We start from the raw sequence: 60,948 nt of genomic DNA, 5'->3' as shown, positions 1-60,948 counted from the left end.
AATGAACAACTCATAGAAAACCCAGTGAATCCCAGTGGATAAATGAAAAGAACTCCACATTTGGGCACATGACAGTAAAACTGTAAAATGACCAAGACCAAAAAATCTTTAAAAAGAGACAGGGGCTGGTGCTGTGGCACAGTGGTTAAGACACTGCCTCTGATGCAGACATCCCATACCTGTGCCAGTTAAGACTTGGCTACACCTGCTAGTGGGGCGGGGAAGCCAGTGGAAGATGGGCCAGCAAGCATTTGGGCCTCTGACACCCACGTGGGAAACCCAGATGGAGTTCCTGGCTCCTGGCCTTTCTCAGTTGCCTACCTTTCAACTAAATAAATATTTTTTAAAGGATTTTTTTTTTTTTTTGAAAGTCAGAGTTACACAGAGAGGAGAGGCAGAGACAGAGGTCTTCCATCCAGTGGTTCACTTCCCAGATGGCCGCAACGGCTGGAGCTGCGCCGATCCGAAGCCAAGAGCCAGGAGCCCCCTCCTGGTCCCCCATGCGGCTGCAGGGGCCCAAGGACTTGGGCCATCCTCCACTGCCTTTCCAGACCACAGCAGAGCTGGATCGGAAGAGGAGCAGCCAGGATTAGAACCGGCGCCCATATGAGATGCCGGCGCTTCAGGCCAAGGTGTTAACCTGCTGAGCCACAGCGCCGGCCCCCTAAAGGGCATCTATTAAAAACCTGTGACAAACATTTAGCGGTGAAACACTGCACATGTTCCCTCTGAGGTCAGACACAGGGTACCTGCTACCTGTGCTGCACTCTGTGTAGCGGCCTCACCTGGACAGGGGCGAGAGAAACAGGAGGCAGGGGCTCCACAGCACGAGAGGCGGCGAAGACTGCAGGGGAATGAGCGTTCTGTGTGTCGGTCACGGAGCAGGTTCATAAGCCGCACGACAGTCTAACGAGCATAAGTATGTATCAGGTACTCGAGAACAAGTCTAAGGAGGGAAGCATAATCTGTGTATGTAACTTTATTGAAAACATTAGATGGGGAGACACACCATGGAAATTTCAATTTCCTGTAGATACCCGTTTCCCCAAGTTGACCTACAGGTTCTGGTGGGTTCCATTCGTGATCTCAGCGGGGTTTTTATTGGTGGGCCCTGAGGACCAGCTGACCCTCAAATTCATCCGGGAGAGCAGGGGTCAAGAATAGATCTCGGCGGATTCTTCTCAAGGGAAGGGAACGGGGTGGCTAAGGTGACCCGTGGACCAGGGCGGGAAACTGCGTATGCCGCGGATCACCGCACCGCAGGGGACGGGAGCGGCCCGCAGCCACGCACACTCGTGTGTGAAAGTGAAACGGCAAAGGCAAGGCGCAGGAGAGTAAACCCGGGGGAGTCCGTTCGTGTAAAATACAAAACCACGCAAAAGCAGTACAAGCCCGTGTCAGAAAAGCAAAGCAAGGAACTGGCATGGCCAGTGTCCCCCTCCCCCCGCCGGGGAGGGCTCAGCCGGGACCCGCACGCGTGGGCCGGGGAGGGGTTGTTTTACAAATAATCTCGCAGCTCCTCACCATGTAATGAAAATCAGGAGGATATCCCGGGGCGTGAGGGATGGCAGGGAGGGGCGTCGGGCAGGTCTGCCAATGCTCCGTGCAGCACCACGAGCCAGGCACACCGAGCCCCCAGCATCGCTGAGACACCGCGGACCGGCCAGCGACCCGGCAGCTCCATCCCCCCTGCCACGAGGGCCCTGCGGGCACGCCTGGCCCTGAGGCCAAGCCGAGGGTGGACCCCCAGGGCCGCAGGGGGGTGTCTGGGTCCAAGTGCCTGCTCTGCTGCTTCTCCAGCTTCCCGTTCACGTGCACCTCGGGGAGCAGCAGGGACGCACAAGCACTCAGGTGGGAGGCCGGCGGTGGGTGCGGGCTTCACTCAGGTGAAGCGGCCAACGGGAGGCTTGCAGGGCCTCTCTCTCTCTCTGATTTCAAACGAGGGGGCTCTTGGGCAAGCCCGCTGGAAGGAGGACCGCCCCACATTTTCTGTGGACTCAACCCTGTTCAGGGCCCAGGCCCTCCTCCCTCCCTCCCCCAGTAACCCTGAGACCCCTCTGGTTTCTCCTGCAAACAGCTCTCCCACCCCTTCTCGCCCCAGAAGGGTGACCATGGGAGGGGCCGGGGGGGGGGCTCTGGAGCTGCCCCTTCCCTGCTTTCACTCATCCCCACCGTCAGCCTCGGCCTCACCTCCCCTTCCCGCCACTGGCGGGGCTCCTGAGCCTCCCAGGGTTCTGGGGGGCCAGCCCCTTTCCACTGGGCCTGCTGCTGCCTCCCCTCTCGCTTCCCTCCCTGGCTGCGTGTGTGTGTGTGTGTGTGTGTATCTCTTTATTATCATTTTAGAGATTCTAGGAGAAAGCTCTGGTTTACGCTGGCCGCACAGAGCCTGCTGCTTGCAGTCTATGCAGGAATGGTTAACAGGGAGCTGGAGGAGCAGGCGTCACGGGGCTTTGGCACCCCCCACCCCACCCCTCCTGCAGCTGCGCACAGTGAAGCCGAAAGCAAAGACCTGGAGTGGAGCGGACACCGGACTCCTTGAGCCATAACCTGCTGCCTCCCAGGCTGGGGGGCTGGGCTCACCCTGGCCCCGCCCCCTCCACTGCGACCCCAGGATCTCACGGAGCTGTAAGATTCTCACCCGCTGAGTGAGGAGAGACGCTGCCCAGTGGTCCCTGTTAGCTGCGAGGCTGCGTGAAACTGGCGAAGTGCGGGACTTCTCACAGCCGGATCCCAGCGGCCGTCCCGAGGAGGGGAGCCCTGGCCCCTGGGACCCTCGGGCCTGACAGTCGGGGCAGCCAGAAACAGCAGCCCCAGCTTAGGGACAGACCGGAAACCCAGCGAGCACGGGGAGTGGGGGTGGGGGCAGTGAGCAGGAAAGTCAGCAGTTGATTAGCCGGGCAGAAGGGCAGCGAGGCCGGCCTGGCCGCCGCGTGCCAGCCGCCCCTGAGTCACAGGGCCTGAGCGGGGCAGGGGTAAGATCAAGGCCAAGGCCGAGCTGGCGTTGCCCACTGCAGGCATCAAGGGCCACCCTGCCTCCCCCTCCCCTCCTCCGGGTGCAGCTCGGGCCCTTCCTGGGGTCAGGAAGCGGCGAGTCCCACCTCCGCCGCCGTCGGGAAGGTGATCCCATCCCCGGGCAGCGGGGAGGCCAGGAAGGGCCAGAGCCAGACGAGGGCCCAGCGAGGGCCCAGGGCGGCCTGCAGGTTGTGGCAGGGGCCCAGGTTGTAGGCGTGCTGGCCCCGAGCCCACTCCCACGTGGTCTGGCCCCGCAGCAGCAGCATCCCGTGGAAGAGCAGCCCGGCCGCACACAGCAGCGCCCCCGCCACGCACGTGTCCATCACGAAGGCCAGGGCAAACTGGGCCAGAGACACTCTGCCTGTGAGGAGAAAGCAGAGAGGGAGGGTCAAGGGCAAGGGTCGGGCCGGGCCCGGCTGCCCTCCCCCACTGGCTACTGGCTGGCCAGCCCCTGCGGGTCACAGGAACAGGCTGGTGAAACCGGGTGGACTGGTGCCTGCCTGGGACGCGGTGTCCATTCACGTGTCACCAGCTCGCTGGACACGTGCCAGGCCCTGAGTGTGCCGGGCTGGGGGGCGGGGCAGGCAACATCGGTCCCCGCGGAGTGCACACACACGTGGAGGAGGCCATCTCTCAGTTACGCGACTACAGCTGGGAAGGGGTCACCACGGACCACCTGGGCCTCAGCAGGGGACACGCACCGGCCAGCGAGGAGCCGCAGGATGCCAGGAACCCCCCTGCTGAGTGAGAAGCCGGCCGCAGAGGGCGCAGGCTGGAAGTGTCCTGAGCAGGCAGATGGGATTAGCGGCCGCCAGGCACTGGGGCCTATTGGGGAACGGGCAGGGCAGGGGCTGTAGCAAGGGCGGGGTGTGTGTGTGTGTGTGTGTGTGTGTGTGTGTGTGGTGCTCACCACTGTACTACACTGCCAAGGCACTAAAACCCGCTGAGTTGTCCTTGTAAGCAGGTTAAAATGCTTACTTTTACACGGTGTGAATGTTACCTACAAAGAGTGGCCTGGGGTGCTGTGCACCCTCTCAAGAGGGAGAGGAGTAAGTGGACGCTGTTTCAATGCAGGGGCAGAAGCCCTCTGCTGGCAGGCCGGGAACCAAGCACGGCTGTGGATCTGCAAAGCTCAGGACACAGACGTGCAAGCAGCCGGCACCCATCCGAGACGCGGGAGTGAAGAGGGAGACGGTGCCCAGAGCAGACTAGGAAGTCAGGTCTTTGGGGCTCAGACAAAAGAACAGAGAGGGCACCCAGCAGGGGAGGCAGATGCACCAGGCCCCAGCTGCTGGTGAGGTCCAGGGAGAACTTGGTGGTGGTGGGGGGGCTTCCTGCACCTGCAGGGTCTCCTGAAACAAGGGGAGGGCTCAGAAGGAGCCTGTGGGTTTCGTAAAATATTATTTAGGGCCTGGAGTTGCGGCGCAGCGGGTCGAGCCGCCGCCTGTGGTGCTGGCATCCAATCTGGGCGCCAGTTCGAGTCCCTGTGGCTCCACTTCCCGGTCCAGCTCCCTGCTAATGCTCTTGGGGAGGCAGTGGAGGATGGTCCAGGCTGGGCCCTGCTGCCCACGTGTGAGCCCTGTGGAGCTCCAGCCTCCTGATTTTGGCCTGGCCCAGCCCCAGCCTTTGCAGTCAGCTGGGGAGTGAACCAGCAATGGAAGCTCGCTCGCTCGCTCGCTCTCTCTCTCTCTCTGATTCTGCCTCTCAAAATCTTTTTAAAAATAAAATAATAAGATTTAAGAGGCAGAAAGAGGCTAGAGGCAGGCCGACAGCGTTCCTGCCCGCGAGCCCACTCCCCAAATGCCTGCAACAGCTGGGGCTGGGCCAGACGGACGCCAGGAGCCAGGAGTTCATCCGAGCCATCACCACTGCCTCCCGGGGCGCCCACCACCAGGGCACTAGAATCGGGAGCTGAACCAGGACTTTAACCCACAAGGGATTCCCATACGGGACGAAGGCATCTCCACCATGAGGCCCAACACCTGGCCTCCTCGTGTGGATTCTGCAGACAGAGCCCTGCAGCCCGTGGCAGCCCTGGGGAGGGCGAGACGCCAGGGGAGCAGCTGCAGCCGTGGGTGGGAGGTGAGGACAAGTGGCCGGGAGCCTGAGCCAGTCCTCGGGGAGCCTGCCCACGGGTGGGCAGACAGCGAGAAGGGAGGCTGAGAGGAGGGGGAGGGTGTGGGGTGAAGGGGTTTGTGCAGGTGGGGAACCCGAGGGAAGCTGAGAACAGAGGGTCAGGAGTCAAGGTGGTCAGCACAGCATGAAGCCTCCGGCGAAGGAGGGGGACACTCAGCCAGGGGTGGCGATTCGAGACCGGGTCCCAGGCCACCCTCTGACGTCCCGTCCTCTCCAAGACGGATCTTGGAGGACAGAGAGCGGGGAGGTTGGAGCGTCAGCCACTGGAGGAGCAAGCGTGCAGGCGAGCAGGATGGCCAGGCCCAGTGTGGGCCTGCTGAGGCCAGCAGGGTGGACAGGGCCTGCCACGGGGGACCGTGAGCCTCTGGCCGCTACCAGCAGGGAAAGGGGTGGAGGCAGAGGAGCAGGAAGGCACGGGGAGGGGAGGGGAGGCGCTGGGGCACTGCCTACAGCAGCCGGGCGGCAGGGGGAGGGGGAGGGGAGGTGGGGAGCAGAGCAGGGCGGCGTGTGGGTGGCTTTGGGATTCTGAGCACACTGGGGTGTGACAAGGGAGTAGGAGGAGGAAGCCACCTGGGCACTGGGGCACTGGCATGGTCTCCAGGCACCCAAGACGTTGCAGGGCCCAGAGTGAGGGAGGCAGCAGCCCGGGCCACTGGGAGGGGTCGCAGGGAGGCACAGTGAGGGCAGGGGACGGTGAGGAGGGCTGGCCGGAAAGCCAGCGTGGACAGAAGGATGCTGAGAGCCCCAGGCCTGGGCTGCAGGGTAGGGGATCCCTAGGGTAGAGCAGGGCCGGGACAGGATGAGGAGGCACGGGGCAGTGGGCAGGTGGCTGTGGGAGAACAAGGTCACAGGGGGACCATGGAGAGGTCAGAGGGAGAGAACAAGGAGCAGAAACGGCAATGCATGCGTCACCCAGGACCTGGCGGCCCAGGCATCGTCCAAGTCCACGGCCGTCCTCCTGGCTTCCACGACTGGGCCTTCCTGTGCCCGGAACTTGCACCAGCTCCCCGCTGCCCCACAGGCCACGGCCATCTCCCCGCACCAGCGTTCAGGGCCCCCACTCCCCTCCCTTAATCCTCACAGACGGCCTCGCTGCCTGCGGAGCCTCCGCCCCTGCTGCTCATGTCACTGAGACCACCCCCTCCGACCCCTTGACTCCTGGAACCCCTCCCTGGTTCTGCCAGCCAGAGCCCTGGACAAGACGACTCACGCCAGCCCTGGCTGTTGGAGGCATTGGGGGAATGAACCAGGCGATGGAAGACCACCTCCCCTCTCTCTCTGTCATCTTTTCTTTATATATATATATATATATATATATATATATATCTCCTTATATTTCATGTATGTATATTTATCTGAAAGGCAGAGTTACAGAGAGAGGGAGAGACACAGAGAGAAAGGTCTTCCATCTGCTGGTTCACTCCTCGGATGACCACAATGGAAGCCAGGAGCCAGGAGCTTCCTCCAGGTCTCCCACGCAGGTGCAGGGGCCCAGCTACCTGGGCCATCTTCCGCTGCTTTCCCAGGCGCAGCAGCAGAGAGCTGGATCAGAAATGGAGCAGCCAGGACTCGAACCAGCACCCACAGGGGATGCTGGCGCTGCAGGCAGTGGCTTTACCCACTATACCACAAGGCCGGCTCCAACTCTGACTTCCAAATAAATAAAAAGACTTCTAAAGCTTGTGGAGGGGTCGGTGCTGTGATGTGGCAGGTTAGGCCACTGCTTGCAGCACTGGCGTCCCATTATCAGAGTCCAGCTCGAGGCCCCTGGCTGTTCTGGGATGTGAAGACGGGAGTGAGCCCACAGACAGAAGAGCTCCCTCTCCATCTCGCCCTTCCTCTCCCTCTCCCCTCTCTCCCTCCCTCCTTCCCTCCCTCTCTGGCTGACACTCTGCCTTTCAAATAAATCAGTCTCTTTTTTTTCCAAAACAACGTTCAAGGGGCCAAGCATTGTAGCCCAGCGGGTTAAGCTACCACGGGTAACATCAGCATCTCACATCAGAGCACCGGTTTGCCTCCCAGCTGCTCTGCTCCCGAGGCAGCTTCCTGCGAATGTGCCTAGGAAACAGCAGAGGACGAGGAGTGCTCGGGCCCAGCACCCTCGAATGAGACCCGGATGCAGCTCCGGGCTGCTGGCACTGCTCTGGCCCAGCCCTGACCGTCGTGGCCATTTGGGGAGTAAACCAGTGGATGGAAGATCTCTCTCTTTAACTCTGCCTTTCAAATAAATAAATACATAAAAAAAAAATTTTTAAAGCACAGCCATTTCCAGTTTGGCTTAAAAATAAACAAATAAAAAATAAAGTTAATACAAAATAGGCTTAAAAATATGTATCTTGGTACAAAGAATTTTTTCTGAAATCCATGCATACGAGGGAACTTAAGAGGGAGAGACAGAGAGGGGTTCTGATCTCCCACCCTCTGGTCCACTCCCTAGATGGTCACAGCAGATAGGTCTGCGCCGGGCAAAGGCCAGGAACCCGGAACTCCATGCAGGGCTCCCAGTGGATGCAGGGACCCCGGCACCTGGCCGCCTTCCACTGCCTGCCAGGGCACCAACAGGAAAGCTGGATCAGAACCACAGGGACCAGAACCACTGCTCCGATTCCAGATGCTGGGGTCAGCTGGCACCCCACTAGCGCCCCCACGGAAGCTTGTTTGTTTTAAAGATTTATTTATTTATTTGAAAGGCAGCGTTCTAGAGATGGATGGAGAACAGAAAGAGAGATTTCCCCTCCGCTTGTTCACTCCCCAGATGGCAGCAACAGCCAGGGCTGGGCCAACCAGAGCCAGGAGCCAGGAGCTTCATCCAGGTCGCCTATGCGAATGCAGGGGCCCAAGCACTCAGGCCAGCTTCTGCTGCTTTCCCAGGCGCATTAGCAGGGAGCTGGATCAGAAGTGGAGCAGCCGGGACTTGAACCAGCGCCCACACGGGATGCTGGTGCTGCAGGCGGTGGCTTAACCCACCGTGTGACGGAGCCAGGCCTCCCACACAACCTTTCTGAAGTCCATGTGCACTTGTCTTTGGGCACTGGATTTCCTGTCCCGGGCACCCTGGCTCTCCCCACCTCCCACAACCGACAGAGGCTGCTCCCCTGGGCCGCAGATCCCACCTCCCACCGCAGGGGGCGCCCCACCTGTGAGCAGCATGAGCCAGGGCAGCAGCAGGAGCGCGGCCGTGTGCAGGGGCGCCTGGGCGTGCAGCAGGGCTGCCAGCGCGGGGCCCAGCAGCACGGAGACGTGGAGCAGGACGCCCGCGGCGTGGAGCAGCAGGCACAGGAAGGGCCGGTAGTTGTGGAAGCCCACGCAGCGGTCCAGCAGGCGGCAGTGGTGGTCCCGGCGCAGGACGCAGACGCGGCAGGCAGGGCAGTGCCCGCTGCGCGGCGGCACCTGGCTCTGGCACTGGTGGCAGTACCTGCGGACAATGACCCAGAATCAGGCCCCCAGGCCGCCCCGGGCCCACCCCGGGGGAGCTGGGAACGGCCATTCGCCCGCCTCGCCAAGCCGCTGGTTGTTCGCAGGTAAACGCAGGCTGAACCGGCTTCCCTGGGCCCTTCCCAGGGCAGCTCTGCCGGCCTCAGCGGCCCCCCGCACTGGTCCCCCCTAGTGTAGCCTCACCCCGCAGCCAGACACGCTTGCAGTCTAAGACACGCCCCTCCTTGGCGCAAACCCCTGCAGGGCCCGTGAAAGCCCTCAGGCCACTTAGCCCCCACCTGCCTTTACATCCTCTGTCCCCACCTGGCAAACTCCCCCACTTCCTCCCAGCGTTGGCTCAGACGCCTCCTCCGGGAGGCCCACCTGGACCGTCGGTTTTTATTTGTTACATGATGCTTAAAATATCTTTGTTATTCTTAACCACAGATTGACAAAGCTCTAGGCATTCATGAGCAAGAGAAATTGACTTCAGTGACACTGATCCGACCTACGCAGGACCTGCACTGATTGGTCACCTGTTTAAAGCCGAACCTCCTTTCCGTCTGCCTGCCCCCGCCGCCCCCCTGCATTCTAGATGGCTGGGCTCGCCTGGCCTGGAATGAGCCGGGGGCTCAGGACCCCGCGCCTGCAGCAGGTGCTCGGCGAATATCCGCGAGTGAACGAATAGCATTCACCCCGGCTCTCCCTCCCCCGGTTCTAAAGGAGGTCTCTGGCTAACAAACCCGGATGCTACCGCAACCGGGTCCTGGAGTCTCCGGGCCCCGCGGTCCCCTCCCTCCTGTCCGAGGCTCCCGCTTCTCCCCGCCGATCCCGCGCCCCACTCACGCCCAGCCCTGGCCCAGGCCGCGGCCGGCCAGCATCACGCCGCGGATGCTAGGATCCGAGCGCAGGAAGAGCCCCACGTTGCCCAGCAGGTTAAGCAGCTGGAAGGCGGCCAGCGCCAGCTGCAGGGCCCTGGCCAGGGGTCCCAGCGGCGGAGGCCCGGGACCCAGCACCAGCACGTAAGCCAGCTCCAGGCCCACGGCCGCGGCCCACAGCGCCGTGAGCACGAGCGGTAGCCGCGCGGGCGCCCCTTCGGCGCGGCCAGCCGCCCACGGCAGCCCCATGGCCCGGACCCACCCGCTTCGGGACCCCGAGGACCCCGCCGCTTCCGTATTGGGGTGGGGAAGGCGGCAGACAGACGTCCACCCCGACCAATAGGAGCTCGTAACGGATGCGGCGCGCTCCAATCAAAGGCAGCGGCCGCGGATGCCGGGAGGTGATTGGGCAGCCGAGCGGGAAGGCGCCGCCCGCCGTCCCGCGGGCTCGGGAGCTGGGGCACGGCGGAGTCGCCGCGCCGCGCGCCCGCGCAGGGGCCGCAAGCCCGGGCCGCTGCCGGCGCGCCGGGAGGATTGAGTTGCAGCCTCGGCGGCGTCGGGGTTTCCCGGCTCAGCACATTCCCCCCGCCCCACAGCCGCCCCGGTATTAATAGCCCGGCCGCGGCGCATCCAGCTGGCTCCGAGCCGCGCGCCGTGCTCGGGTGTCTCCCTTCGTCACCCCAGAAAGCGTTCACCACGGCCCTTGGCCTCTGTGTTTCTGACTGTGAAATGGGGAGAGGGCTCCGTTTCCAACCAGCGCGGCGCCGGGGGAGGCCCTGAGGGCAGTCGCAGCTGTGACAGATCTCCATCGGACCGAGGGGGAAACAGAGAAGGCCCGCGGCTTTCCCAAGGCCGCACAGCGCCCTGGTGGCCGAGCCGGGACGCGAACCCCGGGTCTCAGCCAAGAGCTCCACCCCGGCTCCTCCCGGTTCCGCTGTCTCCGGCCCCAGGGCTGCCTCCTGCCTGGCCCAGACCCGAGCGCCCTCACCCCCATCCGGCCCCTCCCTCCGCCCCCATATTTAGTGCGAATCCGATCCTGGGCTGGGCCGGGCCCTACTTAACGCGGCCCGCGTGCCCTGCAGCGCGCGGAGCCAGGAGCCCGAACGAAGGAGAGGATGATGATGGTGATGCAGCCCGAGGGTCTGGGGGCCCGGGAGGGGCCCTTCGCGGGCGGCGGCGGGGGCGGCGAGTACATGGAACAGGAGGAGGACTGGGACCGCGACCTGCTGCTGGACCCGGCCTGGGAGAAGCAGCAGCGGAAAGTGAGTGCCCACCCATTTCGTGACAGCAAAACCGAGGCCCGAGGGGCCAGGCATTGTGCCCGGGTCGTCTCAGCAGTCCTAGACTCTGCCTGGTGGCCCTCTGCTGTCCCCCAGGGCTTAAAGAGAGGGCTGGGATCTCGCAGAAGGCGTTAGGACAAGGAGCGCTCCTGGGGTCCCCAGTCCAGCATTCGTCCTCCCCCCACCCCGGGGTCCCCCGCCCCAGTTCTGCTGGTGAGAAGGGTTGGCCAGAGCCCAGGAACCTGTCTGGGGTGGGGTGGGTATCCACGAGAACATTCTTTCTCCCGGCACCCACCCCACTCCCAGATAGTCCCAGACCTCACCCAGGGCTGGCGGCCAGGCTGGAAATGCGCTCTGGGGTAGGGGGGAGAGGGCCCACGTCAGAGCCAGCCCACCACTGTGTGTTCTCTCTGGTGGGGAGGGGCTGCCGTCGTTCTATTTCATGTGCCAATTGAGCAAACTGAGGTCCGCAAGGGGACAGAGAAAGGTCCCAAGTCATGTATGTCCCCACGGTGAGATCTTTGCTCCTTGCCCCACCCCGGCTGCTTCCCAAGATACCCCGGGGGCCCTGAATCTGCTGAAAAGGCCACAAGGTGTGGGTGGGGGGGAGTCCCGGGTCCCCTTACCAGTAACCCGACTCTCTGGCCAGATGGGCACTTTAGTGCTGAGACAGCACCTTGTGGGAGCTGGCCAGGCGCACAGGGGCAGCTGCTGCCCGGGCCCTGCCTTGTAGGGCGGTCAGGCGCCCCTCCCTGGACCGTCTTCATTCCCAGGCTGTCCCAAGTGGAGAAGGCAGGACACCTGGGTTCCCGAGAGAGCAAACTACCGCTGGGGCCGTGGCAGGCCAGGCAGGCAGGGGCAGGGAGGGCACCGCAGGGCTGTGGAGCCTGCTCCTCGTCACCCAGCTGGCCGTGTGTGAGTCCAGGAAAGGCAGGGTGCTCAGTGCTGGCCGGGGATCCCACACCTGACAATCAGAGCCCTCGCACCCTTCCGCCCGGTGGGCTGGCGGGAGATGACCCCAGGGGCTGGGAGGCTCAGCTGGCTTGGCTGGGGCGCCCTGGCTTTCACACCTCCCCCCAGGCTCCCTCTGCACCTGTCTCTGAGCATGGCTGCGGCTCCGGCTCCGGGGGTTCGGCAATCTCCCGGTGATGTCATCCCTGCCCCTGGCTCCAGCTGCCACCTGTTCTGCGACAGCTCCAATCCCCACCCCCAGCCGCGCAGGCCTCTCCAAGATGCAGGTCTGCTCGCCCCTCGCAGGACACAGGACAGTCTGCAGCTTGCCGTTGTCACTTAAAACCTCTGGGCCAGCATCCAGCGTCCAGCCGCCCACCAGCTCCACTCGTTCAGCAGGGGCATGGCATCCATGCTCCGCCAGCAGCCCCTGGAGCTGCGTGTCTCCCCGCCCAAGACTGCTTATTTAGTGAGCCCTTGGGCTCAGCTTGAGCCCCGCCCAGTCCTGCTGCTGGGCTCCCTTTCTCACCGGGGACTCCTCCATGCAAGGGCACCCCATGGCCTGGTGTCTCCCACCTGGGCCCTCTCATTCACCCTCACCCCAAAGCACTCATTCACGCAATGGATACATGGTAAGGCGATCTTACCGTGCCAACACCATCGTAGGTGCCAGGATTCAGAAGGAGCCCCTATCTCGGCCCTGGATCCAGCCTCACCCCCGTCCCAGTCACCACGTCCTTGGTCCTGCCGAGCCGCTCTGCAACCAGAAGGAGCTTCGGCGGCCTCCCCCCCCCCAACCCCCCTGTCTCTCCAGCGTCCCCAATCCTTGTTTTGCCCTCAGGCTCCAGTCCCAAGTCCACAGCTTAGCACCCGAGGTGGTGCATGACCTGGCCCCTGCCGCCCCTCCGGCCTGCCTCTCACCACTGACACCTCCTCCGCGCCCCAGCTTCATCCCGGCAGGGCCTGGAGAGCTGTCGTCCCAAACACAGCAACCATCTCTCACCACCGGGCACTTGCCCGTGGGGCTGCGCCTGCTGGCAATGACCTTGCCTGCCCTGCCCTGCCTGTGTAATTCCCGTTGTTCCATGGCTGCGCTGACCACCGGCAGCTTTCCTGGGAGCTCCCTGCATGACTTGGACAGCAACGCCTCCTTCCCCGCCAAGTCTCTTCCAGCACGTCTCAGACCAACACGACTCTGGTTGGCAGGGACCACCTCTCATCGGAGCCATGTTCGGCCCCACTCAGCCTGTGTCCCGAGTGTCCCTGCTCTATCCGAACCCAAGCACTCAGACCCCAGGGTTGGAAGAAACTAGAGAATCCAGCTGCCCCATCCGGTGCTCAGGTCCCCATCGAGTGGTGGGCAGTATCCAGTTACATGCCTCCAGCGACGGGAGGCTCACTCCCTGCCCTTAGCAATGACAGCCCCCATGTCCGGCGGAAGGAGCGTCCCAGGTGGCTTCCAGGGCCCCCTCCGGGAGGAGGAGTGCCCTGAATCCTAGAACCCTGCCAGCCAGAGGAAGAAGACCCGAGACGTCATGGAGTCTGCCCCCTCGATTGTCCGACTGGGGAGACCAAGCCCCAGAGAGGGCAGGGGCTGACTCCACATCGTGTAGAGTGAGAGCCCAGCCGTGGGCTTAGCCAAGGGCTCTCCAGCTAATGGCAGAGTTCAGGGTCCGAGGCCCAGCAGGCGGCCAGAAGCCTCTGCACCCGGCTTCAGGTCACGCCCCTCCCTACCCGGCATGTAGCCCTGCGCCACCCCTCCTGCCCCACTGGAGTCTGAGGCTGCGCCCAGCTCTCAGGGCAGGGGCAGGCCCTCACCTCCAGAAACCAGGCCAGGCTGAAGCCTGCTGGCACCTGCGTGGCCCCGCGAGGTCTCCGGCTGGGATCACAATAGCACAGGTGCACAGTTCCTCAGGCAGAGCCCCCAGGGCCAGATGCGGTTCTACCCAGAATTCTCTAGATTTTACAAAGGCAGTGTCACCTGCACTGGCCCCCTGCCTGCGAGGTTGTTCAAGTCTTCGAAGACCGGCAAACTGGGACCAAGTCTGAGCTGAGTCCTGCATGGGCCCCGGACCCCAGCTCTCCTCTTCTGGCAGAGCCAAAGCCCAGGGAGGGAAAGGCGCTGGCCTCGGGAGCGCGGCAGGTGTGCGGCTCAGCCGGGACCTGAATCCAGGCCTGCAGGCTCTGAGACGGGCCCTGGACAGGGAGACAGAGCTGTGCCCCGCGTCCCTCAGCCCCAGTTCACGGGTCTGAGCATCGCCCTCTGCCCCCAGACCTTCACCGCCTGGTGCAACTCACACCTGCGCAAGGCGGGCACCCAGATTGAGAACATCGAGGAGGACTTCCGCAACGGCCTCAAGCTCATGCTGCTGCTGGAGGTCATTTCAGGTGAGGGTGCGGAGCCGTGCTGGGGGAGCCGTCGCTGGGGGAGTGGTCGCTGGGGGAGCTGTGCTGGGGGAGCGGTCACTGGGGGAGTGGTCACTGGGGGAGCGGTCACTGGGGGAGCGGTCACTGGGGGAGTGGTCACTGGGGGAGTGGTCGCTGGGGGAGTGGTCACTGGGGGAGCCATCACTGGGCGCTGGGGGAGCGGTCACTGGGGGAGCGGTCACTGGGGGAGTGGTCACTGGGGGAGCGGTCACTGGGCGCTGGGGGAGTGGTCGCTGGGGGAGTGGTCACTGGGGGAGCGGTCACTGGGCGCTGGGGGAGCAGTGGCCTCAGTGTGCTGGAGGGGACTCCATCCAGAGGGGAGGGGCTGAAAAGAGTTTGGGGACAATGCCTTCAGCTGCTTTGCATGACCTCCGACCTCTGGCCTGCCCTCTTACACCCAGGAGAGAGGCTGCCCAGGCCAGACAAAGGCAAGATGCGCTTCCACAAGATCGCCAACGTCAACAAGGCCCTGGACTTCATCGCCAGCAAAGGGGTTAAGCTGGTGTCCATTGGGGCTGAAGGTGAGGGGGGGGCTCTCTCGACATCAGCTGCACGCTTGCACCAGCCTCTGTTTCGTCACCTCCGTAATGGGCACTGAACAGAGCAAGTGAACCCCAAGTCCAGCACCCAGCCGGGGTTGCTGACTCGTTAAGTAACAGTGGCCGCTCCGTGGTGCCAGCCGTGGGGTGGGTGCGAGGGCCCGGGGGCTGAGCCGGGGCGGGGGAGCCGAGGCAGCCGAGGCAGCCGGCATCCGCCCCTCCGTGCCCCGCAGAGATCGTGGACGGGAACCTGAAGATGACCCTGGGCATGATCTGGACCATCATCCTGCGCTTCGCCATCCAGGACATCTCGGTGGAGGGTGAGCGCCGAGGAGGAGGAGGAGGAGGCGGGAGGGCCGGCCCAGACCCCGCCCAGCTCACACCCTGCCCCATTCCCACCAGAAACCTCGGCCAAGGAAGGCTTGCTGCTGTGGTGCCAGCGCAAGACGGCGCCGTACCGCAACGTCAACGTGCAGAACTTCCACACCAGGTCGGGCAGCTGCTCAGGCCTCTGCCGGGCACTGGGGCACAGGAAGAGCCCTCCCAGGCCCTCGAGGGCCACGGGGCTGACGCCTGTCACAGCCCGCAGCGGGGGAAGAGGTCATAGCCAAGTTCTTCATTATTACTATTCAGACTCACTTATTTGAAAGGTAGAGTTATGGAGAGAGAACAAAAGAGGAAGAGAGAGATCTTCCATCCACTGGTTCACTCCCCAAATGGCTGCAACACGCAGGCCAGGCCAGAGCCAGGAGCTTCATCCGGGTCTCCCACGTGGGTGGCAGAAGCCCAAGCACTTGGGCCATCCTCCGCTGCCTTCCCAGGCACATTAGCAGGGAGCCGGATGGGAAGTGGCAGCATCGGGGATTCGAACCGGCGCCCCTGAGGGGTGCCAGCGTCGCAGGTGGCAGCTGAACCTGCTGCACCACAACTCTGGCTGCCATGGCCAAGTTCTCGAAACAGTGTCTCAAAGTGGAAGGACTCAGCAAATGTTTAACAGAATCGACTCCGGGGGTGGGGGGGTGACAGAGAATTCCTGGCAGCAGGAGCACTGGTGACCTTCCCAGACGGGTACATTGCAGCCAGAGGGAAAACTGGCCTGGCCTAAGTGCAGGGCTGTGAGGGAACCCTGGTGACCCTGGAGGAGTGGTCCACGCAGCATCCGGGGGTTGCACTTCCTGCGGTCTTGCAGATGGTGCTCCTGGGCGGAGGGGGCAGGGCCTCTGCTGGCCCCCAGGCCTGACCCTGCTTCTCTCTGTGCAGCTGGAAGGATGGCTTGGCCCTCTGTGCCCTCATCCACCGACACCGCCCCGACCTCATCGACTATGCCAAGCTGCGCAAGGTGGGCCTCTGCCCCCTCCAGCCCCAGCACCCCACGCTCTGCCCTCAGCTGCCCTCTGACCTCTCCCCGCCACGCCCATCTAGGATGACCCCATCGGCAACCTGAACACTGCCTTCGAGGTGGCGGAGAAATACCTGGACATCCCCAAGATGCTGGATGCGGAAGGTGAGAGCCAGCCTGATCCGGACAAGGAATTCGCTGCCTTGGCAGGGGGCCCAGCCCCACCTCCACACCTGTGCTTGCTCCTCCCTTCTCCCAGAATGCTCCGCCTCCACCCCACTCCATGGTCCCAGTCTCCCAGCCATCGCCCCCTCTCTCGTCCTCCTCCCGTCTCTGCCTCATTGCCCCATCCCCCGCGTTGCCTGGCATCGTGTTGGTGCCCAAGACTGCAGCTCCCCCAGGCCCATCCTGCCTCTGGCCCCTGTGCCCAAGCAAGGTGTTTAGTTAATTGAAGCTGCAAACGTTCTCTGGACATGGCCCTTGCTGTGTGGACACAGGTGGAAGAGAACTTGTTTTGGCCCTAAGGAGCCCATGGGCATGGGGACAAGAGGGACAGATACACAGATGGAGTTATAGGTACCAGGCACATGTGGACTGTCCCTCCCGGGGCCCCAGGGTCAACTCACTCACCCATCCCTTCCACCAGGCTCAACCCCAAAGGAGCAGGTTGCTGGGCCCTTGGGTAATCAGGGAAGAGGAAGACACAGGTGTGCATAGGTGGTAGCTGGTGGCCGAGACTAGAGGTCTTTAGCCTCTCCTTCCGGGGGGTGGACGGACGCTTGAGCTCACTCCCTGCCCTTGGCTTTGGCCATCCTACACCTCGCTGCCCCTCCCCCAGACATCGTGAACACCCCAAAGCCAGATGAGAAGGCCATCATGACCTACGTGTCCTGCTTTTACCACGCCTTCGCCGGGGCCGAGCAGGTAGGGCCCACATGGGTGGTGGCGAAGAGTTTGGAGGGGCTGGCCCTTGGTGGAGGGCACTGAGGGAGCAGAGGCTTCTGACCTGGAAGCTGGGCAGCCCCTCCTCCCCCTTTTGGCCGGACCCCCGGTTTTCCAGGGCTCTCCCAGAGAGCTGGGCTGGGGGCTCCGGGGCAGTCTGTTCAACACCAGGCCTGCCCACACCCACCACAGGCGGAGACAGCTGCCAACAGGATCTGCAAGGTGCTGGCTGTGAACCAGGAAAACGAGAAGCTGATGGAGGAGTATGAGAAGCTGGCCAGCGAGGTGAGACCCCCGCCCCGGCCCCAAAGTCCCTCCCAAGCCCGCCAGCCCCGACATTGGCCTGCAGAGCCTCCTTGGCTGCCCCAGCCTCCTCCTGCCCACCCCCACCATCCCCTGTCCTGCTCATCCGGGCTGCTGATCGCCATGGACCGATCCTCACTCACTGATTACGGATTCTCGCATCCGTTCACTCCCTCCTTAATAGGCAGTCGCCTGGCCCTGTGCTAGGCTTGGCCCTGGTCTCAGAAGCTAACCTTCCCAGACTGCTGGGGACAGCCCCCTCTTGCCCTCCATGGCTGTGACAATCACCCCCACACACAGCCCGAGTGTGGGTGGAGAGGGGTGCGTGAGGGGCGCAGGCGGCTCGGAGCGCCCGCTTTGCCTCCGCCCGGCCCTGCAGCTGCTGGAGTGGATCCGCCGCACGGTCCCGTGGCTGGAGAACCGAGTGGGCGAGCCCAGCATGAGCGCCATGCAGCGCAAGCTGGAGGACTTCCGGGACTACCGGCGCCTGCACAAGCCGCCCCGCGTGCAGGAGAAGTGCCAGCTGGAGATCAACTTCAACACGCTGCAGACCAAGCTGCGCCTCAGCCACCGGCCCGCCTTCATGCCCTCCGAGGGCAAGCTGGTGTCGGTGAGCCCTGGGCGCCCTGGCCTCCACGTCCCCATCTGAGCAATGGGTCAGCCGTGACGGAGGGCGCCTCTGCCTGCCCCACAGGACATCGCCAACGCGTGGCGGGGGCTGGAGCAGGTGGAGAAGGGCTACGAGGACTGGCTGCTCTCGGAGATCCGGCGCCTGCAGAGGCTGCAGCACCTGGCCGAGAAGTTCCAGCAGAAGGCCTCCCTGCACGAGACCTGGACCCGGGGTAGGTGCCCCCGCCCCCTGCACCGGGAAGGGCTGGGTGCGGGCAAGCTGCAGGCCCGAGTGGGACCCGGGGTAGGTGCCCCCACCCCCTGCACCGGGAAGGAGTGGGTGCGGGCAAGCTGCAGGCCCGAGTGGGACCCGGGGTAGGTGCCCCATGCCCCCTGCACCGGGAAGGGCTGGGTGCGGGCAAGCTGCAGGCCCGAGTGGGACCCGGGGTAGGTGCCCCGGGCCACCTGCACCGGGAAGGGCTGGGTGCAGGCAAGCTGCAGGCCCGAGTGGTCTTCCTTGCTGTGGTCTCCCTGTCCTCTCTGGGCACCCGTTTCTCTCTGCACAAACTCTGCTCCTCCTCCCACCGCCTTCCTGGCTCTGGCCATCTAGAAGCCCTGCTGTGAACCCACAGGGGTGCCCGAGTTCTTTTAACATTTTATTTATGTATGTAGCAGGTGTCCAAAGGGGAGCCCAGCCCTAACCCTAACACCACTTATCTGATATTCAAAATATATTGATGCATAATATATTGTCAGATACAAGGGAATTTCAAAAAGTCTGTGGGAAGTGGAATTAAAAGATTGATTTATTTTGGTGCAAAAAAAAATTTGGAATCCATGCATAATTTTATCATAATATACGTTTTTCATGAACTTTTTGAATACCCCTTCTATTCCTGAATTTCAAAATTTTTGTACCAAAATAAACTTATCTTTCATTTTCCATGGAATGTTTGAAGAACCTTGTACATCACTCTGTATAAGTATTTACTTATTTGAGACACAGAGAGAGCTCCCATCCCATAGTCCACTCCTCAGATGCCCGCAGCCTGGGCCAGGGTCCCTCGCTGGGAACCTGCGCCATGGCCGGCTGCCTCTTGGGGTCTGCATGATCGGGAAGCTGGGAATGGAACTCTGGTAAGGGGCTCAGGTGTCTCAACCATGAGGCCAAACGTAGGTTCGTATTCTGGCCGGGATTTTAATCCTGCACGTGAACAATCCTGCTTAGAAACAGCAAGTAACACTAGTAATGGATTATGGGCGTCAGGAGTCATCATTACTGCTGTGTGACCTGGGTCGTCTCGGAACTTGGACACCTCAGTTCTCCTCTCTGTCACTGTCACTCCTGTGCTGTTGGGTTTTATCTGCAAAATCATGGTGACTGTCACTTGCAAGCACTTTAATAGTTATCATTCACTCGTCCAAAAAATCTTCACTGTGCCAGGAGTTGAGGAAGCAGGGGTGAGCGAGGGAAACTGAGGCAGGGGCTCTCGGGGCTTGGATAGCCATTGAGGTGAGTGAGGTCGCCGGGGACCACGTAACTCCTGGACAGTACCAAGGGTCAGCACGGGTGGTGCTGGGTCAGGGGGCGCAGTGCTGCATTCATTGCCACAGAACCGAGCCCCACTTAACCCCACCACGCTGGCGCCCCCGAGCGACCCCACCCCCAGGCTGGGCTGGACAGGTGTGGTCACCCGCGCTCACAGCCGGGCCCGATCCCCCTGCGCCTGACCGGACGGCACCGTCTCCGAGCAGGCAAGGAGGACATGCTGACCCAGCGGGACTACGAGTCGGCTTCGCTGCAGGAGGTGCGGGCGCTGCTGCGGCGCCACGAGGCCTTTGAGAGTGACCTGGCCGCGCACCAGGACCGCGTGGAGCACATCGCCGCGCTGGCCCAGGAGCTCAAGTAGGCGTGGCCCGCCCCCAACCTCGCGCGGGGCCCCGCCCTGCTCCCGGTGCCCCCCTTGCCAGAACCCGCGGGGGTGCCCGAGTCACCCCGTCTCTCGGACCCGGCTCTGTCCACTACAGACTTCCGGCCTGGCTCTCCCTTCACCTCCGGGCCTGGGTCTGCTACCCCCGGCCACTTCCTCCTGTCAACCTGCTCTTTCTCTCACGGCCCCGCCCCTGAAGCTCCAGGCCCCGCCTCTCCACCCAGCCCCTCAGTGGGGACCAGCGCTGAGGCCCCGCCCCCCCAGGAACACGCATGGCCGCCCTCTGGGAAACCCCCGCTCAACGCTGGACCCCACACCTGCCCGGGGTCCCTCTGCCTTCAGCACCACCCGGAGCGCGGGTTCCCGTCCCCGAGGGCGGGCAGGAGGCAGTCTGGCCGGGCTCTGGGCCCACGCCTGCCCCCGTCTTCCTACCCCCAGTGAACTGGACTATCACGAGGCGGCCTCGGTGAACAGCCGCTGCCAGGCCATCTGTGACCAGTGGGACAACTTGGGCACGCTGACCCAGAAGAGGCGGGATGCACTGGAGGTGGGGCGCGGGCCGGGGAGCTGGGGGAGTGCCGGGAGGCCAGGCCTCCTGGGCGGGCTGCCCGCTGACCCTAGCCCCGCCCTGGCCTGGCCCTAGCGGATGGAGAAGCTCCTGGAGACCATCGACCAGCTGCAGCTGGAGTTCGCCCGGCGGGCAGCGCCCTTCAACAACTGGCTGGACGGCGCCATAGAGGACCTGCAGGATGTGTGGCTGGTGCACTCGGTGGAGGAGACCCAGGTGGGCGGCCAGGCGCCGGGCCGTGGCAGGCTGTGCCTGGGACCCTGTCACCCACTCCGCTGGGCTCCTGGGGAGGGGGGAGGGGTGGGAGGAGAACCCCAGTTCCAGAGAGGTCAGAAGGCCTGGGCGGTCGCTGGCCCAGCCCTGCCTGGGTTGCTGCTGCCCCTTCCACGCCTGACGGACGCTTCCTGCCCGTGGCCTCCAGAGCCTGCTGACCGCGCACGATCAGTTCAAAGCCACGTTGCCGGAGGCCGACCGGGAGCGAGGCGCCATCCTGGGCATCCAGGGCGAGATCCAGAAGATCTGCCAGACGTACGGGCTACGGCCCAGCTCCACCAACCCCTACATCAACCTCAGCCCGCAGGACATCAACACCAAGTGGGACACGGTCAGTGTCACCCTGGGCCCTTGCCACCCTCCGCCGCACACTCTCAAGGGCCCAGAAACCTCAGGTGTCCCAAGATAGGGGAGAGCAGTGTCCCCACCTTCAGATCTGGGGTCTGCCCCGGGCTCCGAGTACTGTTGGATAGGCCGCCTCGCCCGGAGAGCGGCTATACAGGCTGTAAGATCTTCCCAGGCGGCTTCCGTGCCGAATGAAGTCTCGTGTGTGGACACACTTCATAAAGCCGCCCGTGTCAGTTATGCGTGATGCCGCTGGCCCCACAGTACAGACAAGGACACTGTGGCCTGGTCTGAGCTGAGTGACGTGACCGTACATCACCCATGCGGCCCCAACAGTTTGGCTCACGGCAGCTGGGGCTGGGGTGTGAGGGGCTCAAGCCCACCTCTGCTCCCGGTGATCTTCCAGCCCCCGGAGCCGGCCCTGGCACGACCACTCTCCTCCCCAGGTGCGGAAGCTGGTGCCCAGCCGTGACCAGACGCTGCAGGAGGAGCTGGCCCGGCAGCAGATGAACGAGAGGCTGCGGCGACAGTTTGCAGCCCAGGCCAACGCCGTGGGGCCCTGGATCCAGGCGAAGGTGGAGGTACGGGCTCGGGGAAGGGGACCGAGCAGGGCTGTGGGGTTGGGACTGGGCCGGAGCGTGTTCGGAGCCCTCACCTCCCTGCCTGGGCACCCCCTGCAGGAGGTGGGGCGGCTGGCGGCCGGGCTGGCCGGCTCCCTGGAGGAGCAGATGGCTGGGCTGCGGCAGCAGGAGCAGAATATCATCAACTACAAGAGCAACATCGACCGGCTGGAGGGCGACCACCAGCTGCTGCAGGAGAGCCTGGTGTTTGACAACAAGCACACGGTCTACAGCATGGAGGTGCGCGCCCGCCCAGAGGGGCCCGCCGGCCCCCAGTGTACCCTGAAGACACTGCCACCCAGCGACGGACAGTGGCCCGTGCTCAGGCACAAAGCAGCCTAAAGCCAGGCCGAGCTGGGCCGCAGCTGGTCGACCACCGCGCCCCATCTGTGTGTGATACATCGTCACCCTTCGAGGCAGGGAGGGCTGCTGGGGGCCACTCAGCGCCGTGCCCAGCTCGGGACAGAGGCCCAGGGCCGCGCGGTGCTTTGCGAGTGGAGCTGGGTTGGTGGCCTGGCTCCGGCTGCCCGCCCGCTCACTGGCCTGTCTGTCCCCTGCTGTCCAGCACATCCGCGTGGGCTGGGAGCAGCTGCTCACCTCCATCGCCCGCACCATCAACGAGGTGGAGAACCAGGTGCTGACCCGGGACGCCAAGGGCCTGAGCCAGGAGCAGCTCAACGAGTTCCGGGCATCCTTCAACCACTTCGACCGGGTCAGCAGGGGCCCAGCCGCGCGGGTGAGCGACGCGGGGGCCGGGAGGTTTCGGGGACCCTGCCTGACACCCACTCGCCTCCGACAGAAGCGGAACGGGATGATGGAGCCCGATGACTTCCGCGCGTGCCTCATCTCCATGGGCTACGACCTGGTGAGTCCGTCCTGAGTGCCCTCCCCCCGCCCCCGGCCACCGCAGGCTCAGACGCGCAAACAACCTCGGGCCTCCTTCTGGGTGACCCTAAGGTCTGAGCTTGCGCAGAGGGCGGCGCGGCCCTGGGAAGACACCGGGACCAGCAAGGCACTGGGGCTCTGCCAGGCAGGAAGCAGACCTGGGGCCCAGCACCCAGGACTGACTGAGGCGTGTGGAGGACGGGAGCACCTAGGCAGTGCTCAGCGGGGACCCCGGGGGCCCGCCTGGCTCCAGCACCCATGGGCCCGGCGCCCGGCCTCTGTGTCTGCAGGGAGAAGTGGAGTTTGCACGCATCATGACCATGGTGGACCCCAACGCAGCCGGGGTCGTGACCTTCCAGGCCTTCATCGACTTCATGACCCGGGAGACGGCCGAGACCGACACGGCCGAGCAAGTGGTGGCCTCCTTCAAGATCCTGGCAGGAGACAAGGTGGGCCCGGGGCGGGGGAGGAGCTGGCGGCCTGGGTCAGGGAGCAGGACGGCGGGGGGGGGGGGGGCTCACCACCTCCTCCCTGTCCCCCAGAACTACATCACCCCCGAGGAGCTGCGGCGGGAGCTGCCGGCCGAGCAGGCTGAATACTGCATCCACCGCATGGCGCCCTACAAGGGCGCCGGCGCTCCAGCGGGAGCCCTGGACTACGTGGCCTTCTCCAGCGCCCTCTACGGGGAGAGTGACCTCTGATCGCCGACCTCTGACTCCGACCCCTGGGGCTCTTGACTCCAGACAGAAAGAACGCTTCCTGTGGCCGATCCCACCCATCCCCGGGAGCGAGGACCCCAGAGAAGGGCCAGCTGCGTGGCTCTGAATAAAGATCCATCTGGGGCCTCTCCCAGTCTCCTTGTGGCTCCGGGACAGGATCGGCTCCCTCACCTTGACCGGCCAGGGGTCCCTGCCCTCCCTCCTGCCCTCGGGGACTGGGCACACACACCACCACCACACTGGCCACCGGCACGCCTCTTTATTGCAGTTAGGAGAGGGGGGTTATGAGTTTCCTAGGTGGGGAAGGGGACACTGTCCCCAAATCCAGGGGGACCCGAAAACTTCTAGATCACACAGAAGAAAGCTGGGGGAGGCAGGACAGGGCTGGGCTCGAGGTCAAAGCATTTCCCTCCTGCTCCCTACCCGAGCCCCGGGTCCTGGCCCTGGCCCCAGCCGCCAGCACGTCCGCCTCCAGCCGGTCCTCCTCACATCCACAAATCAACGAAGGCGCAGTAGGGGGAGCTTCAGGGTGGGAGCAGGCCGAGGGGAGGGGGCGGTGCCCCAGCCCAGTGCCCTCCGCTCACCCTGAGGCTCCCACCCAGCACCCGTTCCTCACCAGCGGTGCCTGGGGAGGGGCCTGGACGTGCGGGTCAGGCTGGGCAGGGTTGGCTCCGGTCAGCACCAGGTCCCGTGCCGGCAGGCTCCTCAGTCCACCACCGCCGAGCTGGCCATGGTGTTCACACCGCACACCCCGGACCCCCGGTACAAGTAGTAGTAGCCCTGCGGGGGGAGGCGGCTTGGTGGGGGCGCTCGGGCGGGCTGGGGGCGCTGGTGGGCGGGGCCGTGCTGCGAGACTCACCTCCTCACCCCAGTCGGCGCCCCAGCTGTTCTTGATGGCCCAGAAGGGAGTGGCAGAGCCTGCAGAGCACGAGGGGTCAGGGCCTCAAGCACTCGGCACTCGTCAAACACCCACGGGGGCACCAGGAAAGAGCAGAGAGCCAGAGGCCCGCCCGCCCCCCACGGACGCCCGGCATGGCTCCGGGCACGGGCAGGGCACCCCATCCGGCCGGTGACTGGTCCCTAGCGGTGCACACGCCTGTGGCCTCAGCTTTCTCGTGGAGAGGGGGAAGGGTGAGGACGGCGCTCCTAGGCGTCCCCTCCACCCCCCTCTCTGGCCAGCGATGCTAAGGCCTGGGGCAGACGGACAAACATGGTCGGTGGGACTCACGGTTGCCGTAGCCCACCAGCAGCACGGCGTGGTCGATGAGCCAAGGACTGCAGAGGGGCCGGAGCGGGTGGGCGATCCCGCGGCGGTAGAACTGCAGAGGAGCGTAAGGAGTGGGGGCCGAAGCCAAGGGGAGGTGGGGGAGGGGCCCGCAGGAGGCGGGGCAGGGCAGCGGGGCCAGGGGCTCACCTGCATTCCAAAGGCATTGATGGCGACAGAGATGGGGCCCCTCTTGGCCAGCCAGGCCGCCAGCTCTGAGAAGGAGGGCGTGTGTCAGTGGGCTCGCAGGCCACAGCCCCATCCGGTTGGGACCCCCCACCACCACCCCGCCCCCATGGCCCTCTACTCACTTTGCTCATTCTGGCTCAGCTCCACTGAGTCATTGATGTAGACCTTGGCCTTCTGTGCCGAGAAGTTGCAGGCCTGCATGTGGCCCTGGTAGGTGTAGTCCTCCTCTGTCTCCAGACCTCCTACAGGGTGGGGGCGGGGCGGGGTGGGCAGAGAAAGGCAGGCTTCCGTCCACCAGTCACTCACCGCCACCTCCCAGCCAGGAGAAGTGACGTCTTGGGTTCCTTACCGACTTCTCTGAGAAATATACCCATTCTAGAGCTGGTGCAACTGAGGCTGTGGGGGCGGGGAGAAGACCAGCAGGAGAGGTGGCAGAGACGGAACTCAAACCCCAGCCTCTGCCTCCTCACTGAGGCTGGCTGCACAGTCCCGGGTCTCCTGACCTGGGCTCTCTTGTGCTGCCCTGACCCGTCTGCTCCTCCTGCCGCCCAGACCCCGACAGGCTCCTGCACTGGTCCCCCTTCTGTCAGTGACCTGGGTCACTGCAGCCCAATGCCATTTCGCAGATGAGAAAACTGAGTCCTCAAAGGGCCTTCGGTCGAGCGAAGGCAGCGTTAAGAACGCAGGGGTTTTGGTGTGGTGCCGCGGGTGAAGCCGCCGCCCGTGACACTGGCATCCCATCGGAGCGCCGGCTGAGTCCCGGCTGCTCCACTTCCTACCCGGCTCCCTGCTAATGTGCCTGGGAAGGCAGCAGAAGGTGGCCTGAGCACAGGGGGCCTGCACCCGTGGGAGACCTGGATGGAGTTCCAGGCTCCTGGCTTCAGCTGTTGCAGCCACTTGAGAAGTGACCCAGTGGACGGATCTCTCTCTCTCCAACCCCCCCAGCCTCCCCTCCCCCCGTAACTCCACGCTCCTGTCTCCCCCTCATGGACAGACTTCGCACAGAGCGGAAGCGGCACCTGCCGCCCAGCCAACCCCACCCACGCATACCCAGATTCTTTATGGCCGAGTAGGCGTTGGAGGGCAAGCCGCCCAGGCAGGCTTTGTCCAGCTTGTCACAGTCCAAGAGCTCTAGGAGACAGAAGGCCGGTCCCGAAGCGCCCTCTTGCAGGGGCCGGGCTGGGGACAGGGGGGCGGACGGGAGGCTCACCCTGCTCTGACAGGGACAGCAGGGTCCCCCGCTTCAGGAACCACTGGCCCTCCACGTTGCCCGTGACCGAGAAGGCCCAGCAGGAGCCACACATGCCCTGCAAGAGACGGGCAGCGTCAGGGCTGCGTGGCCTCCCCGTGGCCCGCGCAGTGTCCACGGCCCGCTCTCACTTCTCAGGGGGCCGACCTGGTCCTTGACGTTGGTGACGGCCCCCTTACTCCTCCAGTCCCACTGAGGGGGCGCGGGGTCCTCCACGGGCTTGGCCAGTTGCATCTTCTTGCCAGGCTCCGACCGCAGGAGGGGGTTCAGGTAGATGGTGCGGAACTCCTCCTCTGTAGGCACAGGGGGCGGGGCGTGTGGAGGAAGAGGATGCCAAGCCGGGCCTGAGCAAGGCCTTGCAGGCTCCCTCGGGAATCCGGCCAGGACTCCCACCTGTCAGGTCGCTGAACTTGGTGATCCCATACTGAGCCGTGCCTCGGTCCAGGGACTGGATCTTCTGTGCCCGCACCATGTTACTGGCAAAGACGGACAGGCGCCACTGGGCTTCTGAGGGTCAAAGACAGGAGAGGAGGCTCTCGCCCCAGGCAGATCATGGGGGGGGAGGGGCAGCCGGGCTTAGAGACCGGAACTCCGGGCAGACGGGAGCGGGAGGCAGGGCGGACTTCGCAGGGGGCGAAAGCAGTAACCAAAACGGGGTGCAGAGGACACCACCCCACGGGGAGTTGGGGGCAAAGACCTTGGTGCTGGGGGCCTCCCACAGAGCACACCCGGCCTCTGCAAGGTGAGGCAAGGACTAGGTCCTTGGGGTGGCCGCCCAGTCCCGAAAGCCTGGACGCGAGCTTGGGGGCGCGGGGGTTCCTGGAGGGCTGCTTTGCCTTTCCTGTCCGTCCCCCTCGCCAGTGCCCAGCTGACCCGACGACGGGCCAGCCACAGCCACGGTCCTCACCTTCCTTCGACTCGTACGTCCGGTTATAGGTTCTGACAAACTTCTTGAAGATCGAAGCCATCTTCACGGAGAAGTCCTGGGCGGGCAGACAGACAGAGGGTCTTTAAGAGGAGTTCAGCCCACCCTGGGGGCCCCGCTGCAGGGCGCGGGGAAGAAAGGGAACAAGGCAGCAGGGCCCCACCCCTCACCTGCGGCAGGGAGTCCCTGTTCAGCGCCGGGAGCGTGGATTTCAAAGTCTCATTTCTGTCTTCTGGAGGAGGTTGGAACAGAGAGAAACCAAGGCTGAGTGGGAATGCAGCCTGATGGGGGTTGGGGGAGGGGCTCTCCCGGCACCTGTCCTCCTGGTGTCCACTGGGCCACAGTCCCGCCTCAACAGCATGTGCTTGCCCAGCTCGTCCAGGACCTCGAAGCTGCAGAGCTGAAGGGAGAAGCAGCCGAGATGGGAGCCAGAGGCCCCACCGGTAAGGACGGCTGCCCAGACAGGCACCCCCACCGTGCACCGAGAGGCAAAGCCACGGCCCAGCCCGGCCTCCCTGTCACAACATGGCCAGCCCTCAGGGCCTGGGAGGTGACTCAGGGTGGAGAGGTGGCTGCCACCACAGATCCTGCCGCACCCCACCCCCCTTTTAAAGATGTATGTATTTATTTTTAAGGCAGAGTTAGAGACAGAGAAACAGAGAGAAACAGAGAGAGAGAGAGAGAGAGAGAGAGAGAGAGAGAGAGCGCCCAGCAGCCAGGGCTGGCCCAGGCCAAAAGCAGGAGCCAGGAGCTTCCTCCCAGTGTCCCTGGTGGATGGCAGGGGCCCAAGCACCTGGGAGCCGGACCCCAGCCTCTCGGCCTGACCCATCACCCCAACCCCTGCGGACTCAACCCGCAGAAGCCCCAGCGCTCACCAGGGTTTTTCTGGACACGGGGAGCTGGCACACCGTAGGTTCGTTGCAGCGCGGCTCCTCCAGGGTGGCCTCCAGGGAGTACAGCGTCCCCTGGCCCGCCTGGATGGAGGGGCGGGGGGTGGGGCGGGCACGGTCACTCGGTCACTCGCTTGTCTGGGCCCACGCCCCCCGCTCCCGGCGCCGCCCCGTCCCCGGCCAGTCTGCTCTCCTCACCCGGCGGACGCGCCCGCGAACGGCCCCCAGCACCGCCCGCGCGCCCGGAGCCCGGCCGCGGTTGTACATCTTCAGGGCGAAGCGGGCGGGCCCCAGCAGCTCCGGGGCCGGCGGCCCCCAGGCCTGAGCGTCGGCGGCGCGGAGCTGGGCGGCGGCGGGGACCGCGCTCGCCAGCAGCCACAGCGGCCACAGCAGCTGCAGCCAGGGCGCCATGGCGCGGACGAAGCCGGCGGCCCCGGGCGCACCGAGCGGCAGACGTGCGGACCAACTGACCCGGCGGCTGCACCCGCGGCCGGGGGGGCTGCGTCGCTGTCTCCGGCTCCGGGGCGCAGGGGTGCCGGCCAATGGGCGCCGGTCCGGGGCGCCTGCGCGCTCGCTTATTTACGCGAGGCACGTGGGGGCGCGCAGGGGCGTGGGCAGCGGAGGGCCGGTGGCCTGGGAGCTGGACCAGCAACTGCCGGCTTGTAGTGCGTCGGGCACTGTGTGCCAGCTCCCTGAGGCATCCGGGGGAGGCAGGTGCTGTCCCATTTCACAGCTGAGAAAACAGAGGCTTGGAGAGGCTGTGGCTTGCCGGACATGGAAGGAATGGAGCGAACTCGGACCCAAGCAGGTGGCTCCAGAGCTTGGCTGGATCCGCCCCTGGAGACCGCTCTTGTCCTCCCCAGGGGGCTGGTGACAGCCTGAGGCCGCGGCGCCAACCCTCTGGCACTGCTCTTTTAATGCTCCCCGGCTGTGTCCTACTGGGGGGAGTGGCAAAGGAGAAAAGAAACAGCAGAGAGGGAGAGAAAAAATCTCCAAGTCTAATTTATTAAGGAATGAACAAAAGGACCGTCACGGGCACGCTACGGCCAACCACAGGTGCACCGGGGAGGAATGGGGAAGGGAAGCTTTTCCCACGAAACGGGAGCGGAAGCCCATTGGTCCTGGGGGCTGCAGGCGGGCGTCGGCGCAGCTCATTGGTGGAGGGGCTGTCGCTGAGCCGGCATCTGCTCTGAATGCAGTTTTAGGGAATATTGAGGACAGACTTTGCTACAGCGATCCATGCGTCCGTGTGAGGCGTGGGACGCGTGGGGCGGGGGCAGGACTCCCCGGGGAGCCCTTGAGCCGGCTCTCACCTTGGGCGGAATAGGAGCCTTCCCCGCCGCGAGTGTGGGCTGGGTCAGACCAGAGTGACTCCGTCTGGGTGGGAACCGTCCTGGTCGGGGGCAGGCGCAGGTGCACCCGGCCGGCCGGGGCTGGATGCTGGCCGCTCGCGGTCTGAGAAAAGGACATTTCCCTGCAGGATGCTCTCAGCGAGGAGAGAGGAAGCAGGGACCGGGGAGTTCAAGGGAATTGGAGACTCAGACCCCCCGGTGGGGCTGGGGGAACAGAGAATGATCGTCCCGCGCCAGGGCCGGCGTTGCCGCCTGGTGGATATAAGCCGCCACCTGCCACACCAGAGTCCCATATGGGCACCGCTGTGCATCCCGGCTGCTCCCCCTCCGAGTCAGCTCCCTGCTAATGTGTCTGGGAGAGCAGTAGAAGATGGCCCAAGTGCTTGGGCCCCTGCACCCACGTGGGAGACCAGGAAGAAGATCCAGGGTCCCAGGTTTGGCCTGGCCCAGCCCTGGCCACTGCGGCTGTCTGGGGTGTGAACCAGTGGATGGAAGACCTCGCTCTCTCTCTCCCTCTCTCTCTCTCTGTAACTCTGCCTTTCAAAAAAAAAAAAAAAATCATCTAGTCCAGATCTGACCTTCCCAGTACCAGAGGTCTGGAGAGGAGAGCAGTGCAGGAGCCTGGGTGGTGCTCCCGGCCGAGGGTCAGGCCTGGGTGGTGCTCCCGGCTGAGGGTCAGGCCTGTGCGGGGAGGGGTCCCGTAGATGCCGTTCTCACCCTGCTGTGCCCAGCCCTGGTTTGAGCTCTTTGGAGCTGCCTTTGCCTGACAGGAGCCAGTCCCAGGCCAGCAGGCCCTCTCTCCGTCCTGTGCACTGCACACCCCAGCCTCGGTCCCCGCATCTGCTCAGACGCCCGGCGCTCGCACACCTTGGGACCCTCCCCCTGGCCGTCCCCTCAGCCTGCCTAACTCCCAGGGGCCTTTCCCAGGTGATATCCTGACACATGGCCGCTGGATCCGTTTACGGGCTGCAAAATGATATGACTGGGATGATTAAATCCAGCTAACCCACCTAGCACCTCGAATACTTGACTTCCGAGTGCTAAGAGCCGGTGAGGTCCGTCCTCTCAGCGCCATTGGCGTGCACGGCGCTGAGTTTCCTAGCTGTCCTCACGTCCTGCGGCACGTCTCAAAGGGAAAATCAAATGTGTTTCTCCTGTCTGAATCTTTGCTCCCTTTGAACCTCCCGTTCCGCCTCCTCTCCCCTACATCCTCTCCCCTCCCAGTAGCCGCCATTCGGCCGTCTGCTTCTATTCAATTGTTTTAGGTCCCTCAGCTAAGGGAGGCACGGCCAGCACCCGGCCTCCCTCCCTTTCACATCATCTCCAGCCCTCAGGGCCCAGGGGGGTGACTCGGGGTGGGTTGGCTGCTGCCACCCTGATCCTGCCCCGCACCTCTTTAAAGATTTATTTATTTATTTGAAACTCAAAGTTACAGAGAGAGAGGGGGAGAGAGAGAGAGGTCTTCCATCCGCCGGTTCACTCCCCAGATGGCTGCAACAGCTGGGGCTGGACCAGGCCGAAGAGAGCAGCCAGGAGCTTCTTCCGGGTCTCGCACATGGGTGCAGGGGCCCAGGCTCCTTAGGGATTAAATCCAACCTTCTGAATCGGTCGGCTTGGCATCACTAGAACTCAGTGCCTGAGGCAGCCGACAAGGAAAAAGGTTTCTTTGCTCATATCCCGGAGGTTCGCAGTCAGGTCGGGCAGGGCCCCTCGGCTTGGCCTCTGGTGAGGGCATTCTTGCCTGCCGTTTCTAGGAGGCAGGGGGCATCACATGGCCAGAGACAGGGAGGGCGTGTGTCTGTCTGTGTCTGTCTGGTCAGGATTTAATCACGGGGCTCCGCCCTAACGACGCCGTCCAATCCACTCCCATCCCAGGGGCTCCTCCTCCAAACCCCACAACTGGATGGAGTTTCTACCTTCATGGTATCTTTCACGTAAGATGCTGGGGATGGAACCCCTGAGTCTGGGGGTGGGGGGGGACAAGCACTTTTGCCACGAGGGTTCAGGTCTGTCCTGGTTACAGAGAGGCGGTGCTGCCCGTGCGTGGAAACTGGTGGCCTGATGCCCAAGTCGGCCAGGCGGCACCGGCCTTCCTGGCATCAGGGCAAACAGCAGGGTTTGTGCTTCGGGAATGTTCACCTGATGTATGGAGGTCTCTGCTCACAAGTGTGTGGTCTGATCCGTTCCAGGAGCCTCTGCACACACCTCCTGCCCTTCGAGAACGGCAGGCAGCTCTCCAAAATCCTACTCAGGGGCCGGCGCTGTGGTGTAGCGGGTAAAGCCACCACTTGTAGTGCTGGCATCCTACATGGGCGCCAGTTTGAGTCCCTGCTGCTCCACTTCTGATCCAGCTCTCTGCTGTGGCCTGGGAACGCAGTAGAAGATGGCCCAAGTCCGTGGGCCCCTGCACCCACGTGGGAGACCCAGAGGAAGAAGCTCCTGGCTCCTGGCTTCGGATCGGCTCAGCTCCGGTCGTTGTGGTCCTTTAAAGGATTGAAACCAGTGGATGGGAAACCTTTCTCTGTGTCTCTCCCTCTCTCTGTAACTCTGTCTTTCAAATAAATAAAATAAATCTTAAAAAAAAAAAAAAAAAAAAGGCCGGTGCCACGGCTCACTAGGCTAATCCTCTGCCTGCGGCACTGGCACCCCAGGTTCTAGCGCCGGATTCTGTCCTGGTTGCTCCTCTTCCAGTCTAGCTCTCTGCTGTGGCCCAGGAGTGCAGTGGAGGATGGCCCAAGTGGTTGGGCCCTGCACCCCACGGGAGACCAGGAGGAGGTACCTGGCTCCTGACTTCAGATCGGTTCTGCACGGCGGCTGTAGCAGCCATTTGGGCGGTGAACCAATGGAAGGAAGACCTTTCTCTCTGTCTCTCTCTCACTGTCTAACTCTGCCTGTCAAAAAAAAAAAAAAAAAAAAAAAAAAAAAAGGAAGGTGTGGAAGCCCAGGTCTCTGTGGAAGTGCCCAGAAAGAACAAGCAAAGGTTAGGTGGCCGACAGTTAACCACGCGGCAGCTGCTACGGGAGATCTGCCGTCCCTGGGAATTTGGACTGGGATGTGTGCCGGTGCCTTCTTTGGTTACCACATTGATGAGGGCTCTCTGGTCTATTTAGTGGATGGGGCCTGGGGCGCGGCCAGTCCTTCAGTTCTTGCGACAGCCCCATTGAACAGAGAGCTGTTTCCTGTCTACGTGACTTTCTAATGCCCTACTGGTTCTTTGCGGAAGTGGAAACCCTGGTCACAACAATCTAAGCCAATAACTTGAACTCTGTTGTTTGTGTAAACACATAATATTACGTGCACTGTTCCAGAAATGCTACTAATGGAAAACTCAAGGGAAGCATTTTCCTTGTAAAAGCTTGGCTCTAGGAAGGGTTATTTACCGTTTCAGATGAGGTCCCTGAAGGCAGTATGCCTGCATCAGGCTGAATTCAGAAGGTTCTGGGGGTGGGCAGGGATTTAGACGCTGCTCGGGGGGCTGGTGTAGTTGGCACAGTGGGTTAAGCTGCTGCCTGCGATGCTGGCGTCCCATGTGAGCACTAATTTGGGTCCCAGCTGCTCCACTTCCAATCCAGTTGCCTGCTAATGTTGCCTGGGAAAGCAGCTGAAGATGACTCAGGTGCTTGGGCCCCTGCCACCCACATGGGAGACCCGGATGGAATTCTGGGCTCCTGCCTTGGACCTGGCCCTGGCCCAGCTCTGGTCGTTGTGGCCATTTGGGGGAGTGAACCAGCAGGTGGAAGCTATCCTCTCTCTCTTTCTCTCTCTCCCTCTCTCTGTGACTTTCAAATAAATAAATAAATAAATAAAGCCCCCCCCCCCCCAGGGACACTGTTTGGAATGCCCACATCCCAAATAGGAGTGCCTGGGTTCTAATCCCAGGTCTGCTCCTAGTCCCATCTTCCTGCTAACATAGACCCTGGGAGGCAGTGGTGATGGCTCAAGTGACTGGGTTCCTGCCGCCTACGTGGGACACCTGCATTGAGTTCTTGGCACCTACCGAAAAAAAAAAAAAAAAAGAGAGAGAGAGAGAGAGAGAGAGCGAGATTGAAGGACTGGTGCTGTGGCATAGTAGGTTAAGCCTCCACCTGTGGTGCTGCCATCCCATATGGGCACCAGTTCAAGTCCCGGCTTCACCACTGCCGATCCAGCTCTCTGCTGTGGCCTAGGAAAGCATCGGAAGGTGGCCCAAGTCGTTGGGCTCCTGCCACCCAGGTGGGAGACCTGGAAGAAGCTCCTGGCTTCAGATTGACACAGCTCCAGCCGTTGCAGCCATCTGGGGAGTGGACCAGCAGATGGAAGACTTCTCTCTCTGCCTCTGCCTCTCTCTGTAACTGTCTTTCAAATAAATTTTAAAAAATTAAAATAAAGTTCATGGAAATGCACACTATTAGTGGGTATTGTAGCACAGCAGGTTAAGCCACAATTTGAGACACTCAGATTCTATATGAGGGCCTAGTTCAAGTCCCAGCCACTCAGGTTCCCATCAGCTTCCTGCTAACGTGACTCTGGGAGGCAGCAGTGATGGCCCAGTTCTTTGAGTCCCTGACACCCGCATGGGAGACCCCGTGGAGCTCCTGGCTCCTGGCTTTGGCCTGGCCCAGCCCTGGCTGCTACAGACATTTGGAGAGTGAACCAGCGGATGGAAGATCTCTTTCTCTCTCTCTTCCTTTATGTCATTCTGCCTTTCTTGTCCTTTTTTGTTTGTTTAAGATTATTATTTATATATTTGAAGGGCAGAGTTACAGAGAGAGAGAGAAAGAGAGAGAGAGAGAGAGGTCTTCCATCTTCTGGTTCACTCCCTAAATAGCTGCAACAGTCAGGGCTGCGCCGATCCAAAGCCAGGAGCCAGGAGCTTCTTCCGGGTCTCCCACGCAGGTGCAGGGGCCCACGGACTTGGGCCATCTTCTACTGCTTTCCCAGGCCACAGCAGAGAGCTGGATCGGAAGTGGAGCAGTCGGGACTTGAACTGGTGCCCACACGGGATGCCAACACTGCAGGTGGCAGCTTTACCTGCTACACCACAGCATCGACTCCCACTCTGCCTTTCAAAAAAATAAAATAAATTTTTGAAAAATGTACATTGTGTAAAAACTATACATGGATTTCAATTTTGTTGCCAAAATAAACATCTTTTAGTTCCATTTTCCGTGAACTTTTTTTTAGAATCTTCATACAATAACGCCATTTTATTCTCCTGAAATAATTTTCTCAGGCTCCAGGGCCTCGCCATATCTTTCTTTTGAGGCTCCTCCTCTCCTTCCTGCCTCTCAATTTTTCAGAATTCGCAGCGTTTGAGTTGGTCTGGGAGCTCACTGCTGTTATGACTTCTCTTTGGCACACGGTGGCGCTGGTGAGGCCCGGGCCTGCACATTCCCGAGCGTCTGCGGGGCCTGGGACACCCTAAACAGCTCATTATGGCGGGGTCAAGGAGGCAGGGCCAGAGGAGGATTTGGTATCACTGCGTGAAAAGCAGCCTTAATCTAATCTGCGTGCAGCTAAAAATGATCTGGCCTCTGCGCTTCCGGCCGCCTGCTTGACGTCAATTCCTGGCTCTCTGACCCACCCAGAACGGCATGCTGTTCCCACCTTGGTCCGCCTCAGGGCTCTCCCACCCCTGCACGTGGCGTCACGATTCCCCCAGTTGCTCAGAGGCCTGGACACGCCCGGATTCCTTCCAGAGCTCCGGATTCCATCTCCCCACCTGCCCCGGACTCACCCACTTCTCTCCCGACACCTGCCTGCCCAGATCCTCTCTGGCCTCCCGGGATCTTCCCACACAGCAGCCACAGGCACCTTCTTCAGCGTCACCAGCCCGGGGCTGTGCGTGCCGCTCAGAGCGGATTCTCAGGAATGGACTTGGTGGGAGTTGGGGCTGCCCACACTGAGCCCGCCCCCTCGCCCAGTGCTGCGTCTCGTGAGGACCCTGAAGGCCCATCAGAACCCCCTGCAGGGCTGGGGAGGGAGGTGTCCCTGGAGACGGCTCAGTAGCCCAGCTTTGCCCCTGCCCAGTCCTGCTTCGTTCCCAGGTGTGGATCCCGAGAGACCTTCCCAACCCACCTCGGGCTGTCACCTCCCTCTCAGTCTGTGACAGCTCGGCCGACCCGTGGCTGAGCTCCCTGCACTTCTGACACCCGCCCTCCATGCTGGGGGCCCTGGCCTCCTGTCTGAACTCATCTCCTGCTTCTCTGCTCCCCCAGCCGCCGCATGAGTCTCTTTCCATCCATAAACTCCGCAATTTCCTGTCGCAGGGCCTTTGCACTCACGGCGGCTTGAAGCAACAAGTGTTCTGAGATGCCATGGTGCTCCTTTGGAGGAGGGGACCTGTGACACTGGGGCTGAGACTAGGCTGCTAACAAGGATCACGAGAGTACCCCACGCCTGACGCTGCTGTACCCACAGAGGGCTCACCAAAAGTGGGACGGACGGTGGACAGATGGGTGGGTGGGTGCAAGGATGGATGGATGGAGGGGTGGGTGGGTGGATGGATGGAGGGGTGGGTGGATGGATGGATGGAGGGGTGGGTGGATGGGGGTGTTTGGATGGATGGATGGAGGGGTGGATGGGTGGATGGATGGATGGAGAAGTGGATGGGTGGGGGTGGTTGGATGATGGATGGATTGAGGGGTGTATGGATGGGGGTGATTGGATGGATGGATGGAGGGGTGGATGGGTGGGGAATGGTTGGATGATGGATGGAGGGGTGGATGGGTGGGGGTGGTTGGATGGATGGATGGAGGGGTGGATGGATGGGGGTGGTTGGATGATGGATGGATGGAGGGGTGTATGGATGGGGTGATTGGATGGATGGATGGAGGGGTGGATGGGTGGGGAATGGTTGGATGGATGGAGGGGTGGATGGGTGGGGGTGGTTGGATGATGGATGGAGGGGTGTATGGATGGGGGTGATTGGATGGATGGATGGAGGGGTGGATGGGTGGGGAATGGTTGGATGATGGATGGAGGGGTGGATGGGTGGGGGTGGTTGGATGGATGGATGGAGGGGTGGATGGATGGGGGTGGTTGGATGATGGATGGATGGAGGGGTGTATGGATGGGGTGATTGGATGGATGGATGGAGGGGTGGATGGGTGGGGAATGGTTGGATGGATGGAGGGGTGGATGGGTGGGGAATGGTTGGATGATGGATGGAGGGGTGGATGGGTGGGGGTGGTTGGATGGATGGAGGGGTGTATGAGTGGGGGCGGTTGGATGAATGGTTGGGTACACAGATGAATGAAGGGGTGTATGGGTGGATGGGTGGGTGGATGGATGGAAAGGAGATGAAATCTTTCACCTGAGATCACATAGACAACGAAGGGGACTTTGGGGTTTCCGGGCCCCTGGCCGGGCTACACTGTGATGATGGGATTACAGGCACTTTTTATTCCCTATTTTTTTTTTAAAACTGTAATGTTGGGGCCAGTGCTGTGGCACAGCCCAAGTTCTTGGGAGCCTGCACCCACCTGGGAGACCTGGAAAAAGCTCCTGGGTACTGGCTTTGGATCGGCTCAGCTCCCCCCACTGTGATCACCTGGGGAGTGAAGCAGAGGATGGAAGACCTCCCTCCCTCCCTCCCTCCCTCCCTCCCTCCCTCCCTCCCTCCCTCCCTCCCTCTCTCTCTCTCTGCCTCTCTATAACTCTGCCTTTCAAGTAAATAAATAAATAAATATTTTTTAAAAACTGTACCATTGGTAAAATTTGAACTAACTCATTCTGATACATATTTTGGGACCCAGAGGGTTACTTTCAGGCTCACAGTGGCCCAGGAAATAATCAGTCTGTGGTATCAGAGAGCTACAGGACTTCCAATCTTTAGCAGAATTCCCGTCAGAATCTAAGGAAGAGAAAGGAGACCACGTGGGTGTCTGGGAGGCATGAGGGAGGCCTGTGAGCACTGAACCCCACTTACCTCATCAAGGGTCCCCAGGCCCAAGCCAGACACCTGGGGTGGACTTTTTTTTTTTTTTTTTTTTTTTTTTAAGATTTACTTATTTGAAAGGCAGAGAGAGAGAGAGAGAGAGGTCTTCTATCTGCTGGTTCACTCCCCAGATGGCCACAACAGCCGGAGCTGTGCTGATCTGAAGCCATGGGGCCAGGAGACTCTTCTGGGTCTCCCACGTGGGTACGGGGGCTTAAGGGGGTGGGCCATCTTCTACTGCTTTCCCAGGCCATAGCAGAGAGCTGGATCGGAAGTGGAGCAGCCAGGACTCAAACCGGCGCCCATATGGGATGCCAGCACTGCAGGCAGGGGCTTTACCCACTATACCACAGCGCTCTTGACTGTGCTTACCTCCCCACCCAATGGCAAAGTTTTCCCCCTAACTCTGCCCACGTTCGTCTCTCACCTGGTCTTGCCTCCAGCCGCAGCCTCCTGTCCCCAGGTGCACCCAGCGTTGTTTCTCTGACCAAAGCTGTTCAGACCTGACTGTTTCTCTGGCCGGATGCCCCTCAGACCCACCAGGACACGCCCACCCGGGGCTCTTTTGCTCACGTGTTCTTCACCCTCCAAGGGCTCCCCCGGAAACAACCCCCGTTCCAGATGGCCACTCTCCTGTCCACTTCCTTCCCTCTCTCGTCTGTTCCCATTTCACTTGACAACTGTCCACCACCAGCACGTGAGGCCTAAGAGGGGAGGGACAGTTGTACCTTTCAGTGTACTGGGCCCAGCGCCTCTAAGGTACCGCACTAAGTCAGCACCTGGACAGCACCAGGCATGAAACCTCCTACTGACAGATACATGTTCTGGGGCCGGTGTCGTGGCACAGCAGGTTAAGCTGCTGCCTGCGACCCTGACGTCCCACGTGAGTGCCGGTCAAGTCCCGGCTGCTCCACTTGCTATCCAGCTCCCTGTTAACGTGCCTGGGAAAGCAGTGGAAGATGGTCCAATTACTTAAGCCTCTGTCACCCATGAGGGAGACCCAGATGGAGTTCCAGGCTCCTGGCTTTGACCTGGCCCTGCCCTGACCCGTGTGGACTTTTGTGGAGTGGACCAGTGGATGGAAGATCTCTTCCTCTTTCTGTAACTTTACCTTTCAAGTAAATACATTATACATTTTTTTTTTTTTTGACAGGCAGAGTTAGTGAGAGAGAGAGGCAGAGAGAAAGGTCTTCCTTCCATTGGTTCACGCCCCCCAATGGCCGCTACGGCCGGCGTGCTATGGCCGATGCACTGCATCTGAAGTCAGGAGCCAGGTGCTTCTCCTGGTCTCCCATGGGGTGCAGGGCCCAAGCACTTGGGCCATCCTCCACTGCACTCCCGGACCACAGCAGAGAGCTGGCCTGGAAGAGGGGCAACCAGGACAGAATCCGACGCCCTGACCAGGACTAGAACCCGGTGTGCCGGCACCGCAGGCAGAGGATTAGCCTAGTGAGCCGCGGCGCCGGCCTCAAGTAAATAAATCTTAAAGAAAAAATTGTGAGGATGAACTGAAATAACACCTGGAAGCTCTGTAGCACGAGACTGGCCAATGGCAGGGTCACAGCAGAGTTTGCTGGGATGGGACAGGGCCTCTGGCTGCAGGGAGACTGGCACAGGACAGGGGCCCTCCTGCAGCTGGACACCCAGGGCAAAGGTAAGAGAGGGCCTCAAGACTGGGCTTACGTCATGGCTCCCCCACTTCAGGGGCAGGCTGAGAATCAGTCGAATGATACTGAAAAGCATTTTGTCATCAGTAAAGCAAGAGACACGTGGCTGGTGTGGTGGTGCGACCGGTTAAGCTGCTGCCGGAAACACCAGCGTCCCGTATCAGAGTCCTGGTTCGAGTCCCGGCTGCTCCGATTCCGATCCAGTCCCCTGCTGATGCACCTGGGAAGGCAGGGGAGGACGGCCCCTGCCACTTATGTGGGAGACCAAGATGGAGTCCCTGGCCCTGACTTCAACCCGGCCCAGACCTGGCTGTTGTGGCCATTTGGGGAGTGAACCAGTGAAAGAAGACCTCTCCCTCTCCCTGTGTTGCTCTTTCAAAGTGAATAAATACATTTTTCAAAATAAGAGAATGAGGCAGTTATATGGAGAAGCCCGAGGTGTGTTAGGCAATAAAGGCCTGCGTCGCACACATTAAAATGCCCGTATCTGCATAGGCTCACTCTGAAATACTTTGCGCAACGCTCTAGCAGGCTTTCCGTAGTCTAACTTGCCCCTTGATGTCTGTCACAACGCCTCATCTCTCCCCTCAGGCCGGGCCGCTCCACACCAAGAATGTAAAAGGGTGGGGACCTTTGATTAGGTCGCTGATAAGACCAAACACCCAACACCTAGTAGGTGCTGAACAAGCATGTGTTGAATATGATGAACTGGTAACAGTGGTCATCCCCCAAGAAGAGGAACTGAGATTTGGAGGGTGGGTATGGCAAGGAGACCTACGCTTTAGTGCAAACCCTGCTGCACTTTATGTTATGTGTGTGTGTGTTAACTGGTAAAAATTCAATTATGGATTTAGGCCCTACCAACAGTGTGTGAGGACTGGAAGAAGTGACAACCATGGAGGATCCAGGGGCAGAGATGTCGGGTAACTGGCTGCATTGAAACCTACTAGCTCCGGAGCCCTGGAGCTACCTGGAGTCACCACTCTGCTGCGGAGCCTCCGACTGGGGCCCGGGCCTGCCAGCTTTGCCCAGTGAGACAGGACTGCCCACCCGAGCCTCTGTCGGACCTTCTCACTACAGTGAACTCCAAGGGACAGGCTCAGTTCTTTTAATGGGAGATTTTGATTTCGGTTGTATTCTGCAAGGCTTGACATAAAGGGGAATCCTGGGCTTGGGGATTCTTGTACAAGAACTTCACTGTCGAAACAGCCTTCATCTCCCTGGCTTTGTAAGCTGAAGGCACGGTACTCCCGAACCCTGTACTCCCAGAGAGCGAAACCCATCATTTCCTCTTCCAAACCTGTCGAGAGGTTTGGCCGAGTTGCCGGGTGTTCGTGGGGGGCGGGTGAAGGAGGGACCTGCGGGCACCGGGCCTGGCTAAAGGGTGATGGGCGTATTCCTGGGCGTCACCAAAGGCTGGCCCCGGTGCCTCCTGAGCAGGGCCGACTGGTGGGAGGCCCTGTGGGCCTGGACCACGTGGCCAACCCGGCGCTGCTGCTGCAGCCAGTAGAGCATCTCCACTTTGTCTTGCTTCATCTTGTCCAGGTAGCGCCGCCCCTTGAAGGTCACCGGCTCCCCAAAGACGGACTCGATCTCTTCCAGGAGGACGCCCAGCGCCGCCTCCAGCAGCCTGAGCTTCCGGCGGAGGTGGCTGCGGAACTGACCCTCCTCCAGGAGGCGGCTCAGGCCCCAGTGGCTCTTTTGGAAGAAGCGGTTAGGGTCGGAGGCCTGTCGCTCAAACCACTCCAGCCGCCCGAGCAGCGTCTCCCGGAGCCGGATGGGCTTCAGGGCCCGCTCCCAGGCACTCACCAACAAGGGCAGCTGCCTGAGACGGGCGTTGGAGCTGTACTTGACGGCCATGCTCAGCCGGTCCTGGTCCGGCACCTCGAGCACAAGCCACAGCTGCTCCAGTCGCTTCTGCAGGCTAAGGATCTTGTGGGGTTCTCCCAGGAGGTGGGTCTTCCCGGCTCCTAGCCTGTGCTTCAGCACCGTGCCCCAGTTCCACTGTCCTGGCACAAAGTCTGGCTCCTCGTCTGCCACCAAGGGGGGAGGGCGCTGAATCTCCAGGGGCTGCTGCACGGGCGCGGCCGCCTCCGCGAGGGCCTCCTCTTCGTACATGTGGAAGACGACGTGGAGGAAATCCGTCTCGCGGCTGGAGAGGTAGCTGAAGTAGTCGTCCACGGTCAGGGCGTTCTTCCACCAGTTCACCCACGAGTCCTTCTTCGGCCGCTTCCCCCAGGTTTTGCTCACCAGGGGCCATGTGAAGGCGGGCACGTTCTCGGGGCTGGGCTTCGGTTTGTCTGCTCTCTGGGAGTAAAGTTCGGCCAGCTCAGGGTTGATGACGCGGAACTTCTTGTCCTGCTGTAGCAAGCAGGAGGAGAGGAAGGCTGACCAGTCTCTGTCTGCCGCAGGCTCGATCAGCGGCCCTTGGTCCAGACGGAAGTGGTCGGTGGAGACGCGGCTCATCAGCTCCGCGTAGATCTGCCCGGTGCTGTTGCCGACAAAGGGGTCAGCATCCATTTCTTCCACGACTTTGGGATCCAGCTCGCCAGCCAGGTGGTTATACAGGACTCCAGCCTCCTCGACGTGGAAAGAACCCAAGACGTTCCGATCAGAGAGCCGCACGGCAGCCACCTGCACCACCACCTGACTTCCCAGCTTCACGGCCACGGTCACTGGCTGCGGGTGCAGTGGGGGGCCCCTGGGGGCCTGGAGGTCCCACTGTCTGGAGGCTTCTTCCTCCTGGAGGCTTCCCAGCACCCGCCGCAGCTCCTCCTGGCGCTGCGCAGCGGCTGGGCGGCGGGTGGCCACCCGCAGGAGCAGGGGCAGCCCTAGGTCCGCCTTTCGGTAGCGCGTCCACTCCAAGGTCATGTTCTTCATCATCTGCTTCAGATCGTGAGCCACGACGTCTCCCGTCAGCTCGGGCTGGCGCTCTACAGCCAACACCAGCGGAGTCAAAGGGCGGGCGGGCAGCGGGGGCAGCCCCAGCTCCTCTGCCAGCCTCCAGCCCTTGCGCAGACAGGGCATGGACTGGCCCCTCGGGAGCCGCAGGCTGCGAGGAGAGGCGCGGACGGGGGACGCCCTGTCGGTGGGCGTCGCGGACCGCCTGGGCGCCGGCTCAGGCTGGGAGAGGCTCGATTCCAGCTCTCTCTTCTTCCTCAGGGAGGGCAGCCAGCGCAGGGGCTTCCGCCTCTTCAGCTCCGGGATGGACTTCAACTCCTTCACTGGGTCCACGTCCGGCTCACTCAGCAGCTCGGGCGGGCGGCTGAGCTGGATGAGGTAGCCCAGCGACAGGTTAGAGCACGGCACCTGGCCGAAGCCCGTGCTGTGGGGCCCGGGGATGGGGCAGATCTTGAAAGCCCCGACCGGGCAGACGGGGCGCGGCTTCTCTGCCTGCTCCACCTGCAGCAGGGCCTGGAAGTCGGCGAGCAGGCCACGGTAGACCTTGGGGCTGGTGAGGAAAAGCGTGCAGTCCCTGGCAAGGCTGGCGGCCAGCCGGGTGAGGTTGGCCGACTCGGTGAAGATCCCCGAGGGGGTCGACATGGCCACCAGCAGGTGCAGGTAACGCAGGAAGAGCTGCTCGCTGCTGATCAGCACGTAGGACTCGAGCCGCCTCCGCAGCTTCTGGTTGTCGGTGTAGCTGAGACTGGGTTCGGCGGGAGGCTCCCGCCAGCTGCACTTGAGCTCGTTCAGGATGACCTGGATGAAACGGAGTCGGCTCTCGGGGGGCACCCGCGCCGCCTGCCCGCTGCCGGCCAGCAGCTTGGCCACCTGGCTGCACAGCGAGGCTACCGTCAGCTTCGCGTACGGCACGGCCTGCAGAAGCGAGCCCTCCTGCGGGCGGGGCTTTTGTGGTTTCTGGGGTTCTGGGGGCGTCGCCTTGCGTGGCGGGAAGAGCGACAGCGGACTCAACAACTGGTGGTAAAACCGCTGGAGCTCACGCTCCGGCGAATGGGACTCCATCTTGGCGCCGGCGGTGCCCGCCCGCCGGGCAGACGCGACCACACGGTTACTAAGGCAACCGGGGGCCCGGCGGCCCTAGTGAGCCTGCGCGGCCCGCGGCTGCGTACCCGCCGGACGTGGGGGGAGGGCCTTGCGTGCCTACGCACCGGGAGGCGGGGCTGAGGGCGTGGTTCCCAAGGCTCCGCCCCCTCCGCGGTTCTGTGCTGTGTGGCTGCTCCTTGGGTTCCGTGGGCCGGCGCCTCAGTCCCGGAATGGCTTCGGACTCGGTTGACGACGGGACCCTCTGCACGGTGAGGGTCGAGTCTTCGTGTGCAGCCTCATCGGGCCCAGAGCCTCGACGCCCCGGGGTGGTCGTTATTTCTAGAAGCGGGGAAGGAGCGGGCTTCTGGGGCGGGGCCTGGGGCCGCTAGGTTGAAATTGCGGTGCGTGGACAGCGGCCCCGCCGTGGGCTTCTGTGGGTGGCGGTGAGACCACGGCCCTGGAAGGAGCATGGGAAATCATGAAGAAGATTGAAGAGGGATCACGTGGGCAGTGTCCCCAGGAGTTTGGGGTGGTCATAGGGAGGGTGGGAAGCGGTCAAGCCGGACACGTGCCCCGCTGTCGTCGCCCTTGCAGCTGGAGTTCGCCGTGCAGATGACCTGTCAGAGCTGCGTGGACGCGGTGCGCAAGGCCCTGCAAGGGGTGGCAGGTAGGAGCCGGACAAACTTTTCTGGCGACTGTTCCAAGGAGGCTTCTGGGAGGGACCCAGCCAACCTCTTAGGCCCACGCTGCTCCCATTAAACAGATGCAAAAAAAACTAAAAACAGAGACCCGGAGGTGGAGCCTCAAGTAGTCTCAAGCCTGCCCTGCTGCTGTCCTGAACCCCAGGTATCCTGGAGAGTGAAGAGCCAGACTGGGCATAGCGGGCAGCCGTCGCCGGCAAACAGCGCCTGGGACAAAGCAAACAACCGTGGCTCTGGCCCACTTTAGGGGGAGAGAGAGAGAGACGGACAGACAGACACACTCGGTCTCTCCAGGATGGAGCTAGGGCCTTGGCAAGGAGGGTTTTGTTCCCTTCCCAGGAGTCCGTGGAAGGAGCTCCCAGCCCAGGAGTTGCGTCACACACTTATCCCTTGCCCTGACTTCCCTGTGGCTTGTTCTTCCTCTCTGACCCCTGAGCTAACCAAGGGCTGGCTTGGCGAGGTGCTGAGGTCCAGCAGCTGACTAATTGCTGCATAGCGGGGAGCGCACTTGTTGGGTGAGACTCGGGTAGGAACTCAGGAGGCGTCTGGCTCTCCGGCTTCATGGGAGACCCCAGTCTAGAGACACACACACACACACCCCCCCCGCATATGGCCTCTCCCTGACCTGGGCGAGAGCCTCCTGGGCGAGGGCGAGCTCCCTGGGATTCCGTTGCTCCCTCCAGTAGCCAGAGTGACTTTTTTTTTTTTTTTAATCATCTCTCAAACAAGGTAAAGTGAAAGGTGCGTGAGACTGTCTCCGGGAGTGCGTGAAGTCAGCCCCCAGCCTTCTGGGCGCAGGAGTGGCCGCAGGGCTCTCAGGGGCAGTGGGCACTCTGTAGACTCTTCCGGACATGCTGACTCTTGAACTTGACCCTGGTGGACCCTGTTGCGCTCCCTCACAGAGCTGGCAGCCCAGGGAGTGAAAGTGAACCAGGACTGAGAGCAGCTCCGTGCGAATTACTCTGGGGCCGTGAGGGTTGCTATGGGCCAGCGAGTTTTGGGGTGGGGGTAGGTCACATCCAGCCTGGAAACTGGGGGCCGCTGCTTAGGTTGCAGAATGTGTGGGTCAAGTGCTCGACCGTGGAGCCAGGCAGCCCGATCTGAGTTCCAGCCCTACAGTTCACTACAATGCAGCTCTGTGCAAGTGTCTTAGCCTCTCTGTGCCTTGGTTCCCGCCTCTGTAAAATAAGGACAATGGTAATGACCCACAGGGCCACGGTTCCCGTGGGTGTCGAATGAGTTAATAAAGCGCATCGCAGAGGGCCTGGAACAGTGGAACAGCTCTCAGTCAGCTTCATTGAGACGTTCTCGTACCGTAAAACCCAGCCGTCTCACGTGTACGACTCGGCTGTCCTCAGTCTAGTCACAGAGCTGTGGAACCATCACTTTGCACAGATCCCCTGTTTATCCCTTTCTGTTCCTCCCCATAGCCTGTTCTGAACATTTCATGCAAACAGCATCTTGTAACATCTTGTAGCATCGTGTGGTATTTCGTGACTGGCTACAGTGTAACATTTCAAGGTTCAGCCACGTTGTAGCATGTATCATACTGCATTGGTTTTCTTTTTCTAATGGGAGACACAGGGGCCAGGGGAGGCAGGGGGAGAAAGAGCACTCCCACCCACCGGTTCACTCTCCAGCTGCCGGCAGCTGCTAGGGCTGCACGGGCTGGAGCCCCGAGCTGGGAACCCAGGGCAGGTCTCCCGCCCGGCTGGCAGGGACCCAGCGACTTGAGTGGCCTGCATTAGCCGGAAGCGGAAGTTGAGAGCCCAAGCTGGGAAGTGAGCTTGTACACTCACATGTGGGCTGTGATTTATTTATTGGACAGTCGGAGTTATGGACAGAGATAGAGAGATAGAATCTTTCATCCACTGGTTCACTCCCCAGATGGCTGCAAAAGCCAGGGCTGTGACAATCCAAAGCTGGAGCCAGGAACCTCATCATGGGTGGGTGGTAGGGGCCCAAGCACATGGACTGTCTTCTGCTGTTTTTCCGGGGCCATTAGCAGGGAGCTGGATTGGAAGTAGAGCAGCCGGGACACAAACTAGTACCCATATGAGATGCTGGTGCTGCAGGTGGCAACTCTACCAGCCCTGGGATGTGGGCATCTTAACCTGTGTCTTAAGCCCTGGGCCAAGCACCTGCCCCTTTGTTCCTTTTTATTGCTGAGTAATATCCCAGCATATGGGTGCTACATGTTCTTTAGCTGATAGGCAGTTAGGTTGTTTTCAGCTTTTAGCCCTCGTGAATAATGTTGCTATGGATAGCACACTTTTAAAGAAACATTTTAAAAAGAATTTTCTGTGTTTCATAAGTTATAAGTAGGGGCCAGCATTGTGGCGTAGCAGGTAAAGCAGCTACCTGCGATGCCAGCATCCCATATGAGTGCTGGTTTGAGTCCTGGCTGCTCTACTTTTTTTTGTTTCTTTGTTTCTTTTCTTTTTAAGACTTATTTATTTATGTGAAAGGCAGAGTTACAGAGAGAGAAAAGGAGAGAGAGAGAGAGAGAGAGAGAGAGAGAGAGGTCTTCCATCTGCTGGTTCACTCCCCAAATAGCCGCGACAACTGGGGCTGGGCCAGGCCAAAGCCAGGAGCCAGGAGCTTCTTCTGGGTCTCCCACGTGGGTGCAGGGGCCCAAGGACTTGGTCCATCCTCTGCTGCTTTCCCAGGTGCATTAGCAGGGAGCTGGATGAGAAGTGGAGCAGCTGGGACTCCAACTGGCGCCCGTATGGGATGCCTGCACTGCAGACTGTGGCTTAACCTGCTGTGCCGCAGTGCCAGCCCCTGCTCCACTTCTGATCCAGCTCCCTGCTAATGGCTTAAGAAGGCAGTGGAGGATGGCCCAAGTGCTTGGGCCCCTGCACCCATGTGGGAGACCTGGATGAAGCTCCTCCTGGCTCCTGGCTTCAGCCTGACCCAGCCCTGGCCATAAGCCCATCTGAGGAGTGACCTAGCAGATGGTAGATCTCTCTCTCTCTCTCTCTGTTTCTTTCTCTCTCTATAACTCTGCCTTTCAAATTCATAAATACATCTATAAAAATAAAAGTTACAAGGAATGTCTCACATATAATGAGGACTCGGGAAAATCCCGAGGTGAGGTGACGTTATCCCCACTTTCCATGTAAAAAAGCAGACTCAGAGAGGTTAGGAGCTCACCCAGCACCGCACAGCTAGACAGCAAGTTCCAAGCTTGTCACGGGGAGACTGGAGAACGTGGACGTGGGGGGTCACGGTCTGTTCCTCTTCCCGCTGCTGCCCTCTGCCTTCTGTCTCTTTGCAGGTGTCCAGGATGTTGAGGTGCAGCTGGAGAACCAGATGGTCTTGGTGCAGACCACGCTGCCCAGCCAGGAGGTGCAGGCGCTCCTGGAAGGCACGGGGCGGCAGGCGGTCCTCAAGGGCATGGGCAGCGGCCAGCTGCGTGAGTGACCATGATGGCCCCAGTCCCTGCCTCTCCGCGGGGGAGCTGGCCCAGAGCGCGTACAGATTAACCACAGGACTCTTGGGCTCTCGGTGGGAGTGGCTCCGGGGAAGGCGTGAAAGTCGGATGAGACTTTTTTTCGATGCCCATCTCGTGCCAATGGAGGAGTGGGGCGGGGCTGGCTGAGATGGCAAGGCAGCCTGAACATCTGATTCCTTTCAGAGAACCTGGGGGCAGCAGTGGCCATTCTGGGGGGCCCTGGCACCGTGCAGGGGGTGGTGCGCTTCCTACAGCTGACCCCCGAGCGCTGCCTCATCGAGGGAACCATTGATGGCCTGGAGCCTGGGCTGCACGGACTCCACGTCCATCAGTACGGGGACCTCACCAACAACTGCAACAGGTAAGTCGGCCATGGCCGCCCGTGTGGCGCCCTCAGCTGCCGGCTGTCACGCCCGGTCCTCCCCGCCCCGTGAGCCACGTAGAGCCAGGCTGGGTCTACGGACGAGGAGACTGAGGTGCAGGGAGGCCAGGTGACTTGCCGGAGGCCCCAGAGCCTGTAGAAGGCAGAGTTGGGATTTGAATCAAGATCTGACCTTGAAGCCGCTGTCTGCAACCACTCCATTGCCCCCGCCGGAAGAGGAGGAGCCCCGTGGCATGGTGTTTGCTGGGCTGTGTGACAGTCAGTGCTGGATTCTTCTGCCTCCCTCCCCTGCGCCAGAAGCTCACCCAAACCCCGGCACAGAGTAGGCCTGCTCAGTGAGCGAGTGGGTAAAGCAGACGTAGACAGAGCGCACTGCCTGGCTGCGTTGCACTGCCCACTTGCTACCTTTCCTTCTTAGCTGTGGGGACCACTTTAACCCTGATGGAATGTCTCATGGGGGCCCCCAGGACTCTGACCGGGTAAGTGTCAGTCTGGGCTGGGCTTGAGCTGAGAGTGAGCCTGAGGTCGCCGCGGCAGGGCCGGCAGCTCTCGGGGCCTCTGAGTGGAACTCCCTCCTGGTGGGGTCTTTCGCTCTCCTCTCTTTGGTTCACTTTAAAAACGTTTGTTGACAACATTTGCGACCAACACTTTGGGAGATAGAACCTGGCACAGCTCGGTGCTTGCCCTTGTGGAGGTCAGGGTCTAAGGGGGCAGGTCACTGAGCTCTGGGCATGCAGTGCAGTGTGAGATAGCCCGTTGTGCAGTGAGATAGCCCTTGGTGCAGTGAGTTAGTCCTCACAGGAGCCCGATGGAGGCCGGGGGGTCCCCAAGGAGCGCCTGATCCATCCTGAGGGGCAGGAGCAGGGAGGGAGAGCTGCCCAGACGTCGGGGTGTGGAACGTGGTGGTTTTACTGAAAGGGCCTTCTTGATTCTCATTTTGAACCGGGAGTTATTTTCCCGTCTTTGGAGAGTCATATGGTATCTTCGTGGTTTTTTTGTCTTATCCAAGTGCAGTTGTACTGTTAGTCACTCAGTTGTTGGATTTAAATTGGCTCAATTTTTTTCTTAGGTAAATTAGTGTTTGGGTTTTTTTTTTTCTTCTTCTCCTTTTTTTAAAATTTTATTTATTTATTTGAGAGGTTGAGTTACAGAGAGGCAGAGGCAGAGAGAGAGAGAGAGGTCTTCCACCCGTGGTTCACTCCCCAAATGGCCCCAGCGGCCAGAACTGAGCTGATCCAAAGCCAGGAGCCAGGAGCTTCTTCCAGGTCTCCCACGTGGGTGCAGGGGCCCAGGGACTTGGGCCATCTTCTACTGCTTTCCCAGGCCAGCAGAGAGCTGGATAGGAAGAGGGGCAGCTAGGACTCAAACTGGTGCCCATATGGGATGCCAGCGCCACAGGCAGTCTTAGCCTACTGTGCCACAGCACCGGCCCCAGGATTTTTTCTTAAATATATCATGGAAAATGTCAAAGTAGAGGACTTGGTGTCCTGAAGTCTTATGTCCTGTCGTCCAGCATCAAGTTAACATTCACATCAGTCATACTTCGGCTGCGCCCGGGTCCTCCTCCACGCTTCTGCTAAAGCAAATCAAGACATCATTTCATTTGTAATCAAAGTAGACTTACAGACTTATCGTTAGCAAAGAACTTTGGTGTTACCACACTGAATGAAAAATGAGTAGTTGTAGCTATAAGAAGATTCTTAAGAAACAAATCGATGAAAGCCTGCCCAAAAAGGTTATTAAAGTCCTGTGAGACAGGCACTGTAGCCTGCTTTGTCCCGGTCACAGTGCAGAGTAGCAGATGCCAGAGAGGTGCCAAGGGCCTGTCAACACCACCTCGCTGGAGACTTTGTCCTCCGCGTCCTGTGGGCAGTGATCGAATGGGGGATGGGTTGCCTTCCCTCGGTGACTTCCTGTTTCTTAGCACCCTGTCCCACGACTGGTTTCAGCTCCTCCCAGCCGGTGGTATGTGTCCCTCTGCCCGTGCTGGACTTTTTTGTTTTTGTTTTTGTTTTTGTTTTTTTCCCTGAAAGGCAGAGATGGAGGGAGTGGGGGAGGTTGTCTTCAGTCCTCTGGTTCACTCCCCAAATGGCCACGACAGCCAAGGCTGGGCCAGGCCAAAGCCAGGAGCTTCATCTGGGTCTCTCACGTGGGTGCGAGACCCAAGCCCTTGGGCTGTCCCCCACTGCTTTCCCAGACATTATCAGGGAGCTGGATCAGAAGCAGAGCAGCCGGGACTTGAACCGGTGCCCACATGGGATGCTGGCGTCACGGGGGTGGCTTCACAACGCCAGCCCCTTGGTGGGCTTTGATATGTAAGCATCACATTATAATGGCCAAAGGATTTTGCTTCCTGTCCGGGGACGTGGGAGAGGTGTGTGTTTGTCCGGTGACTGGGCACAGCTGCGGCCCTGTGCTCTGTCTTAGTGTTCTGTCGCTGCAGCTCCAGAACTAAGAGTTTTAAACAATAAACCCTTGTTAGCTCACGGTTCCTCTGGGCGCCTCTGCAGTTGTCGCAGGCTACGCACGGGGAGGGTCTGCTCCGCGCTCACCCGTGCTGCTGGCAGCAAGCAACAGCGCCCGCCTGGCTCTCGGCCAGAGACTTCAGTCCTCTGCCACGTGGGCAGCCCACAGCACGTCAGCTGGCTTCCCTTGGAGCAGGGGAACACTGGGGCGAGAGGGAGTGCAGGACTGAAGCTGCATTCCTGCAACCTAGCCTGGGGGGTGCAGCCCCCACCCATCACGGGATGCCTCACTGAGGCCCTGAGTGACGGGCGGGAACCCGGCAGGTGAGGGGGGAAGGGCAGGCCCGGCAGAGGAACCTGTGGGGGCCAAGCCCTGGAGATACAAAACAGCAGGCAGTGTTTTCTCTAGAGCCAGCCCCAGCCCCACTGGGGACAGGGAAGCAGAAGGGGCTGTGGTCAGCAGCTGTCGCAGCCAAGCCCCGGTAACGCATGGAGGAAGCACTGAGCAAGAGCCGAGCCGCCAAGCCCGCCATGGCTGGCAAGTTTCTTGGATTTCAGCACCTGGTTTGGCCAGATGGACAGAAGTCGGCGTGCGAGTTTACACCAAGCCTGGCTGTCGCTCGCACGTCCCCTGACTGGTTTGCTTCCCTTCCCTTCCTCGGCTGCAGCCCCCACTCGTCATACCCGGCACTAGCGGGATTGCTGCAAGTCACCGAGCCCTGAAACCCTTCTTGGCACCCTGGTGCCTGAGGATTTAGACAGGGCCCAGCTTCTTGGTGTGACCTTGAAGGCCTCTCCTGGCCCAGTTCCACCTGCCTGTGTGCTGAGGGGAGGGGCTGGAGAGGCTGCCTCTTCCCGGCCCCTGCCCCTTCCCCCGGGTCAGCTGCCTTGGAGCCACACTGCCCACTCCCAAGCTCACTCCGGGGCTCTGGGTCACCTGCCCCCACCGCCTGATCTCCCTACCATGAATCGACACAGGGTGCCGTAACTGAACGTGCCAGGTGCAGGCGGCAGATGTCCCTCTGGACAACAAGATAAAGCACGGCGTATGCTCCTTGTGCCAGAGCGACGCGCTCTGCTCCTCAGCGGAGAGGCCTCGTGGCCCAGCCCGCACCGGCACAGGCATTTGCTCCTGCCCAAGGTGCCAGCTTGGGGACAGTCTATTTCTATCGCTGAGTCCCCCTGAGGGTGGTGACCACGTGTACTCCCAGGTCTGGGGGGCCTGGCAGACTTAAGGTGCCAGCTTGGGGACAGTCTATTTCCATCGCTGAGGGTGCCTGTGGCTCACTGATACGGTCCTGTCACCCCCTCCCCCCCCAAACACACTGACTGTTGTCCTCACCCTGCATCTCGTGATCGCTGTCCTGTTCCACATCTGGCTCCCCACCTCGCTGAGTCCCCCTGGGGGTGGTGACCGCGTGTACTCCCAGGTCTGGTGGGCCTGCCAGACTTAAGGCGCTTGGGAGCTTTGTGTGACCCTCGGTTTCCATCAGCTGAGGCAGCTCCTGGGGGCCAGGGCGGGCTTTTGGCCCCCTTGTGTTTCTTCTCTCTGTTCCTCAAAGCTGGGAACGATGGTCGGGAAAGCCACGCCTGGCTGTCTTCCGCCTGGGGGAAGTGAAGGCTTCCCAGAGTCGCAGAGCTGACAGGAGACTGGAGAGTGGGCTTGCAGAGAAGCAGGCCTGGGCTCACCGGGGCAGGAGGCAGGGCCGGCAGGCAGCCTGGTCGTCGGGGGGATGGAGCACGTGGAGGAGGGGCGGCTGTCCCCAGCTCGCTGTCATCCTGGCCAGGCCCTCGCAGCCAGGGAGGGAGTGTCCTTTGCCTTCCTTGATCCTGGGCCCCTCCCTTGACCCCACTAGCTGTGCCCGGAGGAGGGATCTGTTGCTTCGGGGGAGTGGGACGAGCAGCCAGGTCCCAGGAAGCCGGGGGGTGGCAGCTGCTCCCCTGGTGACCCCCCCCATGCCGGGTCTCCTTCCAGCACCGAGGAGACTTGGGCAACGTCCACGCCGATGCCGATGGCCGAGCCATCTTCAGGTTGGAGGACGAGCAGCTGAAGGTAGGGTGGGAGGAAGGGGGTGGTGGGCGGGGAGCCTTCCTAACAGTGTCACTGTCTGACCCTGTTGTCTCCCCTTAAGGTGTGGGACGTGATTGGCCGCAGCCTGGTTATTGATGAAGGAGAAGATGACCTGGGCCGGGGGGGTCACCCCTTATCCAAGATCACAGGGAACTCTGGGGAGAGGTGAGTAGAGCCACGCCCGGTGGGAGGCCACGCCGTGCTGCGCCAGCTGCAGCGCGGGGAGCCCAGGCCGGGCCCGGCTCTCACCGCGCCTTCTCCCTCAGGTTGGCCTGTGGCATCATCGCACGCTCCGCCGGCCTTTTCCAGAACCCCAAGCAGATATGCTCCTGCGACGGCCTCACCATCTGGGAGGAGCGAGGCCGGCCCATCGCAGGCAAGGGCCGGAAGGAGCCAGCCCAGCCCCCTGCCCACCTCTGAGCCTGTTACTAGGCTCCCAGCTGAGCACCTCCCACTTCTCGGGGAGCAGAGCAGGCAAAGGAGAACCAGGCGCAGGGATCGTCGGGTTGCTAGGGGGTTTGCTTGGCAAATTAAACTTTATTTTCATACGGAACTTTGTGTCAGTGGGTCCCTTACAGGTGTGGTGAACGTGATCTGCCTCTGCAGGCCCCATGCAAGGCTGTCTCTCAGCTCTGAGGCAGTCAGTCCTGGATTCAAAGCCACGCACTCCCTGAGGGTCCCTCCTCCTCCTCAGGCCATAATGAAGGGCCACAGATGTCATATATTTTTTTTTTCTTAAGATTTATTGATTGGAAAGCCAGAGTTACAGAGAGGCAGAAGGAGAGAGAGAGAGAGGTCTTCCATCTGCTGGTTCACTTCCTAAATGGCCACAGCAGCCGGAGCTATGCCAATCCAAGGCCAGGAGCCAGGAGCCAGGAGCTTTTTCCGGGTCTCCCACGCGGGTACAGGGACCCAAGGAATTGGGCCATCTTCCACTGCTTTCCCAGGCCATAGCAGAGAGCTGGAATCGAAGTGGAGCAGCCAGGACTCGAACCGACGGCCATATGGGATGCTGGCACTGCAGGCAGCGACTTTACCCTCTGTGCCACAGCGCCAGCCCTGTATTTCTGTCTGTGGCCTGCCCGGCCCCTCACTGTGGCTGACTGGAGCTATGCTGGCTCCAGCTATAGATCCTGCCTGTGGTTGGACCCATAGCAAGGGACTATGGGAACTGCCGGTGGGATTCTTCTCCCTGCTGACTTGACAAGATCAGAAAAAGGCCTTCTGCTGAGGAGAGGGTGGGGCAGACGCACAGGGGAAGCCCAGGGAGGCCCCACTGGCTCTGCTCCCTGGACCTTTCCTGAGGCCAGCTGCCCTCTGTCCGGGATTGACAAGACTTGCCCGTATCCTCCTGTGCCCCTCTTTTTAAAAAAACGAATCTGGCTGGAGTTGCTTTCTTTTATTCACAAGTAAAAGACTTGATTAATAAGTAAGTGGTTGGGGGCCGGCACTGTAGCATAGCGGGTAAAGCCACTGCCTGCAGTGCCAGCATCCCGTATGGGCACTGGGTCAAGTCCTGGCTGCTCCACTTCCAATCCAGCTCTCTGCTGTGGCCTGGGAAAGCAGTAGAAGATGGCCCATGTCCTTGGGACCCTGCACCCACGCGAGAAAACCCAGAGGAAGCTCCTGGCTTCTGGCTTCGGATCGGTGCAGCTCTGGCTGTTGTGGCCAACTGGGGAGTGAACCAGCGGATGGAAGACCTCTCTCTCTCTCTCTCTCTCTCTCTGCCTCTCCTTCCCTCTCTGTGTAACTCTGACTTTCACATAAATCAGTAAATCTTTTTTTTTTTTTAAAGTAGGTGCTTGGCACAGAGCTGGCGCACAGCCTGTGAAGGGAGCGGTGGCTGTGGTTGGACGCCCACACAGGGCCCCAGGAGGCAGGCCTAGCAAAGGGGCGGCTGCTGTGTGCGTCTGCTTTCCACTGCTGTCACAGAACACCCCAGGGGGGGCCAAGGAGAGGGCTTGACTTTGGCTCAAGTCCTGAAGGTCATTGTCCACATGGCCATCACGTGGCAGAGTCCAGCGGTGGGGCAGGAGACCGGGAGTGCAAGCGTCTGTGTACTTCTGTCCGTCTGATGATAAAGCCATCAAGAATGCTAATCCAGGCCGGCGCCGTGGCTCAATAGGCTAATCCTCCACCTTGCGGCGCCGGCACACCGGGTTCTAGTCCCGGTCTGGGCGCCGGATTCTATCCCGGTTGCCCCTCTTCCAGGCCAGCTCTCTGCTATGGCCAGGGAGTGCAGTGGAGGATGGCCCAGGTGCTTGGGCCCTGCACCCCATGGGAGACCAGGAAAAGCACCTGGCTCCTGGCTCCTGCCATAGGATCAGCGCGGTGCGCCGGCTGCAGCGGCGGCCATTGGAGGGTGAACCAACGGCAAAGGAAGACCTTTCTCTCTGTCTCTCTCTCTCTCACTGTCCACTCTGCCTGTCAAAAATAAAAAAAAAAAAAAAAAAGAATGCTAATCCAATAGGATCACTTCCTCAAGGCCCCACCTCCCAAATACGGTGATTGGATTCAGTCCGACCTTCTTAGTTGAATCATTAACGTAAGACTTTGGGGACTAAACTCCAGAGGGCAGGCGGGTGAAAAATATTCGAACCATAGCAGCCACTAATGAAGGAACAGCACGTGGGGCCTGACTCAGGGCTTCCCCCGTCCTGTCTCCCATCCTGCACCCTGCTGCAATGCATCGGGCTTTCCTGTCCTTGATGAAGCTGCGTTTACAGCTGGGTGAGCTGACTGCAGACTTTGCCCCTGACCTGCCCTGTTTTGCCACATCCACCTCTGCTGGCTGTTTCCCCGTTTCTCCTGGTTCCTAGGAGCCAAAGCCTTCTATTTTTTTTTAATTCAATCCATTTTTAAACTTTTTTTTTTTTGACAGGCAGAGTGGACAGTGAGAGAGAGACAGAGAGAAAGGTCTTCCTTTGCCGTTGGTTCACCCTCCAATGGCCGCCGCGGCCGGCGCGCTGCGGCCGGCGCACCGCGCTGATCCGATGGCAGGAGCCAGGAGCCAGGTGCTTTTCCTGGTCTCCCATGGGGTGCAGGGCCCAAGCACCTGGGCCATCCTCCACTGCACTCCCTGGCCACAGCAGAGGGCTGGCCTGGAAGAGGGGCAACCGGGACAGAATCCGGCGCCCCGACCGGGACTAGAACCCGGTGTGCCGGCGCCGCTAGGCGGAGGAACTTTTTTTTTTTTAAGATTTATTTTGGGGGCAGTGCTGTGGCATAGATGGTAAAGCCACCACCTGTGGTGCTGGCATCCCGTATGGGCACTGGTTTGAGTCCCGGCTGCTTCACTTCTGATCCAGCTCTCTGTTATGGCCTGGGAAAGCAGAGAAGCCCCTGCACCCACGTGGGAGGCCCGGAGGAAGCTCCTGGTTCCTGGCTTCGGATCAGCCCTGATCCGGTTGTTGGCAGCCATTTGGGGAATGAACCATAATATGGAAGACTCTCTCTTGCTCCCTGCCTCTCGGTAACTCTGCCTTTCAAATAATAAATAAATAAATCTTTATAAAAAAAAAGTTCACTATAACAAAAAACAGACACGCACAAGAAAATATGCCTTTCTTCTGAAAAAAAAATTATTTGAAAGGCAGAGTTAGAGAGAGAGTGAGAGAGAGAGGTCTTCCATCCTGGTTCACTCCCCAAGTGATTGCAATGGCTACAGCTGGGCCGATCACAAGCCAGGAGCCAGGAGCTTCTGGGTCTCCCACGTGGGTGCAGGGACCCAAGGACTCGGGCCATCTTTCGCTGCCTTCCCAGGCGCATTAGCAGGTAGCTGGACTGGAAATGGAGCAGCCAGGACTCAAACCGGTGCCCATATGGGATGCCGGAGCCACAGGCTATACCACAGCACCGGGCCCGTGCATCCAAGCCATCTAAACCTGGGGCCCAAGCTGTATGGTCATCGCAGAAACTCCAGTTCTGCCCACAGCTAACCCCTGACCTCTCCTCTTCACTCTGGGGTTGCAGCTGAATATAACTATGGCTAACTGCCTGCCATGCCCACCACAGTATTAACATGCTCAAGCCATCAACAACCCCATTACCCTTTTTCTCATCGGAACACTTAGCTGTGTGGTTGCCAATGTGTATTTTTAAATCATGGAAGTCTGTTCAGACGTCTTGAGGTCCCATCTGCAAAGGAGAAGTGGAACTGCACCCAAAGATGCTTATTAGCCCTGCCCAAGGGCTCCCCAAGCCCTGGAGCTCCAGGGAGGAAGGTCAGGAAATCTCTGCCAAGTGAGGGCGCTTTGTGCTACCTCGCAACCTTTGCCATGTCCGCAAACCCTCTGTACTATAATTTACCAAATACTTTCTTTTAAATTAATATACTTTAAACTTTTTTTTTGTTTGTTTTAAGGCTTATTTATTTGTTTGAAAGGCAGAATTACAAATAGGGAAAGACTCAGAAAGATCCTCTGTCCGCTGGTTGACTTCCCAAATGGCCACAACACCCAGGGCTGGGCCAGGCCAAAGCCAGGAGCCAGGAACTCCATCCAGGTCTCCCACATGGGTGGCTGGGGCCCAGTACTTGGACCTTCTGCTGTTGCTTTCCCAGGTGCATTAGCAGGGAGCTGATTGCAGGTGCAGCAGCCAGGACTTGAACCAGTGCTCTTATGGGATTCCAGCGTCCCAGGCAGTGGCTTAACCCATTGTGCCACAACACGGACCCCCAAACTTTAAAAGGAAATTTTAATCACTTAGTGAATGCCTATGAAGGTGCTTTAAAAAGTTTGTAGAAAATGGAATTAGAAGTTTATTTTGGTGCAACAATTTCAAAATATATATATTTGAGGGGTGTGGTAGAATGAGAACCCCCTCCTACGCCCCTTTCCTTGTCCTTGTCCTCGGTCTAAGTGACCCCAGGTTAGGCACACACCGCCCAGAAGCATACATCGCTTCTCGGCTCCCCCTTTTACTTTGGGTTCGCCCGGCGAATTCACATAAGGGACTGATCATTCCCAGAATTCAGAACCAAGTCATCTTCCCTCACTCGAGAGAGGTGACGCCCCGGAGTCACCGTGTGGGCACACGGCTTGACCTAAGGAACCAAGGAAGTCCCCCACTAAGCACAGGACATACGGACGATCTGACACACCACTGTCCGTCTAACGTAGGGAGCCCCTGCAGAATGCCATCAGCCGCTGAGGGCTAGGAATTTGCTTTGTTCTGGCAGCAGTGCTGTGCGTGTCTTTCCTTTGGCTAGAGTTGGCGTGGCGTGCCGCTCTTAAGCGCTCAGACGTGGGAGAGATACCCCCCTCTCAGCAGCCCACACAGATACTAAACACAGCGAATCTGTGAGTGCTAAGAGCCTGACACTCCAGGTGTCTGTCTCACAGACAACAGTTGATGACTTAGGGGGAGAGAGCTCCCACGGTGACAATGACATGACAGCAGACACCGCAGCAATGCCTGGTCAGCCACCCCCACATACCTGTGGGATGAACTTAGATGACCTCCAGTTAATAATAACCCATGCGAGGTCATCCCACCCACACCCAGTGAGGATCTCCACATTTGTGGCAGCCCCTGGGCACCCCAGGCTCTCAGGGCAGCTGCTAGACCCATCCCACCCGCATGTTTGCCGTCAATGTAGGAGTGGACGCAGAATTCCTGGATTCCAACGCCCATAAAAAGGCTTCTGCTAACCAAGGGCCGAGGATATGCTTGTGTCTTTCCAGAGGATGCGGGACAGCCCATTTGGGTACCAGCCAGAAACATCAAGCCTGCAACTGACAGCCAACCAGAACCAGCTGAACCAGACTGAGAGTCCGCCTCGTTAGCAGACGCACCTGCTACCGATTGTCAAGCTGTGCCCTATCATCCTGCCCTGAGGGACTGCCCACAGCCACATCCGCTGCTGCTCTATACCCCACTGGCTCTGGTCAGCCACTCAAACGGCCCACAGCCTGCGTGTGGTCATGCCATTCCTGATTACCGTTGTTCCTCACTCCTACCCCCATCTGAGCAAGCACTCCTGTGGTCTCCTGTTTTGAGGACTGGTTAGTCAAGGATGGGTAAGATCCCCTGGGGGACAACCTAAGACAGGCACAGCGGCATACGGAGACCACATGGAAATGGGGTCAACAATGGTATGGCCAAGGAGCATGCCTCACGTTGCTCAAAAATAAACGAAAAGGGGTAAATGTGGTGGAATGAGAAGGCCATGCCAAGATGGCCACTGGCAAACAAGTGTAGTTACTCAGGAATGGCTTCGGGAACCACCTGGTAACAGAGCCTGCCTGGCAACAGGCTGTGATTGGTTAGGGCATAAACCACCACTTGACCGGATTGGCTGCCTTGGCTATATAAGCAGCTGTACCAACTGAAATAAATGAGTCTGCGGGCTGCCTGCCTCTGGCCTGCTTTCAGCCCACTCCTGGGGTCTGTGTGGTGACTCTGTGCCTCTTGCTCCCACTGTGCTCCTCTTCTCAGAAGGAATCCACAGCAACAGAGGGGTCTTCAAAGTTCATGGAAAATACATATTATGAAAAAATCATGCATGGATTTCAGAATTTTTTGCTCCAAGATAAATTCATCTCAATTCCATTAGCTGTGACCGTTTCGAGATACTCATGGGTAGAGCCCAGCATATAGTTCTATCGAATTACAGGCTCTGCTGCAGGTACATATGTGCTGTGTCACTATGAACTGTGTATTTCTTTTCTTCTTCTTCTTCTTTTTTTTTTTTGACAGGCAGAGTGGACAGTGAGAGAGAGACAGAGAGAAAGGTCTTCCTTTGCTGTTGGTTCACCCTCCAATGGCCGCTGTGGCCAGCGCATCATGCTGATCTGAAGCCAGGAGCCAGGTGCTTCTCCTGGTCTCCCATGGGGTGCAGGGTCCAAGCACTTGGGCCATCCTCCACTGCCTTCCCGGGCCACAGTAGAGAGCTGGACTGGAAGAGGGGCAACCGGGACAGAATCTGGAGCCCCGACCGGGACTAGAACCTGGTGTGCCGGCGCCGCAGGCAGAGGATTAGCCTAGTGAGCCGCGGCGCCGGCCCAGAACTGTATATTTCTTTTAGCACCTGTGTCCCCCTTCGGTTGCAGGGTGTCTGCTGTAGCTCTAGGCTTCCCATCCATGAGGTTGGAAGCAGGAAGGCAGGGGGTTGAGAAGGGAAAAGTGTCTGCCCTTTCTCAAGGAGGAACAACTATGGAACAAAGTCCTTGTGGTGAAAATGTCTTCCTCTGTCTTGTTCAGAAAACGTAATCCATGGGGCAGGCCCTTGGTGCAGCGGGTAAGGTACTACTTGGGACACGCGCTTCCTGTGTCCGAGTGCCTGGGTTGGAGTCCTGCTCCACTCTGATTCCATCGTCCCTGCCACCCATGGGGGAGCCCTGGGTTGATTTCCCTGCCCCTTGCTTTGGCCTGGCCCAGCTTGCTCCAGGGTTACAGTCATCTGGGAAGTGAACCAGCAAGTGAGGGCCTCTATCTCTGTCTCTCTGCCTTTCAAATAACTTTTAAAAGGATGAGTAAATAATTTTTTTTGAAAATTTAGTTCATCTATGTTAGTGGGCCAGCATTGTGGCAGAGTATAAAACTACCACTTGCGACACCAATATCCCATATGGGCACCAGTTTGGCTGCTCCACTTTGATCCAGCTCCATGCTAGTGCGGGAGGAAAATGGTCCAAGTGCTTGGGCCCCTGCCACCCACATGGGGGACCTGGAAGAAGCTCCTGGCTCCTGGCTTTGCTCGGGCCCAGCACTGCCTCTTGTGGCCGTCTGGGGAGTGACACAGTAGATGGAAGACCTCTCTTTTCTGATTGTCCCCCTCTCTCTCTGTAACTCTTTCAAATAAATAAATACATATTTAAAAACCACAACACTATTAGTTTTTTTCTAGTTGCTATAACAATTTGCCACCAATGGTCAGTTTAAACGGAATGGCTTAAAGCAACAGAAACTGGGGGCTGGCCCTTGGTACAGCGGGTTAAGCCACCAGCATCCCACAGGAGAGCACTGCTTTGAATCCTGGCCACTCTGCTTCCCACCCAGCTTCCTGCTAATGTGCCTGGGAAGGCAGTGAAAGGTGGCCCACCTTCTTGGCCCCCTGCCTCCCAGGTGGAACACAGGATGAGTTCCTGGATTTTGGCTTTGACCTGGCTCAGATGCTATTGTGACCATTTGGGGAGTGAATCAGTAGCTGGAAGATTCTCTCTCTCTCTCTCTCTCTCTGCCTTTCAAGTAAATAAATCTTACACATACACAGCAGAAATTTGTTGTCTCACAGTTCTGAGGCCAGAAATCCAAAATTAGTTCACTGGGTTAAACTTCAAGGTAGGGGAGCAAGGCTGTGCTCCCTCCAGAGACCCGGGGGCAGTCTTGTCCCCGCCCCTTCAGACTTGCGGTGCAGAGCTTCCTGGGCGTGTGGCCACACCACTCCAGTGTTACAGGCCAGAAGCACCAAATGTGTGTGTGTGTGTGTGTGTGTGTCTTTGTTGCTTTTCCCCAAGTGCACTTATGTCACACCTCCCTCTGGCCCCCTTTTCTGAGGATAAATTGGACTGCATTCAGGGGCAATCCAGATAATCCAGGGTAATCTCCCAATCTCAAATCTTTGGTTTAATCACATCAGAAACCGTATATGTATGAGGCAATATTAATAGTCCCAAGAGGGGCCAGCGCTGTGACGTGTGGGTAAAGCTGCCGCCTGCCGGTGCCGGCATCCCGTGTGGATGCAACTTTGAGTCCTGGCTGCTCCTCTTCCGACCCAGCTCTCTGCTGTGGCCTGGGAAAGCAGCAGAAATGGCCCAGGTGCTTGGGCCCCTGCACCCGCGTGGGAGACCTGGAAGTTGCTCCTGGCTCCTGGCTTTGGATTGACGCAGCTGCAGCCATTGTGGCCATCTGGGGAGTGAAACAGCAGATGGAAGACCTCTCTCTCTCTCTGCCTCTGCCTCTGCCTCTGCCTCTCTGTAACTGTTTTTTGAGTAGATAAATAAATCTTTTTTTTTTTTAAAGAGTAGAGGCCATTATTAAGCCTTTTTGAATGACCTAGTAAACCAAAGATTACTTGATGCCCTAAGTGAATTTTAGGTTTATTCTCTAACTTACAGGACAGAATGTTTTCTTCCAGTTGTTGTAAAGAAATCAGGACTTTTCCCCCAGAGACTGCTTCATTACAGAGATTGTTTTTACTCAAAGTTCAATTTACAAAATGTGGTTTAGATCTGTGGGTCTCAATGGGAGTGGTTCTGGGCTATAGGGGACTTTTGGATTTTGTGAGGGTGATTTTCCTGATGGTGACAGTGCTGGGTGTG

The 60,948-nt window shown here is 60.2% G+C and overlaps 5 protein-coding genes and 2 long non-coding RNA genes across 9 annotated transcripts in view; 3 read left to right on the top strand and 4 right to left on the bottom strand.

The window, feature by feature from the left end:
• Window positions 1-964: 964 nt before the first annotated feature.
• Window positions 965-9,754, bottom strand: ZDHHC24 (zinc finger DHHC-type containing 24). The gene is made up of 3 exons (XM_008273842.3): window positions 9,409-9,754; window positions 8,286-8,563; window positions 965-3,373 (listed from the first exon to the last, which is right to left on the bottom strand). Exons 1-3 carry the CDS (start codon window positions 9,687-9,689, stop codon window positions 3,078-3,080), a joined length of 855 nt encoding a protein of 284 aa, XP_008272064.2. The 5' UTR covers window positions 9,690-9,754; the 3' UTR covers window positions 965-3,077.
• A 390-nt stretch (window positions 9,755-10,144) lies between these two features.
• On the top strand, window positions 10,145-23,299 carry ACTN3 (actinin alpha 3). Of its 3 annotated transcripts, XM_002709226.6 has the most exons (21): window positions 10,145-10,702; window positions 13,945-14,059; window positions 14,500-14,619; window positions 14,871-14,957; window positions 15,040-15,127; window positions 15,898-15,976; window positions 16,060-16,141; window positions 16,815-16,900; window positions 17,111-17,203; window positions 17,601-17,831; window positions 17,916-18,063; window positions 19,586-19,736; window positions 20,200-20,308; window positions 20,405-20,545; window positions 20,751-20,933; window positions 21,394-21,528; window positions 21,628-21,807; window positions 22,133-22,279; window positions 22,367-22,432; window positions 22,743-22,901; window positions 22,995-23,299. In XM_002709226.6, the coding sequence occupies exons 1-21, from the start codon at window positions 10,556-10,558 to the stop codon at window positions 23,151-23,153; spliced, it is 2,706 nt and encodes a 901-aa protein (XP_002709272.2). In that variant the 5' UTR covers window positions 10,145-10,555; the 3' UTR covers window positions 23,154-23,299. The 3 variants fall into 3 exon arrangements, with proteins under 3 accessions (XP_002709272.2, XP_069924078.1, XP_051682490.2); XM_070067977.1 differs by having other exon boundaries at window positions 10,158-10,702; window positions 22,743-23,299; XM_051826530.2 differs by having other exon boundaries at window positions 10,158-10,702; window positions 22,133-22,432.
• CTSF (cathepsin F) lies at window positions 22,993-28,211 on the bottom strand. Its single transcript, XM_008273555.3, is given in 14 exon segments — window positions 22,993-23,951; window positions 24,031-24,089; window positions 24,400-24,490; window positions 24,586-24,650; window positions 24,747-24,866; window positions 25,675-25,755; window positions 25,835-25,931; window positions 26,021-26,166; window positions 26,267-26,380; window positions 26,781-26,856; window positions 26,969-27,103; window positions 27,106-27,198; window positions 27,674-27,772; window positions 27,887-28,211. Coding segments are annotated over 14 exon segments (1,464 nt in total). The 5' UTR covers window positions 28,100-28,211; the 3' UTR covers window positions 22,993-23,876.
• A 6,101-nt stretch (window positions 28,212-34,312) lies between these two features.
• LOC138846250 (uncharacterized) lies at window positions 34,313-36,632 on the top strand. Its single transcript, XR_011383716.1, has 3 exons — window positions 34,313-35,066; window positions 35,289-35,477; window positions 36,464-36,632. It is a non-coding gene; the product is annotated as an uncharacterized lncRNA (long non-coding RNA).
• Window positions 36,633-39,728: 3,096 nt separating this feature from the next.
• On the bottom strand, window positions 39,729-42,684 carry CCDC87 (coiled-coil domain containing 87). The gene has a single exon (XM_002709250.5). It carries the CDS (start codon window positions 42,586-42,588, stop codon window positions 40,003-40,005), a length of 2,586 nt encoding a protein of 861 aa, XP_002709296.2. The 5' UTR covers window positions 42,589-42,684; the 3' UTR covers window positions 39,729-40,002.
• A 38-nt stretch (window positions 42,685-42,722) lies between these two features.
• CCS (copper chaperone for superoxide dismutase) lies at window positions 42,723-52,238 on the top strand. Its single transcript, XM_002709232.5, has 8 exons — window positions 42,723-42,878; window positions 43,204-43,276; window positions 46,591-46,728; window positions 46,951-47,128; window positions 47,568-47,628; window positions 51,590-51,667; window positions 51,747-51,850; window positions 51,952-52,238. The coding sequence occupies exons 1-8, from the start codon at window positions 42,840-42,842 to the stop codon at window positions 52,103-52,105; spliced, it is 825 nt and encodes a 274-aa protein (XP_002709278.2). The 5' UTR covers window positions 42,723-42,839; the 3' UTR covers window positions 52,106-52,238.
• A 5,110-nt stretch (window positions 52,239-57,348) lies between these two features.
• Window positions 57,349-60,948, bottom strand: part of LOC138848436 (uncharacterized) — a 9,736-nt gene continuing 6,136 nt past the window's right edge. Inside the window, exon 2 of the long non-coding RNA XR_011386206.1 lies at window positions 57,349-60,948. This exon is cut by the window's right edge and continues 1,531 nt beyond it. This is a non-coding gene — a long non-coding RNA (uncharacterized lncRNA).

This window comes from Oryctolagus cuniculus, chromosome 1, assembly GCF_964237555.1.
Source record: "Oryctolagus cuniculus chromosome 1, mOryCun1.1, whole genome shotgun sequence".
Lineage (NCBI taxonomy): Eukaryota > Metazoa > Chordata > Mammalia > Lagomorpha > Leporidae > Oryctolagus > Oryctolagus cuniculus.
The sequence above is the reverse complement of the archived record's forward strand: the minus strand, read 5'-3'. Positions and strand labels throughout refer to the sequence as shown.

Coding starts and splice junctions, on each gene's coding strand:
- ZDHHC24 (XM_008273842.3), bottom strand. CDS start 9,689: ATGGGGCTGCCGTGGGCGGCTGGCCGCGCCGAAGGGGCGCCCGCGCGG. Junction 8,564..9,408: donor GGCCTGGGCCAGGGCTGGGC/GTGAGTGGGGCG, acceptor CATTGTCCGCAG/GTACTGCCACCAGTGCCAGA. Junction 3,374..8,285: donor CTGGCTCATGCTGCTCACAG/GTGGGGCGCCCC, acceptor TTCTCCTCACAG/GCAGAGTGTCTCTGGCCCAG.
- CCS (XM_002709232.5), top strand. CDS start 42,840: ATGGCTTCGGACTCGGTTGACGACGGGACCCTCTGCACG. Junction 47,129..47,567: donor CTCACCAACAACTGCAACAG/GTAAGTCGGCCA, acceptor TTTCCTTCTTAG/CTGTGGGGACCACTTTAACC. Junction 51,851..51,951: donor ACAGGGAACTCTGGGGAGAG/GTGAGTAGAGCC, acceptor CTTCTCCCTCAG/GTTGGCCTGTGGCATCATCG.
- ACTN3 (XM_070067977.1), top strand. CDS start 10,556: ATGATGATGGTGATGCAGCCCGAGGGTCTGGGGGCCCGGGAGGGGCCC. Junction 17,204..17,600: donor ATGAGAAGCTGGCCAGCGAG/GTGAGACCCCCG, acceptor CCGGCCCTGCAG/CTGCTGGAGTGGATCCGCCG. Junction 21,529..21,627: donor GGATCCAGGCGAAGGTGGAG/GTACGGGCTCGG, acceptor CACCCCCTGCAG/GAGGTGGGGCGGCTGGCGGC.
- CCDC87 (XM_002709250.5), bottom strand. CDS start 42,588: ATGGAGTCCCATTCGCCGGAGCGTGAGCTCCAGCGGTTTTACCACCAG.